General features: G+C 36.5%; 3 protein-coding genes across 4 annotated transcripts; 1 reads left to right on the top strand and 2 right to left on the bottom strand.

Moving 5' to 3' along the window:
• Nucleotides 1-4,425: 4,425 nt before the first annotated feature.
• LOC140771154 (putative disease resistance RPP13-like protein 1) lies at nucleotides 4,426-13,392 on the top strand. The gene is made up of 8 exons (XM_073112579.1): nucleotides 4,426-4,591; nucleotides 8,094-11,511; nucleotides 11,656-11,724; nucleotides 11,803-11,850; nucleotides 11,931-12,002; nucleotides 12,083-12,148; nucleotides 12,233-12,307; nucleotides 12,386-13,392. Exons 2-8 carry the CDS (start codon nucleotides 8,155-8,157, stop codon nucleotides 12,428-12,430), a joined length of 3,732 nt encoding a protein of 1,243 aa, XP_072968680.1. The 5' UTR covers nucleotides 4,426-4,591; nucleotides 8,094-8,154; the 3' UTR covers nucleotides 12,431-13,392.
• A 16,158-nt stretch (nucleotides 13,393-29,550) lies between these two features.
• On the bottom strand, nucleotides 29,551-30,977 carry LOC140770605 (uncharacterized). Its single transcript, XM_073111858.1, has 3 exons — nucleotides 30,789-30,977; nucleotides 30,214-30,660; nucleotides 29,551-30,111 (listed from the first exon to the last, which is right to left on the bottom strand). The coding sequence occupies exons 1-3, from the start codon at nucleotides 30,975-30,977 to the stop codon at nucleotides 29,551-29,553; spliced, it is 1,197 nt and encodes a 398-aa protein (XP_072967959.1).
• Nucleotides 30,978-33,410: 2,433 nt separating this feature from the next.
• Nucleotides 33,411-48,323, bottom strand: LOC140771459 (AT-hook motif nuclear-localized protein 7-like). Of its 2 annotated transcripts, none has more exons than XM_073113026.1 (6): nucleotides 48,170-48,323; nucleotides 47,456-47,997; nucleotides 44,180-44,247; nucleotides 42,864-42,995; nucleotides 34,346-34,507; nucleotides 33,411-33,943 (listed from the first exon to the last, which is right to left on the bottom strand). In XM_073113026.1, exons 2-6 carry the CDS (start codon nucleotides 47,973-47,975, stop codon nucleotides 33,650-33,652), a joined length of 1,176 nt encoding a protein of 391 aa, XP_072969127.1. In that variant the 5' UTR covers nucleotides 47,976-47,997; nucleotides 48,170-48,323; the 3' UTR covers nucleotides 33,411-33,649. The 2 variants fall into 2 exon arrangements, with proteins under 2 accessions (XP_072969127.1, XP_072969128.1); XM_073113027.1 differs by having other exon boundaries at nucleotides 47,456-47,988; nucleotides 48,170-48,320.
• Between the last annotated feature and the right edge of the window lie 23,766 nt (nucleotides 48,324-72,089).

Raw genomic sequence — 72,089 nt, 5'->3', positions numbered from 1 at the left:
CTTGGCTGAAGATATTTTTCATAATCTTCTTGGTATAGTTAACCTAGAAGTTTGGTTAAGTTTAGCAAACAGATCTAACAATAGAGTGTTGTGATATAACTAGAGCTGGATCAATGTGTATCAAGAGAAATAAATTTGTTTTTGAAGAAAAAAAAGTTTTTTGTTAGGGGGAATTCAAACGACGAGGACCGCGTTCGAACGAACTATGTGAACGCCTACAAGCGTTCACAAATACAGAGAACGGTATTTGTGCATTCGAACGGCCTCGAGCCCAATCGAATGCGTCCATTCGAACGCCTACACGTGTTCGCAAAAACAGAGAATGGAAAATTCGTATTTGAACGGCTTCAGGCACGTTCAAACGCACTACGGTAAGAACACTTTAGTTATAGGGTTTTATTTCTGTTGTTTGAGTCAAAAGGATAGCCTTTAAGTATTGTAAAGTGCACCCTAGTTGGGTTATGTTATGAAATCATATTTTTTTCTCCTATCTCTCTCTCGATCTCTCTCTCTATCTCTCTTTCTTTTCTTCCTTCTTGACCTAACTTCTTATCATCCCCAAACCTTCATTGGTTAAATCCTTTTCCTCGTCTGTCGCGGCCCTACTTCTTCAAGGAGCGACAGTTTCCTTCCCTTTATCCTATTTCCCTCTTTAATCGCAAGTATCCATCTCCACATATCATTTTCACCTTTCCCTTCCATCACCATCAAGATTCCCGTTCATTCCAAATAACCAACCCCATCCTTCCTCACTCCGGTTTGTAACATGTTGATATACATATTTGCTAAATTATAAGGCCTAATTTGTAAATAGTCAAAATGTAGAGTGTAAACCGTAATTTTATTAAAAGATATGGTGTCATATCTACAAGAGAGTTTTATCGTATTATGATATATTATACATTATGTATACAAATTCTGTTTTGACCTCCAACATAATTATATGATTGTATGATCAAGTTGAGCTACTTCACACTCTCCATAAATCCATCTCTTTCAAAGTAAATGAGGTAGGTGCCCTTACCAAACTTGATGAACTCGAGGCTCCACACTCTTGAAACTCCTTAACCTCCAACCATTAATGGCTTTATCCATTATTATCTTCTCAGCAAGGCATTCGCAGTATTCCTGTTAGGCATCTTGTTAGCATCTAATCAGTAGACTATTTTCTCCATCACAAGATCCTTCAACAAAGGGATGTGGTAGGGGTGGCAATCGGGTCAAGTTAAGCAGATTTGGGTTGAGTTAAATTTGGGTTAGGTTAACTTTACTTTAACACGAACACAACTCAATTGATAAATGGGTTGCATTTGGTAAACATGAACACGACCCAATTAATAAATGGGTTGCATTTGGTAAACACGAACATGACCTGATTAGTAAACGGGTAATACGACCCGGCTAATCCGTTTAATAAACGGGTCAGGTTAACCCAACACACTAACACGACTTGTCTAACCCGTATACTTAAACGGGTCATATTAACCCGACATGTTAACACAACCCGTCTAACCCATTTAATATAAATCTTATATAAAATTCAAATATTTACTTATTTATCATATATAAATGGTGTGTTATACCAACAAAATAACCTATTTTCAACTCAAAACTCATACAACATCAAAATTACAATCATAATAATTCACCATAATTAAAATCCATAAAATAGAGTTGAAATTTTGTTCCAACTCTTAAATAGTGTATCATACATTCATACAAACAAAATAATACATTTCCAACTCAAAACTCATACAACATTAAAATTACAACCCTAATGATTCACTATAACAAAAGTTATCAATTGAGTTTAGAATAAAGTTCCAACTCTTAAATAGTATACCATACATTTATAAAAACAAAATAATACATTCCATTACAATCACATGACAATTAGAACAAAGTTTAAAGTTTACAATTCATTACAAATTACAAATAGTTTGAAATAAGCATGCACTAACATTAGGCCCACCATTCATTTACCAAATATCACGACCCTGTCAAAAGGAACAAAAGAGAAAGTAAGTCACAAACAACTAAAATATATGATATAGAGAAAAACTTCACTTACATTAGTCAAGGAGTATTCACCAGATTTAGATTTATGCATTTGAGCATTAATCGGATTCTATAACTTCACTTACATTAATCAAGTGAGAGCAAATCATGAAATGGAACCAAAACTAGGAAACTAAATTAAATTAAACAAAAATCAAGTGAGATGGATCTAACAAGAAATTTAAAAAATACAATAAAATAAATAATTAAATAATAATCAGTAATGAAACACTTCAAACTAATTAAAAGAGGGTGACAACTCTCCATTGTCAATTAAGAGGGTACAGTAGCTATTCAAACTAATCAAAATGCATGTCAGGCACAGTAGTTCTTTCTTCTATTATATGTTCCTAAAGTAAGAATGGGTCTCATATCTTTTGGGCAACTATGTTCTGATAAGCAAGCAGTAAAACATTATAATAAATTAGTAATTAAGCAAATCTAAAAGACCATTTAAATAGATCTGAAACATTGCAGTAAAAATATATTCATGTGCAAATATTTATAATTAAAATTAACTATTCAACACCTTCTCTTATTTTCCCACATTAACTTAATTAATCTTATGGAAACAGAAGTTAATGTTATAAACTTAAAATGGTTCAGAACATGGTGAAAAGCACTGAACAAGCTATAACTCCTATAACAAACTATAAACTCCGATAACATCATGTCACTAAATATTGTCTATAATGTCTATAAGGTGAGTTGTGAATATTCTGAAATTGATGCAAGCAGAATCCTTTAACAGCAATGCTAAGTGTAAGCATTGCTAACAAAATATGTGTGCAGAATCCTATTTATGAGTGCAAGCATGTCACTAAATAGTAAATAACAGCAATGCTAAGTGTAGGCATTGCTAACAAATATGTGTGCAAGCAGCCAAGCATGTCACTAAATTATCAAACTATTCCTTCCATTTTCTGGGTTATCTTTCAAGTGTATGGTCACTATCTAATGGTAGGAAGTGTAAAAAAAAAAAGAAATCCAATTAGCATCAGATCCAAAGATAGTAAGTTCTTTTTATAGTAAATAACAGATGCAAGAATTTCTTCATACTCAGTGTGAGGAGATCCAATGGTGTGAGAAGCTCGGGTGGCGTGAGGAGTGAGGAGTGAGGAGATCTGGCAGCGGTGTTATTCGGTATGAGTGAGGAGTGAGATCTGGTGACCGCGTGAGGAGTGAAGAGTGAGTGAGGAGTTTAGAGTGAGATCTGGCAACGGCATGAGCGGTAAGGGATGCCGACGTGTGGAGTAAAGGGTAAGTGACGCCGGCGTGAGGAAATCGAGGTAAGGGCCTAAGGGGCGACAACCGACAGCGTCGTTGCGCAGTGTGATCGGCAGATAGGGTAATAGGCATGGGTATGGGGCGACAGTTGGAGTTAGGGATTGCGGATTTAGTCACAAAGGTGATGCGTGTTAGGGTTAAAAAAAGTTATATATATATAAATGGCGGGTTGGTGGGTTGACCCAACCTGACCCAATTAATAATCAATTTAGGTAGGTTGACCCGTTTATGACACAAATCCGATTAATAGTCGGTTATTATGTCGAGTTATCGGGTCGGATCAATTTTTGCCACCACTAGGAGGCTGGAGTGAGGCAGCCCAAAATGCGCCCCACCCTGGAAAATTTTTAACTAAGAAAAATTATGTTTTTCGTCAATCTTTTCTCTTTTCTCTCTAAGTGATCCCATTAGACTAAAAATAGTAATAAAGGAGGATATTAAATCGATGCAAATAGCATTAGGTAAGTATTTACTTAGTTTTGAGCATATTATAGTTGTTATTTAATTGCTGTGATTAGTTATTAATTTTTTTTATCCAAGTGATTTCTCAGCTATTATTGATAAGGGTTTTGTTTCATTTACCTCCAATCAAATTGAAAATTGGTGATATAGAAATATACATTTCGAAAAGAAATCGTCGAAATATTAATATTAAAAATCTCCTATCTGATCTTGATTTAAGAACTAAAATATCTAACTACAATCAAGATATATAAGATAAAATTAGAAGAGTGTTATAAAGAGGTATATGTTAATCAATTAATCATAGTTTTTAAAATAAAGCTTGGTGTTATATCTTAATACTTTATGAAAACATAGTAATAGGTCGAGAGATCTAAACAAAATTATTCCTAAAAGTTCTCCAAGCGATTAGATGATGTTTTTTTTAACCTTACTTCTCTAGTCAAAAAAAAAAAAATATATATATATATATATATATATATATATAAATTATAAGAATTTCTCAAGCGTGCCTATCACTTTCAGTCTTGATATTTGTGATGGGTAGGAGTCATGGAGAGTCACAAATATGTTTCAATAAGAATTACCCGATCTCCTCTAATCATTTGGCATCTCCGTTTATTTCTTAGAAAGAGGAATAATATGTTTCTTGTGGCAAAGGAGGGGAAGGTTGTCCTCCATGAAGTCCTCTCAAAACTTGACGACGAAGCATACGACGTGGTGATAACTTGCCAGGAATTCTCTATGATATTTACCTGAGACGCAGAGATTGCTTGCTTGCTTGGTATGATAACTTACATAATTTATAGTTTGAATTAAGCATGTTCTTAATCACTGTATTACTTATTGAGTAGACTTATAAATTTTGCACTTTTAGATGTTGTGGTATTCATTAATTCATGCTTATATATATGCTCGATCTATCTGATCGTACATCAATGAAATGTTTCTTGCATATTAAGATTCAAGATCTAGATTTTTTTTCTTTTGTTTTGTTAAAGAGACATTTATGATTCCAAATAGGGTTTTAGTATTGTAATTTGTTCTCGTTGGTTGTTGTCTACCTTGCTAAGTCTAGCCAAGAGGGTAAAATGCTCTTTTACATAAAAAGAACTTATAATGCCACCTATATGCTATTTATCCAAATGCCAAAGATGAGAAATCCACTTATGTCTTCCAAGATTTAATTTTCTTTGCTGCAACTAATAAAAGGAAAACAAAAATTATCCTATTTTCAGTCCAATCTGACCTGAAAAATACAAGAAAAGACTAATACTAGTTTTCCGCTGCCTTTCAATTTAATTTTCTTTTGTTATGGGTGGAAAATTCGGGTGTAGTTAGCAACTTTATAAAGCCAACCTTTCTGCCTAGTGGTATGATGACATGATTGGCATTATATTTGCTTTTGTTTCCTACTTTCAAGAAAGTGGCTTTAGGTGGCATTTGCACTAAAAACTTTTAATTATTCATAATAGCAATATTGGACCCTTAGAAATCAAATGTATTTATTTTTTACACCCACACATCTTTTTATAGTATGAGTGTGAGATGTGCACAAGAGTCTAATCTTGCTATTATAAAAACTTATAAAAATTTCTCGGCTTGAGGAGAACTAATTTATTGTTCAGATATATATTTAGTGATTACATGGTAGCAATTCTTTTCTTTTTCAATTTTTTTAAGAATGACTTGAAGTAGATAACACTTAGAAGACTTGATAAGAAGTGCAACCGAAACACCTAAACCTTCAAATACACGTGTAAACCGCATGGGTAAATCCTCCCACGCGATGCATCATATGACCCATCAGTACAAAGATTTCACAAGACACACAATAGCATAAATTCACCATAAATAAACTCAACCATAAGAGTTCGGATACAAGTTCCACAGGCCACAACAAGCCTTCTAAATATACATTCAAAATACAATGCTAAAGTCTAAAATACATCATCAATCATAACGCCCTCGTAGGGTCTTAATACGTGCCACCACGTGGTGAGCTTACAGCCCAGCGAGTACAATCCATACAATCTAAAATAATGAAATCACATATGTATATCCAATGTATGCCTATATTTGTTAACAATAATAATATGTTTGTTGAAATGACTTATCATGAGTTACTAAATCAATGCAATCGATAAAGATTATCAGTCATTATTCTAGAACATACTAGTTCCTAAACGTATCAAGATAAGTCAACATGGATAATAAGTTTGATACAATCTCTTACTCATACAAATCTCAATCATAGTGTTTGCATGTTATGCATAACAATAAAAGAGTAATTTAGTCATCTCATGCCTACCAAGGCATTAATCATGTTTATCATAGCTTACTAAGCTATTCACTACACAGGGTAAATACTCTCAAGAAACAATCATCCATCACATCTAGCGGTAATGCCATCAGACTAAGGACCCCGGTCGTAAGTCTATATCTCACCCTCTCTAAATCATCACCGTCCTCAGCGGGATAATTGGGAGCCCTTGGCTCATCAACAAAAGCCCTAACCCTACGTCGTTGGGTACCGCTAAAGTTATATCCCCGCCTCACAATCATGTTCTTCTATCATCATAATCTAATCCTAACTATGCAGTATAACTACCTGAATGCCACACAGGCTTCCGACTTCATGTGTAGGCCGCTAATAGTATAGTCATATAAGATACACTCTACCTTAACCTTGGATTGAGTGAGTAAGGGTACTGCCTAGTCAGAACTCGACTACTAATAATAGGTGGAAGTGGTACAGTGTCTATGATTGTATAAAGCAGATCATAGTCATCATCGTTACATTCTATATTCACAACAGATATATATGCAAGGGCATATCATACAGGATACATATAGACCATTATCATTTATACTTATGCTACATTAACATTCTCATAATATTATGATGAGCAAATTATCAATAACTACATATGTAAAGATATAACATGGTACACTAAATGCATGTATTAATACCGACATTTCCTACAGTGTCATGACAGGTATAATGACTGTAACTATATTATTCTAGACTTGTATAAACTCTACTCGCCTGGGGGTAGATTAGCGAACTAATATAATTAATTATCTTTTTAGAGAATTTATATTTAGATATATACAGTCAATGGTCTCCTAGGGTGAGTCTTATGTTATCCTAAAATTCACACTATAATAAGTTATCATTACGCGGGTTAGGCTAATTAAATCAGCTGGAAATTGATAAACGAGTTATAGGGTCCAAATGGCCCCAAATGGGCTAGACTGGGGGTATTGGGTTGGGCCCAAGCCCAACTCAGCAAGTAAGGAGGAAACAGCTCGTGGGCTGCAGTCCAAACTGCAACCCACGGGCTCCATGGGTTGCGGTCTAAATCGTAGCCCACAAGCCTTACGGGTCCATAGGCTGCGGTCTGAACCGCAGCCCGTTTACCTGATGGGCTCATGGGCTGCGGCTAGACCGCAGCCCACAAGCAGGGGCGTGGGTGGGGGGTTAAACCACCCCCACCCTTGCATGCCCTTCCCTTCCAAGGGAAGGAGACAGAGGGAGGGGAGGGAAGGCCCACAGGGCCAGCGGCGCAACACGAGGCCGGCGGCACGGCCACGAGACTGACGAGTAGGTAGGGAGAAAGAAAAGAAAGAGGGGAGGAGGGCTCGACGGCGGCGGGCCGCGCTCCATGATCGACGGCCAGGTGGGGGTCCTTCCTCCCTTCATCAAGGGCTCGAAGCCTATCTAGGGAGGGTTTCTCTCCTCCCACCGGAGCCCTCGGACCGGCGGCTGCCGAGGACGATCGTGAGAGGGAGGGGAGCTAGCTATAGAGATTTAACGACGAGGTTGAGGCTTACCGCGATCCGCGCGCTCGGCTTCGTCGGCTTCAGCATCGGCAACCCGCGAGAGAGGGAGAGAGGAAATGAGGTGGAGGAGAAAATGTGTGTGGGGGGGGGGGGGTTGGGATGGCTGCAGTGAGGGGAAGATGGAGATGAGGGAGGTGGGGAGGGTGGCGTGCACGGCAAGAAAAGGGGAAGAAGGAGAAGAGAGGACGGGGGTGGTAGGCACTTGTGACGCTCAGGGGAATTTTTTTTTTTATATATAAATTGGGGTGTTACAGCAACTTTGTTATTTTTAAATAAATATTGAAGTAAACAATTTCTATACTGTGATTACATGGTATGTCAAATAAATTTTTATATGTAAAAAGGAATAGTGCATTTGATCTATCTAGATTCCTCACTCATGTACCCTTAGCTTTGCCATCTCCTATCTTGTTCAATAAATGTTGGATGCTCTCTTGTAGTCTTGTGGCCTTTGTTCTCATCGTAAAGAGAGGAAAGAAATTAAAGGCCATCACCTACTTCATGGCTGAAATGGCGGTTATTGGGTGGTTCGTCTCTCCTACCATTAAGGAGATGATCTCTAAAGCCAGGTCCTACTTAGGGACCCTATACAATTGGAATACTCGCATGAAGAATGACCTCGAAAGGTTAGATACTATTATGATGGAAATCCTTCTTGTGGTCTCTAATGCTGAGAGGCGACAGATCACTGATTCCAATCAGGCAATACTGTTGCAATTTATGAAAGATGCAGTTTATGACGCAGAGGATGCCTTGGATGAGTTTGACTATCTGCTAATACAGAGCCAGAGCAGAGCGACAAGCTCTGTATCATGTTTTTGGGATGCCGAGAAATATTTACTTGGTGCAAAACGTTTGCGAAAAAACTTGTCCAAAGCCCTCAAAAGCTTAGAAAGAGTTAAGTCTAGTGCAAAAAGATTGCTTGACGTGACAATGCTCGAAAGCATAGTGCAGCAACCAGGGATCATGCAGGGGAGACCGACTAGCTCCTTGCCCTCTCAAGATGCATTTATCGGACGAGATAAACTGTGCGAGGAGATAATTAAAAGACTAGTGGAGTCATCATGCAATGAAGCTGAATCTAGCAGTAGTGGCCATGCTGCTCCTATTGTCCTTCCAATTATTGGAGTCGGAGGGGTTGGGAAGACTACACTTGCTCAACATATTTATAACGCTGATCAGGTTGCAAGTAGATTCACAAAGATCTGGATTTGTGTTTCAGACTATTTTGATGAAATGAAGCTCACCAAGGAGATCCTAACCTATGCATCAAAACCAAAAAATGATTTTGACATCAATAACTCCAATTTTAGCAAGCTTCAAGAGGAGCTACAACAGAAATTGGAATCAGAAAAGTACCTTCTTGTCCTTGACGATGTGTGGGATGACCCCGACCCAAAGGTGGGGAAGCAGGAAATCAAGGATCGGTGGATGAAGTTCCTTGCGCCTCTAAAATGCAATCGAAAGGGAAGCGCTATTCTGGTGACAACTCGTGTGGGTTTAATGGCAGAAATATTGTGTTCTAAAAAAAGTGAAATATTTAATTTAGAAGGACTAAACGGTAATGATAGTTGGCGACTCTTTAGTTCACATGCATTTCCTCTAAACACCGGTGATACTCCCCAAATGAGAGAAATTGAAAGAATTGGAAAGCAAATAGTAGAGAAGTTGAAGGGCTTGCCTTTGGCGCTAAAGGTTGTAGGAGAGCAATTGAATGGTAACCATGACGTGGGAGAATGGAAAGAGGTTCTACAGAGTGGCCTCTCTGATGATATCATGAAAGTTCTAAAGTTGAGTTATGAGCACCTACCAAGAAATCTACAGCAGTGCTTTGCCTATTGCAGCCTATTTCCTAAAGATTGGCTCTTTGAACCAGACTGGTTGGTCCAAATGTGGATAGCACAAGGCTTCATTCACCCTCGAGACGACGGAACTAATGTGACACAAGTAGGAAAAGAACACTTCACAGATTTATGCAATAAATCATTTTTTCAGACACTCAAACGAGATGGCAAAACATACTATGTCATGCACGATATGATGAATGACCTAGCTCTATCTGTTTCAAGGAGAGAATGTTGCCGGATTGAGAGCAATGATTGTGGAGACATCCCATCAACGGTTCGTCATCTATCTATCACAAATAAGCAAGCACACCGACTCGAGAGCATGGTTGAAATGAGAAACTTGCGCACGCTAATAGTCTTTGATGCATCATTTTCCTGGATTTGTTCAAAGGTTGCTCCCAAAGATGACATGTTTGGAAACCTAGTAAGTGTACGTGTACTAGTCTTGACTGGATATTGCATGAAGCAGCTACCGAGAGTTGATGGTCTAATTCATCTACGCTACCTAGCTTTACCAATTACCCATGGTGAATCATCCCTTGATGCATTCTCTTGTCTCTACCATTTGCAAGTGTTGGTCATACATCATCACTCTTGTGTAAACTGGAATAGTGTTATTTTTCCTCAGAAGATGAACAGACTAATCAATATGCAGCATGTGTACTTTAATGGAGCAATCGGAGAATTCCATGTCCAAAAGAAGAAAAGTAACACTTCTGGAGTGTTGAAAGACATCCACGGGGACATCCATGGGAACATCAGTATTAAATCTCTTGAGAATATTGTAAGTGAAGAAGAGGCTTGCGAGGCCCGGCTAACTAGCAAGGATCATATAAATCTGTTATCTTTGGAATGGAGTCCCTCTAATCATAGGAGTTGTGAGCATGAGGCGGAAATACTTGATAGCCTGCAACCACATCAAAATCTTGGTGCGTTGACTATTATGGGTTATGGCGGTTCAAGATCTCCCTTCTGGTTGGAGATAAATTGGTTCTGCAAGCTAACCTCGCTATATCTGGATAGCTGCAAAGGGTGGAGAGAACTCCCACCTTTGGGACACCTTCCATTCCTTAAGATTCTAGGCATAAGAAGCATGAATGCACTAACTCATGTAGGTTCTGAATTCTACGGCAATGGAGAGGTGAAAGGTTTTCCAGCTCTGGAAGAGTTGAGGTTTGAGGACATGCCAGAATGGGTAGAGTGGAGTGGATTAAGAGGCACTCGATTGTTTCCTTCACTACACAATTTGCAGATTTACAGTTGCCCAAAACTAAAGGAAATGCCTGCATTTTCTCTTCTCCTAGATAAGAGAATATTGACCATTCACCCCGAATATTTTCCGTTTGTAATGTTTTATCTTCCAGGGATTGAAGATTCTAAAGGATTACTTGCTAATAGCATCACTTGCCTTACCATTATGCATCCTGACAATCTAAAGGCTATTGAGGAGCTCAACATCATCGAAGGTGGTGAGCCCATGACAGTGAAGAACTTCAAAGAACTCATCTCCTTGAAGAAGCTCAAAATTGAAAGTAGCTTTTGGCTGTCGTCATCTCGTGAAGTTGATCTTTTTCCCCAATCGTTGGAATCTCTTTGCATTAAATCATGTCGTATTCTGCCTGATATACTGTCTGGATACCAAAATCTTGAAAGAGGGTTGCCATGGGCATTGGATTTGCAGCACTTGACAAGACTCGTGAAGTTGGATATTATTGATGGTCGGAACCTAACAGCATTAACAGGGGTCAACACCCTCACGTCTTTAGAAGAGTTGCTCATTGTGAGTTGCAATGATCTCTTATCCCTCCCATCTGAATTGAGCGGCCTTCGATCGCTCAAGAAATTACATGTAGCAGGATGCAGGAAGCTAAGATCACTGCCAGAGAATGGCCTACCCTTGTCGCTCAAAAGTGCTTGTATTTGGCATTGTCATCCAATCCTACAAGAGCAGCTTGATAAGATGGAAGGCCCAGAATTTGACAAATTTGATAGATTCGTCAAGTTGAACAAGGTCTCTCCTTTTATCACTGTCTCTGTTTCCATCTCTATCAGGTTTTCAAGTGGTTCCACATCAAGAGACGACATACCTGGGAGGCCAAACTGACCAAATAACACTTTCATAGATTTCAAATAACATTTTCTGTTAGTTTGGCAGGATGGATTTATGCGGACGCTTATAGAAAAGTTCAAGTTGGACAGAGAACGTATTCTTTTCAAATATGAGGTAATGCAGTATTTGGGATAGCAACAACCATTTTTGTTGTTTTCGTGATTTTCATATTATTTTCTGGTGGTTTTACAGGATAAAGTTCTACTATTCCAGTTATTAGCAACATTAGCTGCGGATGGGGTAATCCTTTTGTCGGAAAAAGCTTATATCTTGCTTTCATTGTTTCGTGCGTTTCATAACATTTGCCACTAGTTTTGCAGAATCAAACTAAGACTGAGCTGGTGAAAATGTTGCATGATATAAATACATATGATCGATCAAATGAAGTCTTGGTAATCCATTACCACAAATAGCTATCTCTTACTTTTGCTGCTTTCATAAACTTGGATAACATTTTCTGCTGGTTTTCTAGGCTGAACGAATAAGGATGTTTACAGAAACGTTGGAGTCCATGAAACTGAGTTTAGCTGCAGATGGGGTAAGCTTTATTGGAATAATATATATATCTTAACTTTTTTTGTTTTCGTGAGTTTCGTGGTTACATTTTCTGGTGGTTTTGCAGAATGAAACTGAGATTGAGTTGATAAAAGAGTTGATTATTCATCTTCACCAAATACAGTGCTCAAATCCATATTGGGTAATCCATTGCCAAAAGAGCTATCTTACTTTTGTTGCCCTCGTTAACCTGATTAACATTTTGCTGCTGGTTTTGAAGGATGAAAATGAGACGGAGTCCTGGGAACTGGAGCCAGATCAATAACAGATTCTTGCAGAATTCTACTTCCTATGTGCTAGACATCTACATTCTTCTCAGAGCATTAACTAAATATGTTGTTATCCCGGGATTTGGTTTAAGAAGGTAACTGAAATTCTGATAGAATCCATTTGAGAGGGTGGATCTCGGCAAGAAATACCCAAGCTGCAAAGACATTCTTAACTTGTAGATGGTAAGATACTGTTAAATAAATGGTTTATGACGTCCACTGCTTGCATCTTATTTGTGTATCTGTTCCGTATTTCTAAATTGTTGTTTTACCGTGTGATATCATTTTCAATAATGTTGAATTGTCAATTTGAACGAACAACATTTATCCTGCACAGTTTCGTACCATAAAATGTTGCATAAGTTAAGAAAGCTATGCCCAATCTGATAGACAGCAATCAATCTAAATAATAACAATACCAAATGTAATAGTATTACTTTCTGCCGGCACTAGCAGGGTGTTCTGCTAGAGATTGGATATTCCTCCTATTGCGGAGAGGTCTTTCCACACCGCCTTTGACAGCTTGTCTCCTTTCCCCTCAAGCCAAGGCTAGATGGAGGGGAGTGGCTTCTTCCCTTGGTGGGTTCTCTTCCTCTCTCCCCTCTCTCTCTCTCCTCTTTTCCTTCCTCTCCTCTTTCCTCTCTCTCTTACTCCCTCTTTCTCCCTTGTTATCGTCTGCATCGCATCTCCTCTCTCCAATTGCTGCGGTCCATCTCGCCTCAGTTCCCTCCTTGACCTTCCGTGTTGCACTGTCTCCACCAACTATCGTGGAACTTGCCTCGATCCCTTCCTCAACCTTCCGTGTCACCACCATCTGAGCCGATTGCTATGTATCTCACTGGCTCCGATCTGGACCCCGTCCATTCCAGCCTCCAATGTCTCAGTTTGATCGGTCTCAGCCTCGCGTCGCTTCATGTTCCACCTCGCCCCGCTTCGCTTTATGTTCCACCGCTCCTCACTTCCAACTGATGTTTTTATCTATATTCTGATAATGCAATTTCTTTATTCGTGGATGTAATCGGCAAACTTAGTCACTCTCTTCCCCTCCCCCATTGTTTCCTTTTTTTTTCCTCCACCGATGCTCCATATATATATATACCCGGAGCTAAGAGCTCGGTGTATTCCGACACATCAAGCTCCATATTTATTAAAGTAATAATTTAATATATATATTTATATTATTTATTTTAAATTATTTAATATGTTATCTTAGTATTATTATTTTTTAAGAAAAAATATATGGTTAGAAAACTCTCATTAAGATCTTTAAAATAAGACTAATATCCAATAGTTTTAGAAATAATTTTAAATTACTAATTTTTTTATTAAACACATCGAAATTATATTACATAAAATAAACATCGAAATAAGCATTACATGTCATTAACTAAAAATATCACTAATTGAACACTTATGGTACTGATTAAATGACGATCGATTGCTCAACATAGGAAGATCTAAAATAGAGACTCATTTTGAGCTTCGAAATGTACTAATTGAACACTATGAAAGAATATAATTTCTAATGTAATTTTTATTTGATATATTTCATGTTTGACATATTTTATGTTTGATGTATTTCATATCTGATGTATTTTGATATTTAATATTTATATTAGAAAATAATTTTAAGTAATTATATTTTAGGACACATTAATTTTAAATAATAATAAAAATATTTATTTGATAAATAAATAAAATATTAGACTCATTTTAAAGTTCTTGATGAGACATTTCCAACGGTACTATTTTTATTAAAAATCGATTAGCAAAAATAATTATATATTCAGTTTAACTAAGTAAATTATTTAATAAAGAATACACAGGGAACTAAAATTATTGGATGCAATACTTACCAGGCAATTTGGAATGTTAAAAACCTTAGAGTAAAATGGAGCCGGGCTCCATTTTTTTCGTAGGGCTCCAAATTTGGATCTAGCAATGGATCCCGGTTGGAGAAGCATCGGGCTCTAAATTCCAAATTTGGAGCCCGATTAGAGTTCCTCTTATATGTTCTAGGTTCTGTTCTTAGATTCACAAGTCTACTTAAATAGGGTCTTCCTGTGGTTTTGTTATATATATTAATTTTTGCCACTAGCATCCCTGTTTTCCTATCGTGGGCTTGCTCCTTTGTTGAGTGCTTAGCCTTTCAACGCTCATACTATTATATTTGTATTTGCTGCCATAGTTGTTTAAGCATGAGGCTTGCTTCTATAGCGTTTACTCTATTTTTACTTTTCTTATTATGCTTAAGTGCTTGTTCTCAATATTTTGTTTTTACTGTTGTTTGTAAAAAATCAATAATACAGCCAAGTGTGGGTCTTATTCTTAGGGCTCTTTCCCTATTTTCCCTTTTTCTCATGTATCAAGTTGTAATCGGTTGATTAAAATTAGTGATATGGTCAATCTACTAACTTTCTCTCAAAAAAAAAAAAAATAGCAATACCAAATGTCAAATGAAGTAGAGAACTAATGTAACACCCGCCACCAAACACGTGCCCTCACATGGGTAGAACCCACATGATTATCACGTGACCTGTTGGTCAATATTTTAACACAATATATAAACAAAAAGTCCATATTTTTACAAATAAAATAAACAAAGAAGATCACAACACCAAGGCCATAACAAACCAAAAATATGTAACCATAAAATATAAGTCAAAGCCCACGCAAGCTACAAGTCATCTAGCTTAATTTACATTAATAGAATAAAAATAAGAATTAAAAGCCTAAAAGCCGGTCTTTGCCAAATTCTCTACGGGCCCGGGGGTTATCTACTAATCTAAAAATATTTTCACTAAATGGTGATGAACATAAAGCCCAACAAGTATCCACTACTATAGTCTAAAAGTAGTGTGATGAAAGATACAATAATAAGTAAATTAGAAAATACGCATCATGATCAAATAGAATGCATCAGCACTACATACCCGTCATGTCATCCAATGCACACATGCTTTAGCAACCGATAACCTACCACACATCATCTAGATTATCAAGTCCTCAAAGTTGAGTTAACAAAGAGCTCTGCCCAAAAGTCATGTAAATGCTACATCATATAGCATGCATCCTCTTAGACTACCAAGTCTATAATTTAAGCTCTTGTAGAGTTATGCTCGTAGACCACATCATCATTTCACACCCAACCACACGTATACCCCCAAGGAAGGGTAGAAAAATTTGACAAGATTCTTATAGGCGATTTGCAATAAAAAGCCCCTCCATTATCGAATTGATAGAAATAACCCCTCTTATTATTAAATTATAATTTTGAGTTATTTTTACTGATTTAGATTAATCTTTTCTCTAACCCAACACAACCATTTAATCTAATATATCTAATTAATTAAATTTTTAACCGCTCAAACCCCTTTATTTTCTTCTTTCGGTCATTTTCTCCTCACACATCAAATTGGTTTTCTTTTCTCTCTTCACCATCAACCCCAACTTCCTCTCTCAGCGCCGAGCCCGTCTTCCTCTTCTTTCTTTCTTCTTCTCTATTCTCTTCATTGACCTTCCATTCTCACGTAACGTATGCATCAACTATAATATTTTACCTTAAAGTTGTTTGCATCAAATCCTAATACATGCATCCAACTCTTCTTTGTTCAATTCTTACTCTCTTCTCTTTTTCACCATTTTCACTATTTCTTTTGTTGATCTTATGACTCCTAAGCAAAAACGCAATACAAATCCTGAGGTTAATTTAGGTAATTAGTGTTTTGATTAATATTTATTTTCACTTTATTTCTAAATTATTTTGTTTATAATTGTTTGTTCTTCCTTATTTATTAATACTTATGTTTAATTTTCATCATTTTAGTCAATTGTTATTTGATATCAATAATTCTGCAATTGCGCATCTTCGTTAGTCCCTCTCATCCTTGATATTATAAAGTTCTCAGTGAATTATATATGTCGATGTCAGACTAAACTAAACCTAAAACTTAGGAACCTAGAAATAATAAAAATATACAGTAAAGACAGAAGCTTTTTCAACTCACAAATAGTGGGGAAAAACTCAAAAGAGAGTCGCATTGGGAATACAAAGACTGAAAGATGCACATTTTCTAAAACCATTCAACATCCTTAAGCCAATGAAGTGAAACTAGCTACTGTAAAATTTCATAATTATTTCAGATCTTACTATCAAAGTATCAAGGTTTCAGCATTTCTCTTTAATTTTTCACCCAAGCATTGGACTTTCTAAAAAATTGTTATAGTTGTAGCTCAAGTTTCAAATGAAATTTAACTAAAATATTATTCTGATCATGTTCACATTATCTCATCACCAGCATGTGAGTGAAACAAAACATGCCAAAGTTTCCATTTCATTGATCCATAATTTTTTATGTGGAGTATCCCACATTCACATTTGGAGGCACTAGATAGCATGATCTGGTCCAAAATAAAGTGTTTCAAACTGCATAAAATCTACTACATCGTTTATCTACACAGATATTTTTTTACATTAAAACTAATTTAAGCTAATATAACTACAATAGTTTCTTAGATCTATCCAAGAATCCAATTATCTATGGTTTATCATAACATAAAAAGTGCTCCAGTGGCGAGATTACTAGATAGAATTTTGATAGAATAATGCAAGATGGAACTAAAACCTGCTAAAAGAGAATTTGTTCTACTAGCTATGTTCTACTTGAAGTGGCAAGGACTTGTTTAGCTATTAATTGTACAATATGTTTTGTTCTAAGTGCATATTTTTTATACACTAGATACACACATTCTATAATAGAATACACACCTTAACTAATATGAAAATGCATAATTTATATAGGTGTGTATTATTTTGTATATCAGATGCATGCAGACATTTTCTTGATAGAATACACAAAGTTTACATAAGAAGTGCAATATGCTATTTTAATAGTACAATATGTTTTGTTTTCTTTGTGTGTACACATTTTTGTAATAGAATGCGCACCTTGACAAATATAAATTTGCACATTTTGTAGATAATCCTAAAAGTAGTATAGTCCGTAGAATATGTAAGCAAGTAATACAAAATCCTAAGCAATATAAAAATTAGGAAATTTTGGCAAATATGAGTAAGAGGCAAAAATTAGGAGAGGAACAAAATGAATACACGGTATATCTATACTCTAGATGCTACACCCATGCCATCATAGAAGCAATAGAAAAATTATGAGAGAGCCACATAATAATATGCTGATGCATGCACCATTTGCAAGATTGTTTGCATTTCCTCATTTCCTCACGTTAATGCCAACATGTCGTTGGTGCAAAAGTTGGTTTCTTGTTAAATACACAAGAGTTGCTTCAAAATTAGGCATCTTGTCCTACTGCTAACATTACAATGGCAATGATTTTATGAAGCCTTTGGATGAAGATAATAAAAAATTAGATCATTTTCACTCTTAGGGTGTTGGAGAAGTTATCATCTAGTAATGTGGAGAGTGATATTAAAGATTTTATTTACTTTTTTATATTATTTATATTTAATAGCATACTTTTTCAAAAAAGTAACAACACATGTCCCTCAGGCCTTATGCATTATTTGGAAGATATTTGAAGGCCTTTCAAAGTATTCACATATATTTGTTTTTCAAGACTTCTTAATATAGTCTATAGCTGAGACATATAAGAGAGTAAAAGAGATGAAGAAGAAAAGGAAAGAAAACTTTTGTTATTTAAATGGTATCGTCGTCTTACTCACTTATTGGTTTTATAAGCATATTGACTTTGTGAAGCTGTCAAACAAAAACGTGTTCCCTCGGCTGTTCAAGTGGGTAAAAAATAAGGTGTTGTATTGATCCATAGTAAAGAAGAACCAACAAAAAATAAGGCTAAGCTTGGTGATGTTTAATATTTATCTTTTGTCAATTTTATATAAATATTATCAACCTAAATTAATTTTAGTTTCTTTTTCATGAATTCTTTACTGTAGGATAAGTAAATATTGATATATGCACATGAAGAGATGTATTTACTTGTGAATAAGCATGGTGCATCAAATGAAATGAAGAAATTAGCAGGTAGTGATTATTCATAATGGTGGTCGAGAGATATGGAAGGCGAAGAGGTGGCCTCCGAAAGGAGCGAAGAAAAAGAGTAAAAGAATAGGAGTGTGGGAAAAAGAACGGTATATAACAAGTATCTTTTCAATGATATGCAATTCTTATTATATTCTAATAAATATTTTATTTATTTTGAAATTTAGAATAGGTCAAAAAGGTGGGGGAGTCCTCAAAAACTTACATCTAGCCATTGATTAAAAATGTGAAGGAACTTATAGCGGGGCAAGCTAAATTGACACACGATATGTGATTGACATTGAGACTACTATAAAGATTCTAAAAAAGAAAATAGATATTTTATCAATGTCTTACTCGGCAACTGAAGAGCACACACAAGACATACAAACTTTACCAATTGTAATACTGGGAAAAAAATCTAGTGAAATTTTGCAAATCAACCACTAAAAAGCATTAAGAAGCATCACATGTTGTATCTAATATGGTGGCAATGGCTGACTTATTAATTGGCATGGTGACGGGTGACTTATTAGCTGAAAAAGAGAGCATGGCGAAATGTGTAAAATTTTTTGAGCTAATAGTGCAAATAGATACTATTACTTTACATCGAAATCCATATAATTTTAGAGCAAGGCAATCAAAGAATATTATAGTAGCCAAGTACAAGAAAAGTAGAAGTAAGAAAGAAGAGAGAAAAAAGTCTCCTTCTAAGAAGAAAAAAAAAATTAGAGAAGGAAAAAAGTTTGGGACTTATTTCAATAAGCTCTATTAAAATATCCCATCTTAAGAAATGAGTAAGGATTCTAGATACCCTTGAAAAAAGTTCGTCACTGATAATGAGCACAACAACATTTGAACGATGCTAGAGGTACAATATCAGTATGTAACTTATAAAACTTATTCATATTTTAGTACACTATACTCTTTTAATGTGTTACGATTTGACCATGTGGGTCAAGTCAGCCGAGTTGGTTGAGTCAAGTCAAGTCAAATTGATTTAGTTAGTTAGATTTTTTTAAATTTTAAATAAAACGGATAATCTGTATGTGGATTCGATCAGCTAGGACTTTACTCCTATAAATAGGACTAGACATGTGTTGATTATTATTATAAATTTGATAATTGAGTTAAGTTATTTTATTATCTCATCTTTATCTTTTACCATACTTGTTAGATTGTCTTTCTTTTTATAGGAGTAGATCTTAATCGTAGAATTATTCTAAGCTTCCAAAATAGCCACCATCTTCCTCCAACAGCCACCCTACTCTACAGTTGTCCTATTCTGACCTTCTTCCACTATTTTGTTTATAATTTTTTATCTCGACCTTAGATTCATGTGAAACAAGAGCCTAATAAAACCCTAGATTATGAGGCTACGACCTATAAAACTGTCATAATTTTCTTACATCCAAATTGGGCTAAATCTGGTTCATAACATTAGTATCAAAGCTGATGTTCCTCAGATAATGGATAACATGCAATCCAAGATGAATGAGAAAGGAGCAACCATGGAGGACTAGTAACTCATCTATGTTTCTATGGGTTTTTCTCTGACATCAGACGATGAGCCACTAGCATGGGCAAAGGCAATACTTAGAGAATTTTTGGCTGCCAACATCATCTAGCAAGGACGACAAGCCATCGGCTTTAACAAAGGTTCTATTGGCCGCGCAACACCATCTAACACCCTAGAACCGTCGGCTAGAACAAAATCAATAGTATCGCAGCTAGAAAACTCCACCCATGAAAGAGGTGGAGGGGATCACCAAATTGCGGCAACCACAGGTCCTCCGACCTCGATAGAGTGTCCTTCACTATTGTACGATGTTGCCATGCCGGAGCCACCCATAGTAGTGACCACGAGGTCGTCTTCGACATGCACTGTGGAAGCTAGGGCCAAAAACCCTAGCTTTCCACCAACGGTAATCCAAGTATTCCCGACCTAAGCTACCACGCTTGACACCTTCCTCGAACCACCAACACCTGAGCCAAGGCCGCCATTCGTGCCAACATAGGCAGGAAGACCACTAACGATGGTAGTTTATGTTGTAGCAAACTTGTGGTTGGTGGCCGTAAGTTTGGCACTTCCACAACCATCAACAGCCATTAGTTTCCTTCCTCGGCCAACTATTAGCCAATAGGGGCCACGGTAGCTACTAGGGATTTCAAGTGGTTAACCCAATGGCTACCACTATGGGGGGCTATCCCTTCATTAGGATGGCCTCATCGGTGCTTTCCATTGACACAGATCTCCAATAGTGGGACCGAAGGTCCCTTCCATAGCTGCTAGGGGCCAATGGACCCGTCGGAGATGCTTCCTGGTAGCATCACTGCTCGTTGCCACTCCGCTGTCGCATGGATATGTTGGATGGTGACTACCGCCAACACCCTACTGTGCCCACCGTCACTAAGGCTATAGCGGCCCATGATGCGGCTCCCCTCATGCCCTTATTGTGGAAGGGTGCATTCACATGGATGGATAAAGCAAAGGAAGCATTTGAAGCCTTGAAAAAGATGATGATCTCAGCCTCGGTCCTTGCTTTAGCCGATTTCACCAAACCGTTCACCATTGAGTGCGACGCATCCGGAGTTGATGTTGCGGCTTTTTGGATGCAAGAGGGCAGACCCGTGGCTTACATGAGCAAGGCTCTTTTCGAATGTTCACAGGTGCTATCCACTTATGAAAGAGAGATGCTTGTCATCATCCATACTATCACCAAGTGGAGGCTTTATCTCATCGGGAGACGTTTCACGATTCGCACCGATCAAAGGAGTTTGCCATACTTCCTTGTGCAATGCATACACACACCAGCCCAGCAAAAGTGGGTGTCCAAGCTACTTGGATACAACTACAAGTTGGTGTACAAGAAGGGGACCAAAAACAGCGCCACTGATGCCTTATCAAGGCGCCCAAATTTAGCCGAGTTGGTAGTGATTTCGGCGCTAATTTTTCTTTTTCCCAGCTTGCTGTAGATCCCAGCTATATGCAAGGAGTTGTGGTGAAGAACGGACTCTTGGTGGACATAGGCAAGATAATTGCTCCAGTTGACCGCCACTTGCGCTTACAATTGGTGCGCCACTTCCATGACACCCCTATGACTGGACAAGAGGGGGTGTTGTGCACCTATAAATGGCTGAGCCAAAGTTGCACATGAGTTGGAATGAAGAAGAATGTATAAGCCTACGTCAAGACTTGCGAGGTGTGTCAAAGAGTGAAGACAGAATCGACAAAACCTTTCTAGACTTACCTGAGAAGGCACTGATACATCTAGTTTTTCATGTCTCAAGCCTTAAGGCTTGAATTTACCCTGCCAAACTGATTGGAGTTGTTCCACCCGATCCAATAAGGGTTGATCTCGATGAGTCAGAAGCCGAACCGAGTACTCCTATTCCAGTTTAGATCCTAGCCAAACAACGCACTCGAGTTCAGGACGAGTGGGTGACTGAGATTTTAGTGGAGTGGCGAGGATGCAAAGTGGACAATGCGACTTGGATGCCCGAATCCGACTTCATGGATCGCTATCCAGAGCTAACACCTTGAGGGCAAGGTAAAAGAAAGCATGGTGGAGTGATATAACTCAATCCATATTTGCTCCACTCATGACATTGAGTTTATTGAGCCTACTTATCTAGCTAATTTTTGTTTGAAAAAATAAAAGGATTTATGCTGGGGAGCATTTGAACGTAGGGACCGCATTCAAACAGGCCATGCGAACACTTGCACGCGTTCATAAAAATAGAGAATGTGATTTGCGCATTCGAACAGGCTCGAGCCGTTCGAATGCGATAGTTCTAACGCCTACACACGTTCACAATGATAGAGAACTGTAATTCTGTATTCGAACACGATCGGGCGCGTCGAATGCACCACGGTGAAAACTATTAAGTCGTTAGGGTTTTTAACTTAGTTGATGAGTCCCTATGGTGAGCCTCTATAAATATATGGAAGAAACCCTAATTGGAGGTGATTTGATAATTGAAAACGGCATTGTGCCTTTATCTCCTTCTCTCTTGCTCTAGCCATTAGTGCCTTCTCCCACCTCCTTCCTTCCACCACCCAAATCTTTGGTCGGCTTCCTCTAACTCTTATTCTCCCTCTTTTACAACAACTTATTCCCCTTCACACCAAAGAATTAACCTAGCACCAATCTAGCTATGAAGGGCTAACAAGCTATGGTTTATTTGACCTTTGGCCACTGTTTGGCCTATATCTCAAGATTTAGCCATCCAAACCCTACGATCTTGGATTCATTAGAAAGCTAAAGGGTGACAACATATCCAAAATTTATGAAGATCCAACAGTTAGATTATCCACAGCTTCCTTTGAAAATTATGTCCACAATCTAGTCCAGAATCGTTTCAAATCGTTTCAAGCCAGTTCTTAACATACATCTTTCATAGCTACTGCGTATAAATTACATAAATAATGTGGCATTTTTTTAAAATCTCGATACATGTATTTTTGAAAATTATAGTGCACTTTTTGTGTAGGCAATGTATATAAATTATATAAATGATGTGTGGATTTTTTTTTTTTTTGAAATATCGATGCGTACATTATTGAAATTGCAACATACATTTTGCATAGTAGATGCGTATAAATTACATAGATAATGTATGACATTTTTTTTTAAAATCTCGATATGTAAATTGTTGAAAATTGCAACGTATATTTTATATAGTCGATGCGTGTAAATTATATAGATGATGCGTGTAAGTTATATATCTCACATATTTAATTTACGATTGTTAATTTATCAAAATGATTGACTTCTATTTCTATTTAATATCATATTATTTTTTTTAATTTTTGGTAAAAAAAAACTAACAGTTATTTTTATTTAGGTTTTGATGCTTACCTTAGCTAAATTTTTTGTCTATATTTTCTATACTCTTTGGGAGTACTTGTTGTTGTACTAGATTTAGATGCATAACTAGACTAATATAATGGTGTTAGATTCTAAAATATATGCAATTTTTAATTGTCATCTTATTTCCTTGTGTCTTGCGAAGAAGCTAAAAATAATATGTTTATCTTAAAATTTTATAATTTTTAACATTTGCCTTTATATATAGCTATATATTTAAATACCACACTATGGCTAGCCTCATGTCCATGCAAGCTACATGAGCAGCTTGCGTGGTAAGGTGCCACGTGCCCACCGCCGCTGCTGTAGACAACTAGTTGCGGTCAGCTAGCCCAAGCGTCGCCGCCCTTTTCCCCCATCCACCGCTTCTCTCTCTCCCTCTAAATCTCTCTTTCTCTCTCCCTCTCTCTCTCTTTCCCCCTGCTGACGTCGGCCTGCAGCCGTCGCCTCCACTAACACGATGAGCTTCCTCCTTCCTCTCCTCTCCTCTCCTCTCCTCTCTCTCTCTCTCTCTCCCCCACTCGCTTGCACTCTTAGGCTCGGGCTCGCCGGAGCTGAGCCGCCGACGAGAGGCCGGCCGCGGGCTGGCCACCGGCATCCGGTGCCCTTCCCACCGGCGCCAAGTCCTCGTCCTCCCTTCCTTTCTTCCTCTCCTCTTCTTCTCCTTCCTTCTTTCTTTTTTCTTTCTTCTTTTTCTTTCTTCCTTCTTCCATTCTTCTTCTCTCTTAGCTCCTACTTTGCTACAGTGCTGGGCCGAGCCCAGCACTGGTGACATTGTTTTTATTATCTACTTTATTTTATGTTTATTTATTTATTTAATTAGGTAATACTTTCTTAATTAATGCAGATAAATTATTTAGACATTAATTATGTTCAGTATAATATATATATTCTTCAACATGATGATTATTAATTTGGTTATAACTATTACGCATAAATATAGGTAATATTTTTATTTATTTATTTATTTATTTATTTATATTAGATTTATGCATTTTAAGTAATTTTAATAACTTATTGTATACTATTGTGTGTAGAATAAGATACTTGGTCTTGTTAATTAATTAATTAATTTATTATTTTGCATAATTAAGTAAATACTATATATAATTTATGATTAATCAAAATAGACTAAGAATTATAAATTTATTATAAAATAGATCTTATCTATAGTTATATCTTATTTATAATTATTTAGCTTTTACTTTATAATTATATATTTAGAATATTATAAATAAAAAGAAACAAACCTTTCTCCTTATGTTATAACTAGCATTTTATGATAATAATATAATTATAGTATTTGAATCGTATCTATAATATAGATTTAGTTATGTAATCAAAAATAAAAGAGAAGTGGTTCTAAACCTAATAAACATTTATATTTTACTTGAATTAATTCTAATTAGATAAACAACTAATTTCATGGTACTTAAATATTTTCAGACCCCGAACCCCCATATGTGAGATCCCGTGGACCCTGACGATGAGTTGATATTTGACTGACAGATGTGAGAGATACGTGGTTCATGTCTTCTAATCAGACTGTAAGTAGTCTTATCCCGTAGACGCCTTTCTCAAATTAGGATATATTATATATTATGTACATGCATGTTTTGATTTCCAGTATGATTATATGACTTTATTTAGAGATAATTTCAGTCAAGCATATTTTTATCATGCATATAATTAGGCTGATCTTGGATATGAGTATGATAATGATAAATAGAGATGATGAGAGATGATTATACTATTGTAAGGTTATGTCCAGTTAATCTGTAGCATGAGTATGCATATAATAGATTAGCATGAGTATGCATGTGTTGACTACATAGTTGGAGACTATATGGCATCATTTTCTCTTGATTTCTAGTCCACCTAAATTTCTATTATGTAGTGACTTGTTATCGTACTAGATATATGCATATGATCTGTCATTTAGAAGGAAAGCATGAAATGTGATTGATAGGATAGTTGATAGAAAGCGTGAGGATACCCTAGTGGGCGCGAGGGTTAGGGCGTGGTTGGAAATGATTGATCGCTCAAACATGATGTTGAGATTAGGTACTAGGTGTTGACTGTGCATAGTGGTCTAGTATGATGATGACATATAGAACTGATATTAATGACTGAGATTTTAAGAAATGCATATGATTTCATTATCATTTGATTTTCTGATTATCGAGTTGTCAATATACATCATATATGATTGCAATTGATATCATAGCATGATCATGGTCGGCATGCATCATGTGTCATATTTAAGAGAAAGTTATGATGATGGTATGACATGGAGATTTATTTACTCATTGTCGATGATTATATATTTTTATCAGTTATGACATATTATCTACTTTTTATTTATATATTATTGAGTATACATTCATATACCCATTCATGACATGATGCCTTTTCTGATTCATATTATTCAGTACATGATTTACTCTCTGTTTGGCATCACTAATTCGGGGTAAGGTCTATTCATTGAGCCTTTTGCTCATGACTCTATTTTTTTTCTAACCCTCTCAGATATGTGGTACGTGATAGCGACTTAAAATATCCCGAGAAGATATTTTAGATTGATGAGGTGAGCTATAGGTGCGAGACAGTATAGATGATAGTTTGTATAGAAATTGAATTATATCGTTATTTGTTATATTTGTGCTTTATTGTTTCAGATGATGATTTGTATAGTACATGTGAGATTATAGTGCATTCGGGTATCAGTTATTTAGTTGTATCTTGATGGTTTGTTGTGGCTTATGTGGGTCCTACCAGATTAGGTTGTATAGTGTATATTATTGTGGACTTGGATATTCATATGTTAACAAATTTATTTGGCTGATAATATGATTTGTTTGGTGTTGTATTATGTGAACATAAATATGTTAGTAAGTATTATTTGATGATGTCATGATTATATATGCATAGGAGTGTATGTGTGTGTGATGGGCCCCGCATGTCCTGTCGCGTGAGCCGCACGTGTCGTGTAGGCACATGGGCTTGCACGTGCCCGTGCCGAGCGAGGGCGTTACATTGCTGCTACTTTCTTTCTAATTCTCTCGACCATATATTATATAAGCAAATATTTTACCTCTTTGAAAGATACATTATAGCTAAACATAAGTCGACATAATGTTATATCTACATCCAGAAAAACAATAATTTGCCTATCTTTCTTTTGGCATTTTTTCAATATAATTATAATGCTTGGGGTAAAACTCATTTAACATATGTATATGACTTATAAATTCAGAGAGTATAAAAGTATGAGCAGCGGCTCAGAATTAATTGTAATGTATAAAATTTTTGAGAACATTTGGAGAATTTTTTAAAGATGGACAATACAAAAGTCATGTACTATATTTGGGAAGATCTTTTGTATTACATTAATCACCATTTTTGTAGGTCAAATATACTCGTAAGTTCTAGAATTGGTAAAATATAATCACGAACGTGAGTTAAAAACTAAGTCTAAGAGTCAACTGTCTTAACTACAGCAAGACCAATAGAAAGCATGCAATTATTTTCATCCACTACAGTTACAATTAACTATGACATTATATATTTGCCTATGAGAAATGTGTCATCAATAGTAAAAGAATGGGTCCATGTTACCCTTGAATGCCCTCAAACAAGCTCCAAAAGCCTAAAATAATCTATAGAAGTTCCCATGTTCTTAATGTTAACTCTCTCATGTATGGAATTAGTAAATTATACGACTCGTTAAAGTTTTAACGAACTTCTTCAAATTTCTTTACCTATGAACCGTATACTTTCCAATAGGATATACATATGCCATACTTTATTTATATAAATGTTTGGATTGACTTCGATCTAAATTCACAATTTCTAGCAATTTGCTCTCGAACATTCAAAATTGAATCAATTGTATCCTATCTATGACCTTGTCCAACTATCACTTTATTGAATGTGTGCTTATCCATAAATTTTTTATCTCAAAAGTTGCAACTTCATTCAATTTTCTTACTATTATTATCCATAGGCAGGAGAGCTACATCGAGCCTTTACTTTAAAGTGTTTATACTTTATAAACTGAAATTCAAATTGACAAGTGACTGTATAAGCTTTGAGTGTATGTTTTAAATCAGTTATCTTATGAAAGTATTGTCCAATGTGTAATTCTAAGATGGGCATACAAGTATTACCCTCTGCTTCAGAAGTATTGAAGTTAATAAAAAATTCATTAACAAAATTCTTAAATGTTTCTTTCAATAATTCATTTGTTAGAGCAATAGGTACCATTTTTTTTAAAGCCTATGATCAATTGAATATGTGTTAAATAGGTGGTTCATCTTTAAAATCGTTTTCTACTACTCAGTAATTCAATTTTGTCATCCATAGGGGGTGATCCACCTTCACAACTAATATTTTCTAATGCTCAATAATTAACAAATAATATCTTCTAATGCTCAATAATTATTAATTTCTCATCTATAGGGACATACACATTTACAAAAAAATAATTCAACATCTCTTATTTTCTCTAAAATTTGTTTTATAATATCAAACTTGAAATAAAATAATATGCATTATAGTTGCTTAAAAAAATGCTTTAGCATCAACAACAAAATATAAAATTCTGTATTAAGCTTTTGAAACAATGCATTCATTTTTTTATACTAGATACGCACCTTTTTATAATGCACAAATATTCATAAATATTCAAAGACTTTACATTTATAATATATGCATATTTTCATAAACATTCAAAGACTTAAAATTTATGTGCATATATTGCATTTGAAAAGGGAGCAAAACGAAAATAATGAATAGTGAGCAAGATGAGAGAAATGTTGAATGGAAAACTATCTTCTAAGATTGTCAAATGAGACTATTTTAGAGAGAAAAGAATATTTGAATTGTTTATAAGAATAATAAGAGGAAGAAAATGACAAAAAAGAAAATGAGAGAAACATGTAAAGACGAAGAACATGGAAGGGAGTAGATATCTAAGAAATCACACTAAAAATAATAAATTCTTTTTTAGTTTGTGAGGCCTAAAGTAAATAAGATAATAAAATAATTTGATGAATATTAATTTTGCTATTTTAAAACATGATAATCTTTTTAAAAATTGTTAGAGCTTAAACAATAAAAAAAGTCAAAATTGCAATTTTTTTTTTGAATAACTAGCTATATTAGGCTGACCTATCCTCCTGCCGGGATTACAGCCTCCTCCAAAACGAGGTTACATAATTCCAGGGGGAGAGGGTCTGTCGGCCCAAGCCTAACAGACCCCAGACCCCGCTTTCCACATTTGGCCGCCTAGTCGGCCACTTTGTTCCCCTCTCGCCTTACATGACTCAGGCGACAATTTACAAAAGAGCTGAGTAACGCGGCGCACTCAGCAACTAATCCCCTAACTTCCCACGAACAGTTGACTCTTTTCTGCATGATCCGAACTAACTCCAATGAGTCGGATTCTACCTCCACCTTGGCGTAGCCCGTAGCAAGTCGCAGTCCCAACCGGAGGGTGTGCCCCTCGATTCGTAGCGACAACTCGCCAGCGGACGGTTCCCACGCTGCCGCTACCAAGGTACCGTTCGCGGCCCTTATTACAGCCCCTGCCCCTCCAAGCCGATCCACCCCAGAGAAAGCGTCGTCCACGTTGACATTGATCCACCCCTCCGTTGGGTGTGTCCACCTTGACACCTGCGGCCTCGCTGGAGTGGAACTTGGCCGGCCTTGCTTTGCATAGTCCTTAGCGAGTTGGACTACTCGCCAGACTAGCATGTCAACATGCATCTCAGTGCCTCCAAAAACCCTCACGTTGCGCATCTTCCAAAGCATCCACAACGTGGACGCTATTATTGCCTTACATTCCAGGGTCTCTTCCAGGTCTGCATTCCAGGACGTGGTGATCCAATCTTCCGTCAGTATGGCTAGCCACTCGTCACCCCATCCTTGGCTTGTTGCCAGCACTCGCCAGATCTCCTTTGCAGCCCTGCACGTGAAGAAAAGGTGCGCTATACTTTCTCGGTGAATCCCATACATTGTGCAATTCTTGTCCGGGACGACTCGCATCGCGTAGAGGCACGCCCGCATTGGCAGCCTCCCCCACAGAAGCTTCCATGCAAACAGGCGAACTCTCGGGGCCACCCGCAGTCGCCAAAGATCGGTCCATCCTACCCAACTGTCTTGGCACCTCGGGTGGATGAAGGCATAGATGGATTTGGCCTTGGGTTCACTCGCTCGCTCCGGCCATCAGATCCACCTATCTGGCCCGACCGCCTCCGTCAGCTCCGTGGTGCTAATCTGGAAAGCAAGATCAAATCCGGCTTCCTCCACCAGTCGGTCCGCCTGCCCCCTAGACTCAGCTATTAGATCGCTAATGAGCATTTCTTCGTTCAACAGCCTCGGGTGCATTTGTCGTGGCTGTCGGTTCCATGGTAACGCAGATAGCCAAGGTTCGCTAGCCGCTTTTGTCGTTCTTCCGTTGCCTATCTGCTTGCGGCACCCACCTCGGATTGTGACCGTCGTGTTAACCAGCGCTCGCCATACCCATGAAGCCCTAGCTGGAACGCTAGGGATCCAGGGGTTAAGTTCGCCAAACTTGGCTCTCAGAAGCTTCACCCACGGGCTTTCCTGTCGATTCAGAACTTTGAATACTAGTTTCCCGAGGAGCGCCGCCCTTGTCTCCTTCAACTTTCTTATCGCTAAGCCCCCTTCGGCCTTCGAGCTCGTCACCGTGTTCCAGTTTTGGAGGTGGAGACCTCGGCCTGCCCCGCTCTCCCATAGGATGGACCGGGCTTTCTTTTCTATTGCCTGTAGGATAGTATCTGGCAGCCACGTGCATCCCAATCAGTACGTTGGGATAGCCATGATCGTGGCATTTATCAAGGTGAGTTTTCCGGCGGTGGAGTGTACCCCGCGTTTCCACCTGGCAAGTTTCCTGCCCACGCGGTCCACCAGTGCCTGATGTTCCTGAACTCTCACTCGGCGGTCCGAGATGAGCACACCTAGGTATGTAAACGGCATGGTCGCCATTTGTATTCCCAGGCAATTGTAGAGCATCTTCTTCCTCTCCTTATCTATCCACCAGAGGAGGAGAAGCTGAGATTTCTCGAGGTTAACCTTTTGGTTGGTTAACTTGGTGTAGTCTGCGAGGAGCTCTTGGATACTTAGCGCATTCGACTCAGTTGCTTGCACCGTGATGAGGAGGTTGTCGGCATACAACAGGTGGATGAGTTGGGCCTCTCCTTCCCGGTAGCTCGTCAGCTGACCGCGATCCACTCTCTCGTTAATCAGGCTGATAGGTTCTGAGATACTAGGATGAACAGGTACGGGGAGAGTGGGTTTCCTTGTCAGAGCCCTCTAAACGGATGTAGCCACAGTGTCGGGGTTCCGTTTATGAGGAAGGAAAAGGCCGGGGAGGAGATACAAGCCTCGATCCACACGCAGCATCGAGTCGGAAAACCCATTCTTTGGAGCGTCTCCATTACCGCCTCCCAGCTAACCCTGTCATAAGCCTTCTCCATATCTAGCTTGAGCGTCATGATCAGCATCGAGGTCCTGTTGGTGGTCATCGAATGCACCACTTCTTGTGCTGCCAGGGTGTTGTCGGCTATATTCCTTCCCACCACGAAAGCCGCCTGCTCCAGCCCCACCAGCTTAGGGAGGAGGCTCTTCATCCAGTCAACTAGTAGCTTTGCGATGATCTTGTAGCTGACGTTACACAGAGATATTGGCTGAAAATCCTTCACTTGGGTAGGGTTTGCAGTCTTCGGAATGAGCGTGATGTAGGTTCTTCCCCATTGCGGCAGCATGCTGGCTTGGAAAAGAAATAATTCACGGCGTTGCAAAGGCCTTCCCTGATCTCTGCCCACAGCTTGATATACACTTCAGCTAGAATGACATTAGGTCCCGGCGCCTTCCCCCTCGGCAGACTCCAAAACGCACCTTTGATTTCCTCCCTAGAGATGGGCCTGACTAGTTGTTCTGCCTCCTCGCCCGAGATTCTCTTGACCTGTGGCCATGACCGGTAGGTGTCCATCTGCTCGGTGTTCACCCCCCATAACTGGTTGTAAGTGGTTTTGAAGGCTTCCGCCACCTCCGCCTGGCTATTGACCCACCTCCCGTCATCGCTAAAAATGCTTGTGATACGGTTAAGGTGCTGGCGGATGGTGGCTGTGAGGTGGAAGAATTTAGTGTTCTTGTTACCGTTTTGCACCCACTTAAGTCTCGCTCTTTGAAACCATTTGATGTTTATTTGCCTGCTAAGAGCTGACTTGAGATTATAGAGGCCTTGCAGGCGGCGCAGCCTGGGCTCGTCCAGTCCCGCCTCCGCGTCAATCTTCTCAAGTTCCTCCAGTTCTTGTTTGGCTTCCTTTAGTTTGGCTTCAATATCTCCCACCTTTTCCTTGTTCCACCTCCTCATGGCTTTCTGCAGCAAGCCCGTTTTGTGTGAGAAGAGCTGCATGGGGTCGCCTCTCCTCCGGTTCCTCTAGACCTCCGCGGCAATGGTCACGCTGGCTTCGTATTCTAGCCAGTAAAGCTCGTACTAGAAGGGCCGAGCTGGTTGTGCTCGCTCGGTGGGGAGGGTTAGTAAGAGTGGCGCATGGTCCGAGGCAGAGCGATCTAGGTGCTTGACCTGGCTTAATGGGTGCAGACCGATCCACCTAGAGTTAGCCAGCACACGGTCCAACCGGACCCATATGCGGCGGCTACCTACTTGGTTGTTGCACCAAGTGTATGGTAGTCCTGAGAACCCTAGATCACATAGACCTGCCGAGTCGACGAAGGTCGCAAAAGCCTTTGCCTTTGGTCCCAGCTCCACCATACCGAAGCTCTTCTTCTCCTCTGCATGGAGGTAGGCATTGAAATCGCCAGCCACTACCCACGGGCTGTCGATGCCAGCGAGCTGCATTAGCTCCTCCCACAGGTTCCTCTACTCCGCTAGGTGGTTGCTGGCATAGACCGCCGTCAGCCTCCAAGTTTCTCCGGTTGGCAAGGTGATTATGAAGTGAGCTGCATATCAAGACAGTGCCATGACATCCACTCAACCTAGCTTCCATAGAAGAATAAGGCCTCTAGATACTCCGACTGCTGGAACTGCAAACCAGGACTAGCATCTACCAAGTGCTTTTGCTACAATAGTCACCCTATCCCAATCCACATGAGTCTCGAGCAGCACCATAATCTCCGGTTGGTGTTCTTTGTTCAGATCTCTACATCTATCAAGAACTTCCTTCTTCATTGCTCTTCTGCAATTCCAGATTAGGGCCTTGTTCATTGGATAACTTAGTGGGTTGGGTGCGACCAGTGCTCAGTTCACCCTCCCCCGTTTGGAAGGGGGTAGCTAGACAGCGCCTTCCATAGTAGCTTCACTGGGTCCTTCCACCTCCATGTCCTTGGTGCCCCACATCGCTGAGTATTGCGTGGATATACGACAACCATCTGCAAGTTGGTCTCGTCAGTCTCCATGTGCTAAATCAACTCCCCTCCCAGGGCTGCCAGTAAGGCTTGCCTGACAGCCCGAACTACACATGTATGGCTCTCAGCCTATTGAGTGTCGCATGCAATAGCTAGTCTGGTACCCATTGCTGCCAACCCTCCCTGGAAGACTTCAATGCATTCATTTTTTTATACTAGATACGCACCTTTTTATAACAAATGTGCACAAATATTCATAAATATTCAGACTTTACATTTATAATATATGCATATTTTCATAAACATTCAAAGACTTAAAATTTATGTGCATATATTGCATTTGAAAAGGGAGCAAAACGAAAATAATGAATAGTGAGCAAAATGAGAGAAATGTTGAATGGAAAACTATCTTCAAAAATTGTCAAATGAGACTATTTTAGAGAGAAAAGAATATTTGAATTGTTTAGAAGAATAATAGAGGAGCCTGCTACAAATTGCTCCAATTCTTATACATCGTACCATTGCCATTTCAAGAGAAAACAGAAGCTTCCAAACAAATAATACCTATTCTCTCAAAAAGGCACACAGTAATTGATACAAATTAAACGAAATGTACCAAATATCTATTGGAGGGCGTTACATATACTCATAAAGAGAGAATTTGAAGGACCGTCAACTAAATCCAGGTGAAATGAATCTAACTGAAATCTGGATAATTCACTAAAATCATAATGCATGAGGAACTGCTACAAGGAAAACAATGAGACCCACTGTTTCATGAAAAGTCAAATGCACACAATCTACAAGTTAGAGAAATTTTACGGTGAGTTCCTACTACTTTGCTGAAATACTCAGGCAGCTGAGAAAAGGGATATCAAGATATTGTCAGTAGAACTACTTCAGGAGCAAAACAAACAACTAGCTAGTGATTTCACCCTCCAGACACAGAAATGTTTATTTCAGATGCTGAACTCCTTGAGTCCGGCACTGATTGCAGAGAAGGCCAACTTTCTCCTTTGAGGGATGAACTTGTGAAACTTAGTTTTGGTGGTGCTGAACTATTCTGCCCTTGCCCACTACCGTAAGTCCCATCCATCTCTGTACTATAATTTGGAATGGCAGCTGTTGGTGTTGGTGTTGATGTAGAAATTGAACCAGTATCTAACTTTGGCTTCTTTGCCTTCTGCTCCAGCTGATAACTTGGTAAGAAACTTCCTACCACAACCTGATATTATAGTAGGTAAAAAATTTGATTATATTGAGCTGTGTTCCCAATGGTATAAACAACAGGAGAAAAAAAGATCATGCTAATAACTTTCTGCGAAAGTTCCCACTATAGATATAAACATAAGATCTGAAGTCTGAGAAATCAGTTATAATAAACAATACTCCAAAGTATAACATGACTGGCAATGTACGTCTTTATCAAAAGATAAAATTTGTCCAACAAAACAAGTTCAAATAGAATTTCTAATAACTTGGAGAATTAATTTTTGCTGAAACTATGGAGCTGCTATGTGGGAAATTGATTATTGGAAAGTGGAAAGAAACAATGGAAGTCCCCCCAACATGTAAGAGATGACTGTTTGTAAACCACAAGATGTTAAACCATCACAGTAATTATTACCTGGACAGGACTTGCAGCCACCAAAAGCCCAGCGACTCCTCCACCTATAACACGACCATCTGCGCTAGCTAAAGAAACACTAATCCCTCCAGATCGACTTCTTGATCCTCCATTTTCAGATGGCATGAATGATCCAGATAAGGAAAGCAGCTCAAAGCGACCCTACAGAAAAAAGTAACTGAGAAACAGTATACTTTCTACATTTCTATTTTCCTTTTCAGAATTTGCAGTGTGATCATGAAACAAGAAGTGACATTAAATAAGTCCATATGGCAATAACCAAGCTTGTAGTCCCAACCATTTGAATATATATTATTCTTGTACAAGATAATATTACGACAGGCAATGCAGGATTATAAATTCATGACCTATTAACATTCCAACTGAAATTATCATTTTCTCTACAATGAATATGTAGTATATTAGAAGAAAAAAAAGCTTCTGATGGTAGCCTCAAGCCCCTCTGCTGAGAATACTTTTCTTAAACAATAAAATTTCTCCTTAAATGTGGGATTAGAGGGTTAAAGACTTAAGTGTGATACATGCACAGTTTGTTAGATTGCATAGACAAAGGCATATAAACATATCCTTACAGCTCAAGGCATTCTTAGAGAGCATAAAATTAGAACTTTGGTAGTTCTCTAAAATTAGAACTTTGGTAGTTCTCTACGGTAAAAGTTCTGGGATTTTATTTCTCACTTATCATGGATTTGTTGAGAATAAGTGTGATTTGGCGAGACCCTCACATATAGAAATCAATTGCTCAGTGACGTCACTTCTTTGATCCAAGGTTCCTAATTTCATGTTATGATTTGATCATGTGGATTGAATCAGTCGAGTCGAGTCTAATTATTCTAATTTGCTTACTACCTTTAATCTTGAATTAAAGCAAATAATCCATATGTAATCCAATCCGCTAGTACTCTACTCCTATAAATAGAAGTGGTCATGGGTTAATTATCATGATGGAATGATTATTAAGTTGAGTTATTTTATTATCTTGCATTTATCGTGTATTCATACCTGATAAATCGTCTTTATTTTTATAGGAATAGATCTTAACTATAGAACCCTACTAAACTTTCAAAACCTAACCACCACCTTTCTCCACGAGCCATCCTATCTTATGGCCATCCACCACCACCACCCTTGGCGATCCACCACCTTTCAACGACCGCCACAACGTTAAACAAATTCACTTCTATCCCAATCCGACATTCATCTACTGTTTTAATATATCTTTTTACCTTGACTTCGAAATCACGTGAAACTAGAGCAAAAAGATCCCTTATTCACCCATCTATTAAAATAACAAAATTTTCTTACAAACAGATCAGTTACAGATCTGGTTCGTAACATTTCGATTGATCCGAATCCAATTCTATATCAAGACTGCTTTGGTCAAAATGGCCCAATAAACACATAAAGCCACCAACCTTCTTTCTCTCCAATGTAGTCTATCGAAGAAGACCCCCACGAAATCCTCCAATTGAAATCCATTGAAATAGACATCTGACGAGCTCCCCCTCTAACGAATTCGACAACCATGAGAAAGTCCACTTTTTATTTTTATTTTCCATTTCTCCTTTCCGACAATCTCTCTCTCTCTCTCTCCCTTTGGCTCTTCTTCACCAGAGAGTGAAGATATTTTATTTGTGTGTGAGAGGAAGAGAGTGACTGGGAGAAAGAAGATTTGGAGTGAATAAGAGAGGATTTTTATCTATGAGAGAGGAAAGAGAGAGAAGGGGAGAGACATTGAATTTTAAAAAAACATTCTAGAATTTTAACATAATTAAAAATAGTTTGACGTCAAAAAACCAATACATGGTCCGAAACAGACAATATTGCCAAATAAGGCTCAAATCTATCATTTTTTTATGACCATTCCTGATTTCGATCCCGATATTTGGAACCTTGCTTTGGTCCAGACCAAAGAATCAATTAAATAGAGTGCAAAAAATTATCAATGATCAGACATTCCTACATCAAGTATACATAGGAGTTTCAAGGGACTAAGGAGTCATCCAAGGCAGTATGCAAATCCAAGACTTGAATGAACATGCACATTTTCTGGCATTAAATATTTAGGAGAAGCTAAAACTGGTTGTAGAAACTAGAAATATTAATGCAATAAAGTAGCCAAAACTAGACAGGTCTATGCTAGTTCTTCTAACTACTCAAAATTCTGCACAAGATTGGATGTCAGATGAAAGGTCAAATTAGGAAACAACTAATAAATGTTATTGAAATCCAGGCAATTAGCTTTTGCATCATTCTAGGGGGTCTCCAAATGATATAAAAATCTCCCACTATTCGTCCAAGTATTGTATTATCTCATTGGAGGAGCACATATATAAGAAGTGAGGGGGAAGTTGAAGTTACTATTCCTAAAGCATACAATACTACTGATTAGGATTTTATAAACTTCTAGTTTAGTTCACCATATAAGCCCCTATTCACTTTAGAATTATCTTTCTTTTATATTCTAGATCAAAAGGTAAATATCAAATTTGTAAGGTTTTTATGTAATTGACAAATATGTTTCAAAATTTTTTAAATGTGTAACTATGACTAGAAATTTTGTATAAGCATATGCATAAGTATTGTAAAAATTAACCAAAAAAATCAAAGCAAAAAACAAAGAAAATTGAAGAGAAAAATAAGTTTTCTTGAAGGTGTTCACAAGGCTTTAGTAGGGCAATCGGAAGGTGTTCATTAAGAACATCTTTAAATACAAAGACCATATTTTTTAGAGTTGCATGCATGCATAGTGATGTTCAAACACAGATCAAACGGGCTCAAAAGTTTAGATTTTAAGTCACTACGTTCAAACACTAATTGAGTGCATTCAAACACCGTATGAATTTTCTCAAATCCGTAGAATCTATGGAGAATCTTTAAAACAATATTCTACTTTATCTCTAAATGGTATTTAAAGAGTTTTAATCTAAATCTAGCTAGCTGTTTATCATCTTTTTTATCATCTTTTAGAGGCTACTAGAAATCACTTCCTAATTTTAGACAAAACGTGTTGAATTGCTCTCAACTCAAAGTATCTATGTCAGAATTGAAAGAGCTACGAGGATCACTAAGGTTTGAAAACCTATAATAAGAAGCGATGTATGTGGGATCTAGCGAACAAAGTTGTTCCTGTTAAGTCATAGAATTTGATGGATAATCTGTAAGCTTCTTGTATCTATAATAGATTCTGGTGATTGTTTTCAAACTAATCTTGGATTCATAATTTTTCTCAGTTTGGGTTCTTTCCACGTAAAAATCCTTGTGCTTGAGATTATTTTTTACGATTTATTTTTTAAATTTATTTTATTACAACATATGGTAGATCCATCTCCTAATTTATTTAGTATTTAAGATTTTTTTCAATTAATATTAAAGCATACCTAAGATTCATGTTTTTGCCAATTGGTATCAAAGCAAGCTCTCTAATCTTAGAGAGAGATTCTTTAGGGATGAATTTTTTGAGGAAAAGTCAATCTACATTAACCCCGCCCTTAATAGATGGATACAAAGATCCATATTCAAAATATATGATTAATGCTTTTCTAGAGTCCGTTGAGGACAACATATTGATCCTGAGTTTACGAGGTCTCTTTATGAGAATTTTTTTAAAAAAAATCCAATAGTGGCTTAGGCAAAAATCTTAGAAGTAAATATCAAAGGGAAATAATTCAATATTATAAATGCCTAGATTATGGACATATCGCTCATAGATGCCCAAATCACAAGAAAAATGGCAAAACTCTGTAAGTCTCTTGGAATAATACTAATAAATCTAAGGATGATAGTTTAGAACCAATCAAAATAATTAACTTAGTTTTACGACTTCCTTGTTATATTTTAATAGCTCTTATGAAATGTCAAATGCAGGAGAGAAAAGTGAAAATGACTCTAATGATGACAACATGATGGACATTCAAACCACCCATAATGCACTATACAAAGAATCTTACACAACCAGAAAAGCTAATCTAAAGTTTATAGGAAAACTCAAAGTGACACAAAAAGAAAAAGCCAAAATATCAAAGCAATAAAAGGACACATTGAAAATATTTGAGTGTCTCAAAGAAGAAAACTTTACGCTCCAAAAAAAAAAATTGGATAATGCTCTTCAAAACTTAAACTCTTTAATTTCTAGATGTTATCATTTTTAAATAAAATTAAATTTTTAGAGGTATATATGCATAAGCAAATTGTTCCTAGAAAAATTTATTTGAAAAAATTAAGTGTCTTGATAATGAATTACGTAATACTAAAATTGCAATTAGCAAACTCAATGTCTGGTCCAAAATTTAAAACAACTTCTTGGATCACAAAGGAAGGGAAAGAAGTAGGAAGCGCTAGGATTATGATGGTAAATAATCAAATATCTCTTCTCTAAAAATGCAATGATATATATATTCTTCTTTATTTGCTAATTCATCTTGTCATTATATAAGAACTTTTCATATTAATCAAAGGCAGATATTAAGAAATATATTGAGAAGTGTAATATGAATGCTAAGACATATAAAAATAAACCTACTTGTTTTCAGTGTGGAGTTGTAAGACATATTACACTACATTATAAATATTTGCAAAAACTCAACCATGCTTTTCTTCATGGGTTAAAATTTAAACAGATTTGGATTAGAAAAGAAGAAATGTTGGTACCCCTTCGAAATGAATTATCAAAGTGATCCTTTAATAAAATATTTTAGGTCGAGGTAGTTTGCATGTATATCTTTCTGTATACATCTCCTTTTTGAGTTTAAGATTTTATGTTTTCTTACATTAGATGATTACTTGTGCATTTTAGATTTTTATTAGTTTTAATTATTTTGAGTCTCATTTTCATTTTTGTTTTGGATTATAATTAGCTTTATTTAAAAAATGAGAAAATTAACATAAATTGATACAGCTTATTGAATTAGAATAACTTTCATGACATGAAGTCGTCCTATTATAGAGTTATTGTTTAGTATATTATCTCCAAGTGTCTTGTTTACTCTTCGATATTCTTTATCACTTTCTACGCATCTATTGTAGTTATTGTGATTTATTTTTTGCGTAAGAATTACCATATAGAGTATTCTCTAGATATCTTACTCATTAAGTTGAACTTTTGGTTTAATTTCACTCTCCTAATATTTTTTCTTGTTAAAAGATTAATGAAAAGACTATTATTAAGTGATTAGTGCGAAAATCGTTTTAAAATTGTCCAATTTGACACTGTGCACCCATATATTATCATAAGTTATTTATATTTTCAATATAATGCATTACAAGAAAAGAGCTATCTAATTGCGTGCGAAAACCATCATTACACCAAAATGATTAATTAACATAAAACATAAGGGGAGAAAAATAGATAAAGTAAAAAGTGAAAAATGTTTTTGAATTAAAAGGAGAGAATATAAACTAAGTTCGCTTTGACTTTACTTTAATGTCTTCTTTTAATGTTTGGTATCTTAGAATTGCCTCATATTTTAGTATTTTACTAGAGCAAATTATCAAAAACTACATTTGTATCTTCTCCTTCGACAATTTTGTGTGATCAAACTACTTAAATCTATAATATGCTAAATAATTCCTTTTGATTTTATAATTAGTCTGATTTCTATCATAAGTCAATTTGAAATTCTTTAGCACATGAACCAAAAATACTTAACATGATATGTGAATTAAAAATGTTAAATATTCTTATTCATGAAAGATTTGTCATATTGAAAATTTAAACTTTTGCAATACAAAAATCTTAAGATTTGAAAAGTTGTTAGGAATGGTTTTGGAATTTATGAGTTGAAAAATGATGTGGGTTGTATGATAATTTTAAGGGTAACATGTCTTACAATGATTATAATTTTTGAACATATTTGTTTCAAAGAAGCTTAATAGTTGAAGATTGGACTTACACACCTCAAAGCATTCACATATCTCTCTCTATCTCAATCTTTAATCTAAAACTAAATAAAGAAATGACCAATTTTGAGGGGAAAAAAAAAAAAACCTCTCACATTAGTTTACCACTCATCCTCTTCTTTAGGAAAGCTATAGTGACTCTAAATGTAAATAAGCGCATTCCCTATCCTTGAAAATATTAATGGGTTTTTTAACATAATTGTTAGTACATTCTTGAGAATTTCATAATTGCCACTAAAATCTTCTATGAATTGCCATTATAGTTAGTTTTTATGGAATATTCTGACCAAATGTTTTTAAAGTTAACAAATACATGTAAAGACTAAAATATCTTTCTTTCTTGAAGTTTAGAGAATAAAATAATTATCACTAATTATTTTCTTAAAAAAAATAAGATTTTCGTTTCTTGTACTTGTACTATGATGTCAAGTAATATTAGATAGCTTTAAAACTTTTTAAATAATTTATCAAGGGGAAAATGGTCTTATAATAACCAAAATTCAAATATTGATTAGTTAGATTTAACAAATGGAATGCCATTTTTTAAGAGTTCACTAATTTTAGTGACAATTATAATTTTGAAGAATATAGTAGCTATTATGATATTTTAAAATTTTTCAGTAGTAATTATGTAAAAATCCGAACATTATTTTCTTGTGCAATGATATGGCCTTGAACAAGATAAACTTCAAGTAACTAATAGAAAATGAAACCCAGAAATAGTAGGGATCTGACGTAAGCTGCTAAAAGGTGGTTCTCTCATAGAAAAGGTAGCCAAATTCTTTAAACATAGATAATCTAACAAGAGGCACTAATTTTGCCCCTTGGTATGCACAGGATCTAGCGGCACTTAAACCTTGGCTAAGAGTAAACAAATTAAACTTCTTTGTTACTCTGAGATACAAAGATGGATGAACGAGTGAAAGTATCTGCAATCCCAACGAGGGCGTTGCATGGAATTAATTGAGGACTGGCAAATAATTGTGGATTAAGTGGGCTGTTCTGAGAGACAGTTAGCCATCTCTTTTATGGATGCAGGTCTTCTAAGGCTGTGGCAGCAGGTGGAGGGACTCATCAAAGTCAACTGTGTCCTCTGTGGCCAACTCGATGAAGACTAGATTAATTCCAATTGGGGAGCTAATAAGGAGCAGGACACTATAGCCAAAGCTACAATCACAATGACCATTTGAACCATTTGGAAGGCGAGGAATGAATGGATCTTTGAAGGCAGTAAAATGAGCCCAAAAGTCTGGAATAAGGGTGGTACAGCTGGCTAGGGAGTATAGAGAGCAAGGAAATCTTCGTAGACAGCCTAGCAAGTCGGCAAGAGACACAAAATGGGTGCTACCAACCAATGAGGTGGATCAAGATCAATGCAGATGGGGGGGCCTTCATTGAGCTAGTACCAAGGGGGAGCTAGTGCAGTTATCAAAAATGCCAATGGGTAACTAATTATGGAAGCTGCCGAAGAAACAGAGTAACTATTTGTCTAATAATGTAGTATTACAAATTTACAATATGAAATTGGCATGCAATAAAACTGCACTAGGAAATTAGCAAGAGATTAATATTAAATAATAGTACACGAATAGAGTTCAAGCCTAATTGGCATGCAAATGCACTATCCTAAGAGAAGATAGCACCCTCTAGTGTAGGGAATCTTATCTAAATTTCTCAATGTCTGACAAATTTTAGTGACTTTGGTGGTTTGTCAGTGGCACAATTTATGAAGCAGTGAGGAACAAATTTGCCTCCACACAATTTACAAGCATTGTGTTGAGGTGGTAGCTTGGTAGCACATAACCCTAGCCATCACAGCAAAACACCTCTCTTCATTTGGCCTCTTCTCGGCCTCCACTGGGTTGTGGGCTTCTCCCCACCTCCTTCTCTTTTGTGCCTATTTCTAACCCTTAAAGCCTCCATCATCACAAGGCAGCACAATAATCATGCTAGTGCATGTCTCATGCTATGAAGATGCATACATGATGTGTTACATCGGCAGTAAAATCCCTGCTCCCAGTTTTCCTCTATAGCTTTCTAACAGGGTATATTTTGAGAATTGACTAGTTAAACAAACTATTCATGCATATTCCTTTTAATATAATTTATCTTATGACTCTAATACCACTAATAGTCATAAAGTTGCAATCAGGTAAAATTTAATATGCAAATGACAAACACGACCAGGTGACGATGAATGAAAGCATAGGTAGAAGTTTATCTAGGTCATAGACTTACTATTATCAGTTAATTCTGAGTAGTTATGTAATTTTTTGTACTGTATCAGTACTCTACCCAGAGATATAGGTACTGTAGCAGTCACAATATTGTAGTGGTATTGGTCACGTGAAACAATAAGCAACTGCTTATTTTATGTTGTGTCCTAGACAGTCCAAATTGGGATTTTCTTAGGTAATCTAAAGACCCAGTTAGGTTGGTACATAATAGGATCTCCCAGTCCCATTAACACCTTCAAGCTTAAATATTGACTCATGAAGAAAATATCGATCAACTTTTAGAAACTAAAATACGAGTCTCGATATAAACTATTTAAAACATCATCAGTCAAGAGTTTGTGAAGGATAATTTGTTTGCAGACCTCATAAGTCAATGTACCACCAGAAGAATCAGGCTGACGAAGTGTAACATTTGATATTACACCATTAGCTGATAGAATACAAATAGTCCTAGGCCCTTGTTGAGAAAATGATATGATCTTCGAAGTGACATCCTGAAAACAGAAGCAAAGAATTAGCAATTCTGAAAATATTTAGCATGATAGTTATTACCATTACTGTTGATTTATCAAAAGTAGTTAGACAATAGTTGTTTCTTATTATGTTTGATAATTAATTAGTACTCCAACACTATCCTAATAATCATATCAAAGTAGATTACACATGCAAATGTTACTTTTATTTTAAGGCTTCCCATCGAGATAAAATAGGTCCAATTATGAAAATAAGTAGCCACTTATGAATCACAGATTCTTCATTTACTCCTCCGTTCCAGTATCTGATACGACGGGATACGGCTCCGATAAGGCTCCGATATATTTCTTAATCATCCAATCATTTTTTCCTTTTTCTTTTTTTGCTAAAAGATTATAAAAAAATATTTACTTTAAATGTATATATGATTATCTAGTCCTTTATGGCATTTTAAGACTTTCTTTATTTGACAATAAATTAAACATATAATTTGAAAATCATTTAAAGATCTAAATTAATGGTAAATAAATAGTTGAATTAGGTTTCAATGTTGCACTAACATTTTGAGTTTCATATCAGTTTCTATTAAAATATTATTATAGATACTAAATTTTTAACTTTTCTTCCTTTTATCCTATCATTTCTGGGATAATTATTTTTTTACCATATGCTATATTAATTGACAACAAAATTAAAAATATGTTATTTATTTATTTATTGGTATATCCATGCCATATCCATATCCTACTTTTAAGAAAATCCCAGTATAAGCTGTGCTGTGTGGGACACTAACTCCCAATGAGGTGTTTGGGTTGAGCTCCCAAGTGCCATTGAGAAAGGAATTTTGATAGCCCTGTTCCCCAACAACTGAGATAAGTTGACCTAATTATCTGCACAAATGACTGCCTGACCAGCCATAGTGTATCTTTTACTTCAAACTTGAAAGACTATTGAACTGATGTATTTGTTCGCACCTGATAATCAAAAAAATCCTTGACTAACTCCAATATGTTCCACTATTTAGGAACAGATTCAAACTTCTAGCAATGGAAAATTACACTCATTTTAACATGGTGAGGACAAGAGAAACTAATGGTAGGACAGATAAAAATATGTACGGCAGATACCAAAAGTAGTCAAATCCGAAGATTCCTGTCATTTAATAGTATTTTAAATGAAAGATGAAGGTTACGGCAAGCCACACCTCACCAGCAGCGACAGTGATTACATGGGGTGTAAAATTTGCACCAGCGGAACATGCAACCATTTCACCTGCACAATGATAGCAAGTCAGCAACTATCTGAATTTTAGAAAGCTGAACAGATTTTCCCTGTTCTAACCTACGAAATAATCAAAAAGTAAAAGTAGTTGGTTGAAAAATGAAAAAGACCGAAGGCTCCACAGGATGGGTTTTAAGTAAAAGCAAACTATTGAGGACATAATCGCTTGAGTGCCAAAAGTATAGCCAGGTACTATTTCTTTCTGAAAGAATAGTTAGCTACCATGGTGTTAGGAAAAAAAAAACCGAGGTTGGTACTTGGTTAATGGGATGATTATAAACCATGTCATACAGAGGCCTCAACTTCTAAAAGTTAATTTTATCTGAAATTATCAGAGAAATATAATATATGCCAAGATACACTAATGTCCATAAACCAAACCAGATATGGAGAGCCATTATTGACAGAAAAGATAACATCAAGACCATACTAACAAGCATCTCAATTTCGGAGTTAAATAAAACACACAATTATGTAGAGCAACTACTCTAAAGATTAGCATCTTATTGCACTTACAAGTAATATCATCAAGAATAATCTAGACCAGGAGGAGCTTATAATCATAGTTCGCAGTTTCAGTATCAATGACCACTACCAATACATATCAGTTGAATTGACACAACCACAACGAGAACCAGGAAGGTTTCCAGTTTCAGTTGGTTTTGATGATATCATCTAATACTACAATGTCTCTGTTGGATTTTGCGTTAGAACTGATCCAAATCCTATCCACAAAATCAATTATATAGTGCACGCCACACCCTGCCGGGGAACTAGTGGTGGACAGCGGAGAGGTGGAATGGGTGGACAAAACTCTGGAGGCTACCGATCGCTCCGAGAGTGCTATCCTCCTGTTGGAAGTTGGCTTGGCAGCAACTACCAACTAGAATATTCCTTCACAACCTTTGGCTAGGGCAGGATGTGAACTGTGGACGGTGTGGTATCAACTGGGAAACTATTGACCACCACTTCTTCAGTTGTCGGTTTAGCCTGGGATGTTGGATGGAGCTAGGGCATTGGTTGGGGTTGCCACAACTACAGGTGGATGTGGACCGGCTTACGGCTAGCTAGCAGTTGAGGCTACAATGAACCAAAAATTCAAAGCCTATATTGCAGCTACCCATTGACAAATTTGGAAACAACACAATGCGAGGGTGTTTGGTAGCGAGGTGATTTACCATCCAAGGGCGGTGATCCACAAAACTATTCGAATGACTAAAGAATATGCTAAAGAACCCAAAAACCATCCCTATTGCTAAGAAGGAAGTTAGATGGGAAGCCTCTGAAGAAGGTTGGTTAAAGCTAAATACAATGGCAGCTATGCAACAATCCGAGCTTGAGAGAGTTGGACGCAGCTTGGTTCAGCTCGATTACATAATTTTCTAGCTCAAGATGGAAAGATGTGGCTCAACTCAGCTTATCTTCAACTTGATAAGGCTCGAGCTCGGCTCGATAGCTCGATAGTCTCATTTGGGCTTAATGGGCTAACTACTGATATTGATAAAGAAAATATTTTGAAAGCCAAACAATTAAAAAAATATATAAATCTTATGGGGTAAAATTAGCTCATACAAACACTAATTAACATAAAATTTCTAATAATTCATGTGAAATATATAATATAATATAATATAAATATAAATATAAATATACTATTAGTTTGCTACAGTATCGAGCTTAATCTAACCAAGCTCGAACGAGCCGATGTTGGCTCAGCTTGACTCAATTATACTTTCGAGCCCAAACTTTCCACTCAACTCGACTCACTTAGAGTTTGAGCCAAGCCCACAAGCCTCACTTGCTCACAAGTTTTTTAATAGCCCTAGACCAAGGTGGCCTAGGGCTGATGGCGTGAGAACCTTGCTCTAGTATCTCTGTCTTGTTTGCGACATACGCTTGGGGCTACGCACTGCTAGCAAAGACTGCATACTAATACTAGAAACAGATTCCTTAGAGGCGGCACAACTTATTCATAAGGAATATATTGGCCCATGGATGCTAAGGAATGTAGTGGCTAAGTGCCTAGATCTACTTAGCAGGTTTAAGGCCTTCAAAATTGTTCATGTGCTTAGGGAGGCTAATAGGGTTGCTGACTAGACAGCAAAACCGTGCTAGAGAATCCTCTTCGTTTGTACTCTTGGGGCCGGATGATCCCTTCCCCCTGGATCTCTATACTCAAATTTTATCCAATTTTGGATAAAATAAGTTTACCTAAATACAGCTTATCATTTCAATATATATATATATATATATATATATATGTGTGCGTGTGAACATCAAAATCTGATCTATCGTAAGTAATCCAACAAATCAAAAGCTAGATCCAATGAACATGAAGCCTCAGAGAGGTTTTCCAAAACAAGGTGATTTTTTTCTGCTCTTTCTCTCCTCCCCATTTTCCTTCTTTGACCCACGCCAATTCTGATCAATTCCACCTATCAACTTTCTCCACAAATTCACTTCTTATTTCTCTAACATTTGTATTACTCTTTTTATGATTTTACCTGTATTTTATATATTTTCAAAAATATATATATTTATTTAAAAATAAGTCTGGTACTAAAATAGCCCATGCAGCGGCTCATATGACAGATGCAGCTGATATAACTGATGTGGCCAATATGTATCTGTTTTTCAAGCAGCTGACACTGATTCATTACCAATATCGAGTAGTTAGTTATTCGGAACCTTGGTTGAAATAACTACCATCCTACAGGACCAACTTCAGGATAATCGACAAAACTTGCTCTCAGTAACTGCAACTTGACAGATCTGGAGAGATCGGTCCCACAGGGACTGATATCGAATCATTACTAGAAACCCATCTGAATTCACAGATGGAAGAGAACAGAGACAGAGAAAGAGACAGCGAAGACAGTCCACAGAGGACCATTTGGCTGACCATTGAATTACCACAACAGCTGAAAAATTCCAAGAAACCCAACCAAATGAGCTGCAGAAGAAAAAATCGACTGACCAAAAAAAATAAGCAAAAATAAATCAAATTTTTAACTAAATCAAAAAAAAAAATGCACATATTTAGCACCAAAATCACATCTATCATCAAATAAGTTAGTCAAACAATAATGGTAGCTCGTCAGAATAACAAGAAAAAAAATCTAAAATTTCAAACCCGAAAAATCTCAAAAGATCCAAAAATAATAACTCAGAAAATAAAGGAAATATTTTCCCACAATACCTGCAGACTCCAACGCGAATCCAAACTGCTGCTTTCGCACGAAACCACCCGGCCGCCCTCTACTCCGCTTCATAGCCGCACCCACCGCTGCCGCCGGCGTGTATTCCCCGGCCACCAGCGACGCCGAGATCGGCATCGGGTTCAGCGGCCGCACCAAGCTCCCATCCGGCGCGTACTTCCTCGGCCTTCCCCTCTTCTTCTTCATCGATGTCACGGCCAAACCCACCGACGCCGTCGTCCCTGCCACCACAGCCGATGCCACAGGTTGAGCCGCCGATTCCGGAGGTGGAGACGCCAGATCCAGAGGTGGCACTGCCGCATCCGGAGGTGGCGCTGCCGCAACTGGAGGTGGCGCTGCCGCAACTGTAGGTGGCGCCGCTGCAGCCGGAGTGGAAATCGCAAGACCGAAGGAAGCTGCCGCCGTCATCCCGTCCCCTTGGCTAGGGATTTCCAACCTCACGGACTCCACCGCCGCCTTCGCCGCTACCCCAGCATTGTTCTCTCCTTCCCTTCCTTCCATTCATAGATAGACCCTACAAAACCTTAGAGAACACCAAGAGGATACTACGAATCAGGACCGTCCGATTCGCCCTTCTAGGGTTTCCTCAAGCTCTTGCCATTACAGACTATAGACGAGCTAAGCTCCATTCTCCGACCGAATGGTAAAAACAAAAACAAAAAAAAAAGTATAATTAAAAAAAAAAAAAAAAAAACCTTTTCGTAATTTTCACAGCCGGTCGGAAAACCGGCCTTTGCCCGGAAACCGTCGCCGATATCGCTGCGTACAGTTTCAGAAGGATTGAGAAGAGAGAAGGCGAAAGAGGAACGAGCAAAAAACAAAAGAGAAATAAATGGGAAAATATGAAAGTGTTATTTCGAAATTCAAAATTAGAAACAAAAGGAAACAATATAATAAGATGTTAATTATGAGATAATGGAATATTTTAATAAAACGAGCTACGAAATTCGAAATATTCGGTTTTGAATGAAGAATTTTATTTTGCCGTTTGATTAAAAAAGTGTTAGTTTAATGGGAGAAATGGGTAGAAATGGAAACCCAAAGTATGACTTTCTTAATTTTTTATAATTCCTCGAATATTTTTATATTTACATTTCTTGTGATTAAAGCTGCATAGGAACCGACGAGACCGGCCATTTGCCTACCACCGACCTACTCCCTGTCCTTTTTGCCACAGAAAAGTACTTTAAAAAGCATAGTCATTTGAAGGCCCTTGTTTTAATCATTAACTTCGATAATGCCACTGCTTGCGGTACACCTCCCTTACCTAGTAACCTGCTCCGTTTGTGTACGAGACTTGGCCACCCGGACCAAGAGAGTCAACGCCTCGATCTTTCACTGTAGAGTCAATGCTTTGGATTTGACTTTGACTGGCCTTGGCGCATGATTCGCGAATAGCCCACAGATTTTGACGTTTCGAAGACCGAACTGATTTGCAGTAGATAGTCTGCAAGCTCTGATGCACGAATTTGTTGCAGCCGTGGCATTTGGGAGCCGTGATTGCTATCATTATAGATCCGATCCCATAACGTTAACTTGGCCACGTTCAGATCTAAAATGGGAAGAAATAGCAATAGCAAAATCTAATGTTTTTCATCAAATAATAATTTTATTCTAGGTATAGCTATTTCTATATTTAGTTGTAATCTGAAACAAGAGTATAATGATTATATTTGATGTGATATAAAGTGAAGGTAAAGAAGAAAAAATTATTAAAATGCTCATCGATTTAATTTAAAGTAGATTGATGAAATAGATAATAAATAAATTAATATATTTTATGTATATAATGCTTAAGTTATCTATATAATACTATACTAATATATTACATATGCAATGCTAAGCTAATTCAGTATATATATAATCAATGGAGATAGATATGCAATGCAATGTAATGCAATATTAGATAGATAGATACACAATGCAATTTTATGAAGATAAACATGCAAGAATATGATACACAATGCAATTTTAGTATGTTACAATTTAATTTAATTAGCTAAATCTAACTCTATGCAGTTTTAGAAAAATATTTACAGAATATTCTACAGATATCCGAATAAAATCAAACTAGTTGGATAAGATCGCCAACCTACATATCTACAACTTTGGTATTCATGACTTCTCCAGATTCAAAATCTATGTGCAAAAAAATGATGAGTTAATCTAAGAAGATAAGGAAGACTGGTTTAATTAAAATTGTTTTAGACTTTTTGATTTAATCTCTATAAATAGGGCCTTATTGCTCGTATCTTAGGCATAATTGGAATTAAATATTAATTGGCTTTTGCCCTAGCGTCTCTCTCAACTAGGTCGGAAACCTCTACATCTCCCCTCCCTCTTCACCAGCCAGCGCTATCTCTTTCGTTCGCATAGTCTCGTCTAGCTTCTAATCTCTCTTTGCCGTCGATCCCCCTAGTCTCATAGGGCAGGCCTACATCTCCCTCTTCATCTCTTTATCTTAACCGTCTCTACCTTCCGTACGATTTTTACCACAGTCGTAAGCCAATCATAGCCTTCAACCATCTATAGCATTCGCATCCGCAAATCACTACTACCATCATCTATTATTGAGCCACCACCATCAACTACTCGGCCTCTACTCCATCATCACCTCCATCCTATACCTAGGAATCCGTGCCTCCACCCGCGGATCCCAAATCCTGTGCAGAACTGCTACGAATCAAATTAAGTCGATTCACAACAATCGATACCAGAGCATATCTTCCTCGAACCAGATGCCGACCATAAGAAAGACCACACCAAAACATCATGAAGGCAATTTCACGGTTACTAAAGAGACGTCTTTCCATAGATAGGGTCCCTCAAGGTGAATGGAAGCATGGTGGAATGATGTGATTCGGACTAGATCAGATCACCTTAAAAGACATGAACTTGATAGATCAAGTCTAGTTATCTTATGTAGTTTAGTTAAAGTTTTAGTATGTTAGAATTTTATTTAATTAGCTAAATCTAACTATGTGCAGTTTTAGAAAAATATTTACAAAATATTCTATAGATATCCGAATAATATCAAACTAGTTGGATAAGATCGCTAACCTACATATCTACAACTTTGGTATTCACAACTTCTCCAGATTCAAAATTTATATGCGGATAACTGAAGGGTTAATCCGAGAAGATAAGGAAGATTGGTTTAGTTAAAGTTGTTTTAAACTTTTTGATTTAATCTCTATAAATTGGGTCTTATGGCTTGTATCTTAGGCATACTTGGAATTAAAGATTAATTAGCTTTTGCCCTGTCATCTCTCTCAACTAGGTCGTAGGCCACTACATCTCCCTTCTCTCTTTTCACCAACCAGCACCACCTCTTTCGTTGGCACGGTCTTGTCTAGCTTCTAATATCTCTCTGTCGCCGATCCTCCTAGTTCTGTAGGACAGGCCTACTTCTCCCTCTTCATCTCTTTATCTTAATCATCTCTACCTCCAATACGATTTTTATCATAATTGTAGGCCAATCATAGTCTTCAACCATCTATCACATCCGCATTCGCAAACCAACACCACCATCATCTATTGTCGAGCCACCACCATCAAGTACTCAGCTTCTACTCCATCCTATACCTAAGAATTCGTGCCTCCACCCGCAAATCCTAAATCCCGTGCAGAATTGCTATGAATCGGATCATGCCGGTTCGCAACATAGTCTATGTTTATTACGTAGTGGATAGCTATTTTGAGCATGTAATGATAATTCATGGTTATGGCTCTATAACAACCTAGCCCTAAAAAAAATAGAAACAAAAATCTATTTGGGCACGACGCAACCAGCCACATTGTGACCGGCCTCGTGCCCAAGTTAAGCCCAGTAGATGAGAAAATTTCTCACCTATCATGGCTCGTTTTGGGCACGCCACACGCACCCAACCGCTAGTCTGACCAACTTGGTCGGGTTAGCTGGGTGCTACGAGACCCACAGCCGCAGCCATTAGCCTCCCCCATCGCTTCTCTCTCTCTTTTGGTCTCTCTCACTCTCCTCTCTCTCTCAAACTCTCTTTCTCTCTTTTCTCTCGTGTTGCCACTGCCCTACCGCCACTAAGATGGGCCTCTCTCTCTCTCACTCAGTCCCTCTTTCACTCTCGGATTCGCTGGAACCGAGCCGCCAGCAAGAGGCCGGCCGCTAGTTGGCCAGCAGCGGTAGAGCCCCCTCCCCGTCGGCTTAGTTCCCTGCTCTTTTTCTTCTCTTCTCTTCTTCTTCTTGTTTCTTCCTTTCTTCTTCTCTTCTCCTCTCTTCTCTTCTCTTCTTCTTATTTCTTATTTCTTCTTCCTTTCTTCTTCTTCTTCCTCCTCAGCTTCTTCTCCTTCTTCTCCTTCTCTTTCTACAAATAGATTATTTATTTAGGTATTTCTTTCTTAATTAGTGCAAATAGATTATTTAGATATTAATTATTTTAATAGTGATATATATTCTTCAATATGATTATTATTAATTATAATTAGTATAGTTAATGATTAATTAGGTTATAAACTATTACAAATAGATATAGGTAATACCTATATTTATTTATTATTTATATTTCTATTAGATTAATAGATAGTTTTGTAAATTATAATTATTAGATTTATGTACTAACTCATAATATATACATTTTAAGTAATTTTAATAATTTATTATATACTATTGCGTGTAGAACAAGATACTAGTCTTATTAATTAATTATTTTGTATAATTAAGTAAAAACTATATAGTTTCTAATTAATCAAGATAGAGTAAGAATTATAAAATTTATTATAAAATAGATCTTGTCTATTGTTATATCTTATTTATAATTATTTAGCTTTTCTGTTATAATTATATATTTAAAATAGTTTATATGAAAAGAATCAAATCTTTCTTCTTATATTATAACTAACATTTTATGATAATAATATAATTATAGTATTTGAATTATATCTATAATATAGATCTAGTTATGGAATCAAAAAAATAAAAGAAGTGATTCTAAACCTAATAAACCATTATATTTTACTTGAACTAATTCTAATTGGATAAACGACTAACTTAATGCTTCTTAAATATTTTCAGACCCTGAACCCCTTATTTGAGACCCTTAGACCCTGCTAGCGATGAGTTGACACTCGATTGATAGATGTAAGGGATACGTGTCTTTTGATTAAATGTGAGTAGTCTTATCCCCTAGATGTCTTTCTTAAATTATGATATATTATATAAATATGTATATGCATGTTTTAGCCTCTAGCATGATTATATGACTTTATCAAGAGATGATTCAATCATGCATATTTTATCATGCAATTGATTAGGCTGATCGTGGATATGAGTACATTAGTGATATATAGAGATGATTAGAGATGACTATATTGTTATGATTTTATGTTGAGATGATCTCTATCATGAGTGTGCATGTGATAGACTAGTAGAAGTATGCATGTATTAGATACATTGTTGGAGTTTATATTATATCATCTTTCTCTTAGCTTCTTTACCACCTAAATTTCTGAGTTGCATGATCTTTTGTAGTACTACATATATGCATATGATTTATCATGTATAAGAAATCATAAAAATACATATATATGTGATGTGATGTGATGACTAGAATAGTATTTGATCTGGACTAGTAGTAGACATACTCTTAGCGTATGATAGAGTATGGTGATAGCTGATAGTTATACTCTTAGCGTATGATAGAGTATGGTGATAGCTGATAGTTATACTCTTAGCGTATAACATGGTACAACTTTCATTAATATACCTTTAGCGTATGGCAGGGTATGATTATTTACTAAGATACCCTTAGCGTATGGTAGGGTATAATTATCTCCAGAGATACTATTAGTATATGACTTGGTATGTTCTGAGCTTGTGGCATAATGTGTATCGAGTTTGAGCCGGATATTGTGGTCCAATATGGTAGTTGATATTTAGAGTTGAAATAGATGACTATGATAGTGAGAGATATATGGGTTATCTTTAATTCTGACATATATGATAATCTAGTGGTTGGCATGCATCATGCATCATCATTGGTATGAGTAGAATTACTAGATCATAATTTTTATACATCATATGTTGTTATATTTAGTGATATTATATTATAATTTTATTATGAGATATATTTTTGGTCGAGGACTAATATATCCATTCATGAGAATTGATTTTAGTTATATATATGCTATTGATGATACATATATACATGCTCATATATGATATCATGCTTCTTTTTTATTCATATTATGTACTACATAATTTGCATGGTTTATTTGTTGAGCATTTTGCTCATGACCCTCGTTATTTCTTTTCTAACCCCCCCCCCCCCCTTAGATATGTGGTATGTGATAGCGACTTAAGATATCTTAAGAAGATATTTAGAGCGATGATGAGGTGAGCTATATATGCGATATGGTATTGATGATAATTTATATAGAAATTGAGTTGTACTATTATTGGATATTTGTATTCCATTGTATTAGACGATGATTTGTATAATACATGCCAGATTATATTATACTCGTGTATCAGTAATTTTAGTTGTATCTTGATGGTTTGTCATAGTCTGTGTGAGCCCTACTAGATTATATAGTTATCTAGTATGGTTGTTGTGGATTTGGATATTCATATATTAATAGATTTATTTGGTTAATAGTATGATTTATCTCTAAGATGGATTATATAAGCAGGAGTGTATCTATGTGTGACGGGCCTCGCCTATCCTATTGTATGCACCGCGCATGCCGTGTGGGCGCATGGGCGTGTATGTGCCCATGTTGGGTGGGGGTATTACAGGCTCTACATGAATTTGATATAAATAATTTTGTAAATTAAATGATGCATACTATGTGTTCTTTTATTAATATATACATATTTATATTGCATAGATCTATTATTATGATGGACTGTAGCCCCTGCGTAGGTTTTTGTTCTAATGAAGTATATGCATAGATGCATAGATATATATATATATATATATATATATATATATATATATATATATATATATATATATATATATATATATATATATATATATATATATATATATTTGGGCTTGTTACTATCTATGGTATTTTAAACTATTTTTAGCTTTTATTATTTATGAAAATATAGAGTTTTATCATGTATCTTATATAAAAATATTGACCAATAGATCATATAGAAATCATGTAGGTTTCACCTATATTTGGAGGTAGGTGTTTCATCCTATTCGTTTTGAAGTCAACTAGGAGATGGGTGACAGGTAGAGAAGGGTTTAGTTTTCCTTAGAGCTTCTAAGAAGTATTCCTTTTTTTAAAGTGGAAGAGTTGTATTCAGCTGAATGTCCTCTGTCTAGCTAACTAACAAGGGAATCAAAATCCAAGAGTTTACAAAGATCCAAGGGAAGGGAGTCATGTGGTCCCAAAGTGACTAACGATGAAAAGAACATTCAACAGTTGGCCACCAAATTAGCTACTTGGTTAGCTTCTCTGAAGACATGCACAATTTTTCACTCACAAAAACTCCTAAGCAAACCCCAACACTCTTAACAATATTTCTAAGCCACTACGGGCTACTATCGCAGAATCTAGGCATGCTCCAATGAATTCGTTTCAATCATTAGCCTGCCCCCATTGTTAGTCAACTTGAGGCCCATCCTCATGGCCCATGCCTCCACAAAAAGACTGGACTTTTTCAGGCAAGGCTCCCATGCAATCGTTATCAACTTGCCAACGACATCCCAAAGAACCGATTTGACCTCACCCTAATAATTGCTAGTAGCGGCACATCCATCAGTGTTGAGTTTAAGACACTCCACTTCTAGAACAACCCATCTTGCCTTTGCCCTTACCATGCACACTTAGGTTCTTTCAACCTTTTTGGCATACTCCATAGCTAGGTGGATGGCCTTACTAACCACCACCTTCGGGCTCATCTGACAACACAACGACATTCCTCTACTTCCAACTACCAAAGTGTTGAAGCGATGGTTGCCTTACATTCTTATTAACCACTTCGTTTGCCTTCCAAGGGATTGTGATCCAATCCTCTTGGACCCAGTGACCCAACGTTCTTGATGCAACTGCCCAACACTCTAGGCTATACTGACATGCAAAAAAAGGTGGCTAGTGGTTTTACAGTGGAGACCACACATAGCTCATCTTGCCCAATATAAAGCCCACGAAAGAATTTCTTGGTCGACAGTCGTTGCTAAGCTATCTTCCAAGCAAGATCACCCTCGGGGCGATCGGAAGTCGCCAAAGCTCCTTCCAACCTTACCAAGGCTCTAAAGCTAGCGGCCAAAGGAAGGTGTAGATTGACTTCACGGTTGTTAAACCTTTTAAGTGCGACCACGGAATCAACTCATCGACGATGGATGGTCCTCCCCTTGAAGCGACGTGATCTCGAAAGCTAAATCCAAGCTTGCCTCCTCGGGTAGCTGGTTGGTATCCTAACGCTGACCATCGAGCAGCTCGGTAACCATGAGATCTTCTACAAAGAAGTAGGTGGCATGGTTTAAGGTTGGCAACTCTATAGGACTTCCAAAAGCCATGAGTCCGCCTCCACCCCGATAGTCAAGCTATTGCCAATCAACTTCTTAAACTCGAGTTTCAATGAGCCCGCGACATAGTTCAACACCCTCCAAACCCACGAAACTGATTGATGAGTGCAGCATTCCCTTGGATCCATCTCTCCATGTTTTGCATATAGTATGTTTACCCAAGGAACGTCAACTTTCTTGAGGACCTTCAGGACCAGCTTACCTATGTGTGTAGCTCTACCCTTCTAAGGTTTCTTAAGGCCAATTCGGCCTATCCTTTGGCTGCATGACAACATCCCAGCTAACAAGGTGCAAGCCTCATCCAGTCTTCTTGCCCCAAAGAAAAGACCTAGCCTTCTTGGATATAGTCTCTACAACTGAATCTGATATCCATGTGCTCCCTAGCCAATAAGAAGGGATAGCCAATAGCGTAGAGTTGATGAGAGTACAATGCCCTATCATTGAGAGTAGACCCATCTTCCATCTTGCCAGTTTTTTATCAACCCGATCAACTAGAGCTTGATGCTCCCTTACCTTCTTGCGTTTGCCAGAAATAAGCACACCCAAATAAACAAATGGCATGCCAGTAGACTGTAAGCCCATGGCCGCGGTAAGCTGCTCCTTTCGGTCTGCAAGTAGCCACTATGGAAGGTAGAGTTCCGACTTTCAAAATTTTATTTTTTGATTGGAAAGCAAAGAGTATTGGGCTGGACATGCCAGCATACATTTTGCATTCATCTTCGATGCTTGGGCAGCGGTCAAGATGTCATCCACATAGAGAAGGTGCGGGAATTAGGTCTCCCCAGCCCTAAAGCTTTGAAGCTTCCCATACTGACTTTGTCATTGAGGATGCCAAGCAGCAATTGTGATACAAGGATGAAGAAGCAGGGAGATAAAGTGTCTCCCTACCTGAGCCTCCTGTGAGGCCGAATCCACTATGATGGTTGCCATTGACGACGACATTGAATTATGGTGTACCCATGCACACCACTTGATAGGGAACGCCATACGAGATAGGGTACCCATTATCACTTCCCAACTCACCCTATCATATGCTTTCTCCATATCTATTTTAGCCATTATTATTAGGGCTAAGTGCTTCCTAGAACACATCGGGTGCGCCACCTCCTAAGCCTCCAACATATACATTGGCTTCTTAAGGATAGCAAGCCACCATCATCCAATTGCCTGACCGCATAAGTCTAAGATATAGTTTTTGTAGCTTGTAGGAGTTTTTCAAGATTGCCAACATCCTTTTTAGCCTATCTATGTAAGGCCCCTTGTAGCATGCATATCTTGTGCGTGAGGTCATGCAAAGCATTGCCACGGCAAGCCGGAAATCCTATTAGGCTGGAGTTGAACAGTAACAAGCAGGAAAGCGTGGTCTGACGCAGACTTATCAAGGTCGAAGACCCGTTAGCCAACAAGTGGTGAAGTTGCACCAAAATTTGGTTAGCCCCTCTTTAATTATTGCACCAAGTAAAAGGAAGACCTACGTAGCTAAGATCGCAAAGCCCAACACTCCTTGACAAAAGTCTGGAACGCCTTGCACTTGGGTCCTAGCTCAGCTGATCCACTACATTGCTATTCATGAACTGAGAGGTATGCGTTGAAATTGCCTTTGATGACCCGAGGGATTTTGAGCTTAGTCAGGGTGGCTAGCTTATCCCACAGCTCCCCTTGGGCATGCGGGTTATTACTCGCATACACAGTCGACCACAACTAGGTGTAGTTTGAACGTGAGGTGATCACCAAATAAAGTGCATATCGGGATACCCCAACAACATCCACCCAGCTAAGCACATCCTTCCACAGCGCAATTATGCCACTCAATGCACCTAGCGCTGGAATAGCAAACCACCTCCGACTTCATCCTAAAGTCATAGCAACCTTCTTTGTTGCCTCCTATCTCCCATCAGTTTCTAGCAAAATCAGCATATCCAAATTATGCTCCCTAATTAGATCTCTACAATGGTCAAGTGCCTTAAGCTTCAATGGGGCTCTAAAACTATCTCCAAATTTGGAGCTATGAATAGTGGGGCTCCAAATTTGGAGCCCCACTATGAAAATGGAGCCCGGCTCTATTTGTCATTTCAACCTTTTAAAAATACCAAAATTATCCAATAATTATTATATTCAATAATTTTAATTCTATTTGTATCCTTTATTAAATAATTTAGTTAGTTAAAATGAGTATATAATTAGTTTTACTAATCAGTTTTTAATAAAAATAATACCATTGAAAAGGTCTCATCGAGACCTTTAAAATGAGTCTAATATTAAATTATTTTTGAGTTAATTTAAATTTAAATTTTTTATTATTTATAAAAATGAGTCTAATAAATTATATGTCCTAAAATATAATTACTCAAAATTAATCCCAATGTAAATATTAAAAATTAAAATATATTAGATAATTTGGTCAAGAAAGAGAAGGTGGCTACGGAACCGAAACCGGTGGCTACAGAGATGACTTACCAGAATATTAAACATCTATTATTTTTATTATGTTTGGTTAATTTCTGTTTATTTTATATAATGTAATTTTGATATTTTTAGTTAATGACATGTAATGCTTATTTCGATGTTTATTTCGTGTAATGTAATTTCGATGTGTTTAATTAAAAAATTAGTAATTTAAAATTATTTCTGAAACTATTAAATATTAGTCTTATTTTAAAGATCTCGATGAGAGTTTTCTAACCATATATTTTTATTAAAAAATAATAACGCTAAGATGACCTATTAAGAAATTTAAAATAGCTAATATAATAATATATATTATATTATTATTTTAATATATATGGAGTGCACCGGGCTCTTGCTCCATTTTTGGCTCCATATTTAGAGCCTTTGGACTCCAAATATAGAGCTAGCGTTGGAGATGGCACCCTACAATTTCAATAATAGCCTTAAACATAGATAACTGATAGATAAGAAAGGTAGGGGTTGGGGCTAGTCTTTCCACCCCCACTTGGCCGTCGCTAGCCGACCATCTCTCGGCTCCTCCGTGGCCAACAACACCGCCTCTGCCGTCCCCACCCTGCCATACTCCACTAGCACAAGCTGTTGATCCTCATCGTCCATCTCCATGTCCATCGTCTTCTCCTAACTATTGCCATGGCAGAGGTCTTGTTTCAGGTTGGCAATGACCGCTCCATGTAAGCCTCCAAAGTTGGCCAAAAATTATTTATCCTAGAAATTAGACTAAGGACTTTCCCCAAGATGGTCCACGGGCCATTCGTTAGAGCAAAGTTGAGATCCTCCTAGCGCTCAAAACAGAATACGTAAAAGCCATCCTGCATGTCTGAGATGGAAAACCCATCTATCCTATTCCATAGCCCGTGAGCGGGGACAGCAGCAGGCTCCCATACCCGGCCGACTTGGAAGAGGATGTGCGCTGCCACCCTCGCCACTCATTTGACTTCTTCACATGCACTACAAAGATATTGCTTCTAAGAAGTATTTATCCAATTCTATCATGGCTAGTGACTTGTAATTAAACTATGATAAGATTCAAGTACGATTGTAAGAACCTAACAAAGTAATTCTTTGCTCAATTGGTCTAGGTATAAAATAAAAAATCTGAGAGAGCGATCCTTCTTCTTTTCAATTTGACGGTCCCGGTCAACTGCATGCATGCATGCTTTGTATTCAACAAAAGGTTGGCCGAGGTTGCTTCTGACAGGTTTCCCATACAAGAAATTAAATAGATTTTGCTGAGCAACGTGTTTGGATGAATCATATTGTTTTGCCGTCCCATATCATATGCTTTTTGAGGATAGAATGTGAAGCATTTCTAAACCTTATCTCTTCTTCTTCTCCTCCTCTTTCTTTTTAGTTATTGGCGGATTACCCCACTTGTATAATATTAGTTATATATTGATGTAATGTTATGTCATCATAGCTAATGCTTAACCCTTGCTTTCTTTCTCACAAATCAAATGTAAAGTTACATGTTACTTGCAGTGGAAAGGAAGAAAAAGGATATTCCAGTCTTCGAAGGATAATAAATTAAATTACTCTCTGGCTAAGGCTGGCCAGTAAGATTTATTAATTTAGAGCTAGGAAACACTATGTGCTTGCTTTTTGTTAAAAACTTGTTCGTATACATATTATATATATATATATATATATATTTTCAGTATACAAATGCCAACAGTATATATATATCCCAGTTGATAGAACTACAAGATCTTAAGGAAATTTGATTAATTAAAGGGATATTTAAACCCATATTGTAGGCTTTTTCATGGTTTGAACCATACCATTTTCGAGCATATTTCAAAGTATCAAAGTACATGCCCATTGATATATAAATAATCTGAAAACAAAAAAGTAAAAATTATAAATGAAGAATTGGAGCAAAAGTTTTTGAATAGATTCAATATTTCTTTCTAGATTACTGTGTATGCTAAGGTAATGCGAGTTAAAATTAACTCAACGTCCTAAATAAATATCTTTTTATAAAAGGTAAGGGCTTTTATGGAAAGAGTATTAAGGTAGAATATGAGTCAAAATAAATCCTTAAGAAGGGAGGATTCTTGCAAATTTCCTATGAACAAAAAATGGAATCTAAGAAAATGGAAGGGGAGGGAAATCCAACTGATGCCATATCATTGGTGGATCATTCTGTATTTCGTTTCCTTCTAACAATATCCTATGCATGAATAGAGATCTGAAAAAGACTTTTATGTCGCTTATCTAAGTCAAAAAAAGGATATATTGCTCGACTTGTCCTATTATATCATTCATGATTTCGTATGTCATTATGACTTGCAGACATGAAAATTGTTGAGCAAAAATTAATTCCAAGATTAGAGACCCTAAATTAAAAGACTCTACATGATGCAATTTAACTTTTTTGCCATTTGTATAACATATATATATATATATATATATATATATATATCACATGCCTCTCACACTGGTCAATGTTGCATGCTGCACGCATTATTATTAAATTAGGATGCATAATAAATATATGTACCACGAGGAATTATTGGAAAGTATAGATAAAACATAGAGGCCAGGCTTCAACAATCCATCATATATAGTAGAATTATGACACAAGAGGTCTAGAGTGTAAAACACCAAAAGAAAGAAAAGAAAAATTAGCAGCAAATGCCCGGGCAGATCTTGAGTGTGCATGCATGCTAACCCCATGCTCAACACATAATGATTGCAATGCCACAAGATTAGGAGAGAAGTAGGGTGAACCCTCTATCTCGATCCACTCCTATTTAATTAGATAGAGATTGGTTCGCAATCTATATGTTATTTCACCCTTTCTTCCTCAAATTTGATGGTTGGCAGTCATTGGCTGAATGCGACCTTGATCCTGAAGAGTTCTCCCATCTAGCCTCCTGCAAGGGTGATTAAGAATTTTAGAGTTCGACCAGACAATGATATCGATCATAAGTTAATAAAACCTTTTTATAAACATAATTAAATTACTCAAGGACTTGAAAGTCAAAGATTTGAGCATATAATACAGGGGTGCGTCGAATTATTTTAAGAGGAGGATAAAGTCATGAATGCTACTTATGACAATTTGGATGAATCCAAAAATGATTTCGAAATTGAACAAGAAAACTACGTGGCTTTTACTGTCTCCTTATTTGTCTATTGAGTTGAGGACAAAGGGGCATAGATGAATCAAATTCTGAAGACGATTCAGAAACGGCTAAAGAGTCCTACAGATGAAGAAAGACAAATTAACTTGAAGCTCTTAACTAAACTAAAGCATGTTGAATATGAAAATCAAAGACCGAAGAAAAGGCTAGTGAAAAACATGAACAATTAATTATAGCAAGAGAATAGTTAAATGAGCTGAAGGAGAAACTAAATAATGTGGAACAAGAAAGGGAACCTTCAATGAAAGGAGTGACCTTCCCAAAATAAAAGCAAAATTCGATGAAATCTTGAATGCTCAAATTATAAGCAAGGACATATATGATCTTGGATATTTTAGGAATATTAAAATTATTTTTGCCTCTAGGATATCAAGAAAAGGAAGAAGCAAGTATGACCTAGAAAGTATCTCGATCACCGAGAGAATATAAGATGTGGGGTATGTGTGAAAGGAAGGTAAATTTAAATATCAAAAGTCGCACCAAAATAAGAAAGAATATTTTTTTTTTCCTATTTGTCATCATTGTGGAGTTATAAGATATATTAGTCTATATTGTAATTTAATGTAAAAATCTAAGCATGTGTCTTTTCATGGTGTGAAAATTAGATATATTTAGGATAGAAAGAAAGACCTAACTTGTAGTGTGAAACTTGTCTTGTTAATATCTAGATTGACACAATGCATTCATATCTCAGTTGTTTTGATTTTATTGATTCATTCTTTGATATAGTGCATTCTTGGCTACCAAATTTGTGTGTGAAAGCTATTATTGCACTAAAATATTTATTTTGCATAAAAAAGAGGAGAAAATAAAAAAATAAAATAACAAAAAATATTGTTTATTAATAGAAGGGAAGAATGTGAACTAAGTTTAGTTTAACTTCAATTTAATGTCACCTTAGATTACACTCATATTTAAATTTAGTACTTTATTATAGTGAATTATTAAAATCCTATAATTGGATTTCTTTTCAACGATTGTGACCACTTAGTTTATGAGTTTCTTTTTTTGACTTTTATCATAAGTTAATCTGAAATTCTTTAGTGCATCAAACAATTTTTTTTAAATGGATGTGTAGGGAACTAATTTGTTAAACATTTTGTTTTCTGAACCATTTGTGATATTTAATGTTGCATTTGCAACAAAAATTCTTGAATTTGAAAAATTTTATGCATTTCTTGGAATTTATTGGTAAAATATGATTGTAACATTAAAAAAGGGAATGTGCTGGACACATACGCTATAGTACCTCCTTCTTCCTCCTACTCTTCATGTCTTCGTTAGCGATAAGATAAACATCCAAAATCTCTAATGGGATTTCGGATTTGTCATTGCTTGAATTCCGGATCCTTATCTCCCCCTTTTTATTAATCTCTCTTTCTCCTATCTCGTAGCCAACTTGTCCTCCTTCTCTCTCTATTTCTTTGTCTTTCTCCATGTCACAATTCAAGCGCGAGCGCTCATCATCGATGAGCCATCAAATCCCACCAACCTCTCAATCCTCTCGTTGGTAAGTGATCGATACCTCCTTATTTTTAATTTTTATTTTTATCTAGTATTGAGAGCTTTATCACAAAACTTATATATTTCTTCTTTTTCTATTGAATTCGCTAGCTAACGATTGTTGCTTACCTATCTCCGAACAAGGAAGCTTCCTTCCAGTGTCACCTTCTCGGTGGTACTTTACACCAGCCAAGTTTACCTCAGCGTGATGATAGGCGATATGGCCCCTTTCTGTCAGCTACCGGCCGTTATCATTATCACGCCTCCCTCTTTCTATGCTAGTCATATTCCCCTCCACAAGATAAATTCATAAACATCTCTTTTTGGTGACCTCATGTCCCTGTTGGTGGTTCGGAATTCTCCCCTCGCCATCGGCCATAGGGGACGCTGTCGACTACCCTTGGTCACCTCGACTAATATTTCAATATCCTGTGGTGATTATCTCATTCCTCTCTTTCTATTGGTTGTCCCTAGGAATTTTACCCCCTTTTTTTTGGTGGTTTGCCCCTCTCCCCTAACTACTAATGAACTCCTTTGTATTGCTATTGCTGTCTTGCTCCTCGAGGGGGAAGACAACAAGTTGGCTTGGGCTGAGCCCAACCTTGACTTGTGGGCCTTTTAGTGCAAGCCAACCACAATAAAGCTCTATAGTTAGGCAATAGCGTAGCACAATTATGTGGTCTGTGGGCCAGCTCAAATACCTTTAGTTTATTTTTGTAATTGTTAATTTACTTGGTTTTGACTTGATTAGATTGGAGACATTAAAAATAAATTATAAAAAAATGGTATCTCACTTGTGGTAATATTTGTATTAAGTGAATATTAAGTATATTAACTATGAATAAAAATGTTTTTAGATAAATTATTTAACTCTTTTAATAAGTATTAGTAATACTATGTTTGGACATTGAACATACTTAAACACATATAGGTAGTTATGGGACTTATTTATTTATTTAGTTGTAGTTAGGTTTATACTCTTGAACCAGATAATTGAAGTGCAATTACACTAGCCAGATACACTTCAAGCAATCGATTTCTTTATAGTCTAAGAGTATTATATACATATTGTGATGATGCTAACATTTTTATAATGTGGTAATGTTATAACATTCATATTCAAGCTTTTATTATCAACATTTATGTCTTATCACTTTGTGGTGATTGAATACATGCTTTATACAGTATATGTGCTTTAAGTACACTAATTATGATATGTATTTTACTAGATATGGCACCATATGTGTGTATAACCAAGTAGTAATATCTTGTCTTGGCAAAATACTTTTACTCACTTAGCTAGAGTTAGGGCTAAAGTGTATATATAATATTTATATATTAGGTAAATCGTACGCCAAGTGGAGCAGGCATGATTACTGTCTAGTATGGAAGCCATATACTTGACAATCTTAAAAATAATGATTGAGAGATAGAATTTATAGCTCTAGCAGAAGTCAATGACATATGATTAAGGTGTTTTTCTAAGTTTAGGGCTCATGATTCCTTCTTAGGATGTGGTAATGAATGTGAAGATATGCTTACTATTAGAGCCCTTAGTCTGATGACCACATATAATTGATTATGTGTATTATCACCAAGCACGTATGAGCAACATTACTATTAGATGTCCATCCTTACTCATTATTTGGGGCTCTAGGAGAGCATATTAATATTTAATCTTGCTTTCTTTATTAAATGATGAACCATTGGTATTGTACTTATGAGTTTATTATATTAGCATTTAAGCATTACATATTACACTATTTTAGACTATAGAAGTGTATACATGCTTGGCTTTATGTTCACTATATTTTGATGAAATATATTTTTTAGATTAGTAGATGATATCAAGGTCCTGGAGGAATAGATGAGGACTAGTTATGTTTTTTTTAGTTTTCTTTTCTTATTTATAATTGATTTGTTATGTTGGTCGTGCATGGGTATTTATTTACTTTTTGTTATGTTAAAGACATGTATTCTAAATCTTCATTGTGCTTGTGGTACTTTGGATATTCTTCATTTTGATTATTTTTGTAAATTTTGACTTCTTATCTTGAATACTACATAAAAATGTTGACCAACAAATCACGTGAGAACTACATGAGTTCCATCCATGTGTGAAGCATATGTATTTGGTGCTGAGTATTTAAATTTAGTATTAAATAAATTTGGCAAGTCTCTAGAATACTATTCCTATGGGCTAAGTAGAGTGATGAGCTAATTGTTGATACCCTAATAAGTAGTATGGAGGCTATCGGGTGTTTGGTTAGGCATTAGGAATGACTTATAAATGAGATTATCTGAGAGCGGTCTATTCTGTAGTTATAGCAAACTAGCCAAGTGTGCAATCAGGTCAATTTGTGTCAACTGAACAAATCAATAGTAGGGCGTCATGGCCTTTGAACTCATTTATGTAGTTTAACCCTTCATTTTTTTTAATGTCATGATCAATCAATGGAGGCAAACAGGTCCATTGAGAATGTAATGAAGATTTTGATTGTCTTTGGATCCCTAGAGGACCAACAGGTAGTTTTGGTTACTTTTCTGTTTCACGAGGAAGCAAAACAGTTATAAAAGGCCACTGAGCACTTGATGTCAACTCACAATGCTACTGAGCACATTACGTAGGAAGCATTCTCTGATGTCTTTGACCTAATATATTTTTCTCCATCTTTGCAATTTAAGTTGGTCAGGGAGTTCACTCATTTGAAGTAGGGTACTATGATGGTAGCATAGTATGAGGAGAGATTCAAAAAAGGTCTACAAATTGAGATATATATGCAAGTGATATATGGCAAAGAATCTAACTTATATGCAAGTGGTGGAGTGAATAGGGATAGCTGAGAGGGACCTGATTGAAGAGAAATCATGACAGTAAGAGGGCTTGAGTCAACATTCGAATCAATTTGGCGAACATCACTGTGGAGTCAACTTAGGTCCAATAGGATCTACAACATTGGACAAACCAAGTTTTGATCCTTATGCTAGAGGTACCAACTCTGGTTCAACTTTGACTAAACCTGTCGATTAAATTTGAAGCCATCCTAGAACTCGTATGTAGGCCACTGCTAGAGGGTCTATAGTGCGCTCAAGAAGTGTTAGTAGTGTAGAAGCATCTCAGTCACTTTTAGCTATAAAGATTTACTTCAATTATGTCTAGAAGGTCACCTATCTCGAGAGTGTCCTAGCCCTTAAAACCCAATGTGTTCCAACTATGGACAGATTACGCATATCTATCTACGGTGCTCCTTACTCCAAGAAAATCCATTTTCCAAAGCATCTAGAGCAACTATTATAGTGAATTCAAGAACAAGGAGCTACAAAACTTAGTCCCTCTATTAAATGAGGTAAATCTGATGCAAGTCTTTATCATGACCAATCTAAAGGAATGACAATGAGACAAGTATAATGCCCTTTTTCTCTCTTTTATATATTCGGCTTACTAAAATGAATGAGGTAGTCCATTTATTGTATTTAAGACATTTAGATAGGAATTAGAACCTTTGATAAATTGTTTTGACATAAATTCTTTTTTTCTTGGGGAGTACCCTTTTGAAAATCACCCTATTGTGAAAATTTGTGGTTTTCAATCTAGTTAACCTCATTTACTTAATTAACTTAGGTGCATAAGTTCGAGGACTTAAAATTTTTGTTTTGTCAGAAGTAGCTGTAACACCCTAAAGAAAAGCCAGAAAGTGGTTGATGTCTCTATCACCAATATTAGTTTTATCTTATTTTTTGATCAAATTCATGTGTCGACAATCGCCATTTGGCTTAGCTTAGACTTGAGAATCTCTCTTCTAATGATGCCTTGTGGTTGTACCTTCCATTGGTCTTATCCTCAGGGTGAGGCTTGGCTGTCTGGAAACTTGAACTCAAGTCGGTGTGTAGAAAAGCAAGAGTAGAAAACTAAAAGCAAAAAATGAATAAGAAAAGTAAACATGGCTAACACAAGATAGAGATATTTTTTTAATGTGAAAAATTTCTCTCCCATAGCGGGGAAAAATCATGAACCCATACAAAGTCAATCGCTCTTACTGTATAAAAAAATAGAAATAAGACTTACTTACAAGCCTTCCAACATTATAATGTTGTACTATTTAAGTAACTTCTTGAATAGAAACTATCTGATTAACTATTTTTGTGAAAGAAATTGCCTCTCTTTGGTTAGCACCTACAACCGAGTGATAGATCAATCCTAAAAAGCACAAGTACTACATGTGTTTGATGTTAACGAATATTTTAGCTCCTTCCAATACTACTAGATCATTCTCCCTTGTAGCTCAAATAATCGGACAAGTATGGACACTTCTTTACTCAAATATGAAGTACAAACTTTGTGAAAAAAACTTGAGAACTCTTTTAAGATGAGAGTAAAATTTCTTGAGTTCTCTTTGCAATAGGTGATCCAACCTTTGACTTTCAGCTTCTTCAATAGAGGTTAGGATAATCTTTGATTCGTCTAGACAAGCCACCAAAGAAATCATCAAATTTAGTTCTAATTTAGAACTTTCCTTTTGCTGTCTTTTATATGTCATCCGAACTTCATTTACATTTTCTAAGTGAACCATTCCTCCTGTCCAGACCTCTTTGACTTTGTCCAAATGTAAATATGAAATCTAAAGCTTTAATATTTTTTTCATCTTTTGATTTTATTTCTTCTCACAATCTGATATTTCATTAGCTATGTGACTTGACCATACACATGGTTTTAAATTATACAACTCAAATAATTATAAATTTATTTATGAATTTGTCATTATAGAAAATTCGCTCTTACATTTGTAAAGATATTGATACACAAATGTTTGAAGTTTGGTTCAAACAATCTGAAAAATGAAACTTAGGAAGATGTGCTTTCAAGAAAAGGTGTTCGAACTCACTTGATGACTTCTTTGATTGACTTTGAGGTCCATTGGACTCTATTTGGAAAAGGTATTAAACGGGTTTTAACCTAACCCTAGCGAGTAATCATTCGTAAAAGTATTTGTTCCTTTTTCCCAAATTTTTATCACCTATTTGATTATCTTTTAGAAACTACTAAAGATCACCTCCCAGCTTTAGATAAAATATATCTACATCGTGTCTAAAAGAATACTTTGTGAGGGTCAGTGAGATGAAATCAATCATCAAACAAATTATCATGAAGTTGAGTGAGCAAAATTTTACATATATAATCATGAGGATTGACAAATAGTCTGTAAGTCAATATTGTAGCTACTATAATTATTAATAATTGGTGAGGATTCATAGTGTTTTTTTCATTAAAGTTTGAGTGTTTTCATATAAAATCTATGTCTGCAATTATTTTTCATGCTTTATTTTTTATATTTTATTATTGATAGTGTGTGGTAGATCCGATCTTCTACAGCATTATATTTTTTCATATTTCTCGATCCTTGCATGGGTATCAGACCAACACTTATAATAATTTAGTCGACCTTGAACTTGGCTTGGCTCGGTTCATATTAGCTTATGTATATAGTTAATTAGCTTTTATGTCTCCACCATTCTTCCAGCGTTTAAGTTGCTTTACACAGCAATTTGTTATGGCATTGAATCCCAAATATATGATATATATATATATATATATATATATATATATATATATATATATATATATATTAATTCTACCATTGCATCACTATATCTACATTCGGCCTTAATTGGGATTAGCTAATCAAGCCGATCGGTATATTATTTATAAAGAAATGACCCAAGACTCAATTATTCGCTCTCACAATATTTGTGTAAGTCTAAGCTCCGAACTTGATACATAGACTCTCTATTTTAATTTTAATTTACATATTTTCAACTAGGTTAAAAAAAATATGGTATTTAGTTGTGAAAGTGATGTGAAAAAGTATAAAATATATTAATTTTGGAAAAAGAATAAATAATATATAAAATTAATGGATAAAAATATCTTTTAATTTTAATGATAAGAATGATAGATTTAAATCATGTCAAAGATAAAACTAAAATTCAATTTGAATTTATATTTTATTAATTATAGAAATAAAAAAATAATATTTTATTAGTGAATTTGGCTAGAGGTTTTGAGCGGCCTCGATTATTTTAGGAATGAGGTCAATTTTGAAATAGGTATTTCTTTTTATTATCTTAAAATAAGTTTTTTATTTCAAGAATAATTATTCTTGCGTTACTTGTATTCTACAATAAAGAAATATAATAATTATATTTAATGTGATATAATTTTAAAAAAATAAAAAAAAATATTTTATATTTTATAAAATTACTATGTATTTTCTTTTGATTTGATATAAAATAAGTTGATGGAATATATGTTAAGAGTAAATGAGTTAGTACAAGGTATAATATATAATATGTACTTTTGATAAACAGTATTTATAATCTATAATGAACTTAGTGTTTAGTTATTATTATAAAATTAAGAGCCATATTATAGAATAAGGAAAAAAAAAGTTATTGTAAAGTGAACGGGAGACTTAAATTTAAGATTTAAAGTTTAGGATTTAGGGCGTACGGCCAGAGGTTTCTTTCTCAAAACTAACAAAGGCATAGTATATTATATATTTTTAAAATAACAAAAATGCCTTCATATGATTTAGTGGATGAACGAGTCAGGAGTCTAAAGGGAATAATCATTATCAATTCCCGCTACTGTGTTTAAAAGGACACGACAGGGACATATGGTACATGGGGAGAGTTGCTAGCCAGACACCTCGAAAAGGGCGGGAAAACCTTTACTTTTGTCTTGTCATACCTAATACTAAAGCGACTGTCAGAACCACAACCCTCCTCACATCTAGTTTAAGCCTAGCTAGCATCACAAAATTGGAAATGGAAATGACAAACGACAATGATATGAACACTTTATAAATATCATTTATGGCATCAAATCACATAATAAAAAGTACTTGTATTCGTACAACATACTTAAATTACATAAGCAGCTCATTGATATATTTCAAATTAACCATTGGAAGTCAAAATTTGACCTTTTTCTCGGGCATTATATCTTCCAGCTATAATTTACTTTGTATATTAAATCCATATAATACTTACAGAAATAAAGACTACATTCAAGTATTATTGACTTTAATTACTTTGGCATTATAGTACTAGGGCTGGAAAATAAATCAAGTGCTCCAGCTCGTATCAGCTTAGGCTAATATCGAGCTTGACTTGATTTAAACTAGCTAAGCTTGATCTCATGTTGGCCCACTCAAGCTCTGGTCGATGAGGCTCAAAATACATGGTCATGCATATGCAAGAGTTAAGACATACACACACATACACACACATAAGATGTATAAAATTTGGATTTTGTACAACTATTAATTTTAATTTTAAGTCAAGTCAATCTTTGCCCAGTTCAAATTTGATAAACTCAGGCATGGTTTAAATTAAGTTTGAAGTTTAATCTGAATTAGATTCATGCATGAATTTGGTATTAAACAACTAATGTAGGCTTCATCTTAGCTTGAATATAAGAAATTGAGCCCTTGAAGATGGGTATATAATTTTGGGGTTTTTAACACTAACGATATTAAAATCGCTCTCAAGGAAGATAATTGCGATTCGAGTTGCAGCTTTGGGCAGAACTGAATACAAAAATTTTGGAGCCAATAGGAAACGATCTAACCGTTGAAATAACCTGAGATTCAGATACATTGTTTCTTTGGGGAACGGGGCTTCTAGGTGGAACTAATAGACAGAGTGAGGAGGGAGAAGCAGTGAAGTTGTAACCTCTATCGTGAGTTAAATCTCGAAGTGGGTAACAAGGAGAAGATAGAAAGAGGGAGAAGGTTAGCTCAAGCGTAGATGTAAAATAAAACTCAAATATTCAATAATAACAAGGTGGCTGTCATTTCACATATTTGGAGGCTAGCCATACGTTTAAAAATAATAAATAAACTCTAATAGAAAGTAACCTAGTGTTGGATGTTCGAATGGCCTTATGAAGCTGTTCAAACGGCCAAAATAGTGCCTCTGTATATGCGAACGCTATGCAGGCAACACTGTGTTCAAATGGCCCTTTCTAGCGTTAGAATGCCATGCTCGAACGACCATTCCTGTTGTTCGAACGTTCAACCAAAAATTCTTATTCTTTAAAAATAAAATGGTCCAATTTAAGGTGGGCTTGTTAGGTTCAATCCGCATCATAATCACAAACCATAATAACCCATCATGCTTTCCCTCACCTTGCTCTCAAGGTGTAAAAGTGGGAAAAACAATCCATCAAGTCATCCTTCATCTTCCACGTCGCATCGTCGTCCTACTCCACTAGAACCTTCATCTTTATTTGTCCATCATGTTGACGCCACTACTTAGATAGGACACGCACTAGCTCTTCCACATCATGATCTTCAACAGGCTCTGACAAGTTAGTCCCTATGGTGAGATTTAATCCAATCTTGGCCTTTTGAATTAAGACATGAAAAATTGGATGTATTCGTGTCCCTTTAGGTAGCTCCAACCAATAAGATACAGGTCTAATATGCTCCAACACCTTGTATAGATTGAAGAACTGCTAAGACAACTTCTGGTTTTGCACGGCTCGCAAGGTCATCTGACGATATGGCTGCACCCACACAACGACCATATCACCCACTACAGACTCGCACTAGCGATATCCCCAATCATAGACCCATTTCATTCGACATTGAGCTACGGCTTATGTGCTCACGAAGTCGTCTCAATGTTTCATCCCACTCCATAAGCTCCAAGTCCTTTTCTACCTCTCTACGGCTGCCAACCGACATATGTCTATAGCACTAGGGTTGTCCATCCATATACCATATCAAATGTAGTCATTTGAATGTTGTGATGGTGACAGTATTTATAGGACCACTCCGTCGAAGGCAAATACCGCAACCACTCTATTGGTTGATCTGCTATAAAGCATCTCAAATACTATTCAATGCCTTAGTTGATTACTTCGGTTTGGCCATCTATTTGGATATGGTAGGCTGAACTGAGTGTCAACCAAA

Source organism: Typha angustifolia, chromosome 11 (genome assembly GCF_048772165.1).
Source record: "Typha angustifolia cultivar Huaian chromosome 11, ASM4877216v1, whole genome shotgun sequence".
NCBI classification, from domain to species: Eukaryota; Viridiplantae; Streptophyta; class Magnoliopsida; order Poales; family Typhaceae; genus Typha; species Typha angustifolia.
Note: the sequence above shows the minus strand (reverse complement) of the source record. Positions and strands in the feature narration are given on the sequence as shown.

Bases quoted from the DNA above. Each gene is read 5' to 3' on its own strand.
- LOC140770605 (XM_073111858.1), bottom strand. From the start codon at position 30,977: ATGAAGAGCCTCCTCCCTAAGCTGGTGGGGCTGGAGCAGGCGGCTTTC. The intron at 30,661-30,788 runs GTAATGGAGACG...ACATCCGTTTAG, and splicing joins ACAGGGTTAGCTGGGAGGCG to AGGGCTCTGACAAGGAAACC. The intron at 30,112-30,213 runs GTACACTCCACC...ACTATCCTACAG, and splicing joins TTGCCAGGTGGAAACGCGGG to GCAATAGAAAAGAAAGCCCG.
- LOC140771459 (XM_073113026.1), bottom strand. From the start codon at position 47,975: ATGGAAGGAAGGGAAGGAGAGAACAATGCTGGGGTAGCGGCGAAGGCG. The intron at 34,508-42,863 runs GTCTGCAAACAA...TTTTTTCTGTAG, and splicing joins GTGGTACATTGACTTATGAG to GGTCGCTTTGAGCTGCTTTC. The intron at 33,944-34,345 runs GTAATAATTACT...CTATAATATCAG, and splicing joins TGGCTGCAAGTCCTGTCCAG to GTTGTGGTAGGAAGTTTCTT.
- LOC140771154 (XM_073112579.1), top strand. From the start codon at position 8,155: ATGGCTGAAATGGCGGTTATTGGGTGGTTCGTCTCTCCTACCATTAAG. The intron at 11,851-11,930 runs GTAATCCTTTTG...CTAGTTTTGCAG, and splicing joins CAACATTAGCTGCGGATGGG to AATCAAACTAAGACTGAGCT. The intron at 12,003-12,082 runs GTAATCCATTAC...CTGGTTTTCTAG, and splicing joins ATCGATCAAATGAAGTCTTG to GCTGAACGAATAAGGATGTT.